Source organism: Vanellus vanellus (genome assembly GCF_965231255.1).
Source record: "Vanellus vanellus genome assembly, chromosome: 19".
In the NCBI taxonomy this organism is placed as follows: domain Eukaryota; kingdom Metazoa; phylum Chordata; class Aves; order Charadriiformes; family Charadriidae; genus Vanellus; species Vanellus vanellus.
The window spans coordinates 2,684,913-2,757,001 of NC_138924.1; positions in this window are offsets into that span (position 1 = coordinate 2,684,913).

Genomic DNA, 72,089 nt, shown 5'->3' on the forward strand with positions numbered 1-72,089 from the left:
CAGTCCCGAGTGCCGGCTGGCCGAGGCATGCCTCCCCTCGCCGACGGAGCGGCGGCGTGCATCCTCTGCATGCACCGCTGGATAAATGGCCAGCATTAGAAATGTTCTGCGAGATGGAAGCCTGTGGCAGTGCTAATGTGCCACCACTAGTGCATCTCGCTGCAGTCGTCACATCAGTCCTGAGGGAAATTACAGCGAGATGATCTACAGCACTAAGGCCTCTTGTTTTAATCCTGGCTCTTTTGCATCCTGCCGGAGAGAAGTACGGTCGCACTAGCAGCTGGGAACGACTGGCCTTTTATCACCCTGTTGCTGTATCATTGCTTATTTCACCGCGCGTTTGCTCCCATCGCGTGCCGACTGTTCATCGCTACGAGAAGGTGCAGGGGAGCTGGACCAGGAGAGAGGAGGGCTGGAGGAGGAGATGATTAACGCTAATGGCCGGGACTGGCGAGAGGAGCCCGATAATGGCTGCTTGTTGCTTTTTTTTTTTTTGCTAGCAGAGCTGAGCAATAGCCATACAAGAAAGGGAAAGGTCAGATACTGAGGGAAATAGAAGATACTTAAAGCTAAATGCCAGAACATCAGTTTAGCGAACTAAGGAAATATTTCCCTCTTTGTGTGCTGTGGGCCTCCAGCACGGCGCGGCAGGGCTGGGAGGTGCCACCGCTGTCCCCGCTCCGCTCCACGGCCACAGAGGCGCTGCTCCCACGGAGAGGGATTTTTCTAAATCTTTCTTCGGCATCAATCAGCAGGAGCACTCAGGCACATTTAAATACGATGGATGTAAGTCATGGATCCCTTGCTTATTGAGACTCGGGGGTGAAAACCCGCCTGTAACGCAACGGTCGCCGTCGCTATATTTAATGCGGCTGGAACCATTTTGGCTGGAGCACTGGGGCCTCCAGAGTTAAAAGCTCAGCTGCAGCTTCCCACCCCGGGCTGTAGGGACTTGTATTCCCAGCGCAGCAGTCACGGGTCAGGCTCTGTAGTATATACATCCCAGGAGGCCGTATGTGCGTAGAGCCTGAGAAATCCTGGACACTGCTTTGAACTTACATTATTAATACCCACCTCAAGGCTTCCTCGAGAAGACGGGCTGAAAAATCACACAGAGGATACTCCACCTTTACGTTTGTGTCAAAACAGGGGTCTTTCACAAATGCCTTTGTTGCCAGGGGTTTGAATTATGTACAGGGAACTTGGCGCTCTGCTGCATCGCAGCAAATAACAGCACATTTCTATGGATTTATTAATCAGTTTCGTATGCATTTATTTTTCTGTAGTGGTTTAAGCAAATAAAATGAAGTAACCAGAGGATTTTTACTGAGTTAATTAAAGAGGAGAGCAGTTCCAGGCAAGCATGACATTAAAGACTTGCCAAATACCTCTTTTCTGAAAATACTACCAGCCACTTTAAAGTCTGCTCCAATTCTCAGGCTCTAACGGAAAGTCCTTTCCAGACAAACTGGTTCAAGTTCCAAAACAAGTTGTCTGTCTGCTAGTTTGGAAAGGGGAACGGGCAGAAGGAAAAGGGTTTTTTTATGGGGAAAATAGGGAAAAGAAAGGATCCGAGATAATAGCTTAAAAGTTCTATGAGTGTCCCCCGCCAAAGCATTTTAACTGTCTTGGTTCTGTCTTAGGCTCCCAGTTCAGGGGCAGTGTGGTGAACGAGAGCATCAGCGACTTCAGAAGTGAGTCTGAATTTGGTCCTAGATGTCCAAAATCCGTTTGATTTAATACTCTCGCAGCCTTTTCCCACGCTTTAAAGCTCTGTCCTGCTGCGCTGGCTTTGACAGGAAGCCCGAAGTAGTCATCAGTTTCTATAATCAAGAAATTTGCCACAAACAACTCTTTATTAAAATCAATGAGAGATCTGACCTGTTAATTTCTGAAGTAGCCTCCTGTATGCAGAGAGGCTCTGCAATATCGTCTGGCTCTCAGATGTGAGAAATGACACTTTGTATTGCTCGTGGGGTGCTAAAAACGTATAGATGTGAAATAGATTGGGAGATCTGCCAATGCAAAGTTAATGGAAGTTCTCATAATTTCCCCAAGTGACACTACTGACCTGGGCTTGAAGTGAAGCCAGGTCTGGTTTCACATCATCTAACATTTCACTAAATGTTAAACGATCGAGATAGAATTTTTATTAGGTATGCCAGTATTTCATAATTTACCACAACCTCTAGATATGTATTTTCCTTTTACAGTCCAGGAGATGTTTATTATGGTCTTTTGAGATGCATTAAAAGGGTGTTAGTACAAATAAAGCTCCCTTCCTTATTCTCCAGGCAAGCTGCAAAAGCGATTTAATATCAGCACGCTGGATACCTGGTGCGCTGCTTTAACACATAAGGATCCAACAAGTACACTCCAAGGCTCTCGAGGGCAGATGTTTGATGACTTCGAGCTGCTGCGGTGGGAGAAGGTAACGCAATGATGCCGAGGGGAGAGAGACCTTCGCAAAGGCAGCCCACCAACAGAGTGTTATTTTTCAAAATGTACCCACTCAACCCAACGGCACCCACCGCAGGGAAACATAAGGTAAATTAGTGACCTTTCAGGCCCAGATGTTAAGAGAGTAGAATAGCTGAGAAATCCAAGGGCTAAGGTCAAGATAAAGAGTGCTGCATAAATGCAACAGCTGTAAGACACTGAAAAGGCATCAGAGACCGCGAGCACCAGGAATATATAAATCACAGGGAGCGATCTGCTGCAGCACGGCGTGCTGGTCTAGACAGCCTCTTTAAACTAGTGCCAACGCTTTCCGAAAGTGCATGGTTAAAATTAGGCTTCCCACGTCCATATTTAGAAATCGAGAGGCACCCAAAGTACCGAGCACCCATCAAAACATATGGGCTCACAAACCCTCTGGAAATCAGGTCACACGTTTGAGGCAGAGATTTTCCGTGCCCCTGAGCTGTGAAGGGTCTTGGGCAGAGAGCACTCCCCCCTCCACCCCCTTCAGATCCAGCCTAAAGAAACATTTAAGAATCAACTTCCAGATTATGAAGAGCTTTGACCTATATAGAAAACCCAGAAGCCTGAGCTGCAGAACTAATGAAATAGGATTTCCAACATTTCTTTTCCACCTGGATTTCCCGATACCTATACGGAGTGACTTATAGCGGGGTCCGTCTCCTTTATACTCCCCTCATTTTCATAAAACTTGCATGACTTTCGTGTCTTCATCATGGGTGGTTAGAGCTAGCCCGTGTTTTCAAACATCTACTTGGTTATTTGGAAGTGTGCTCAAGGATTTGGGGATCCTGTCACTTGTAGTAAATGTTATATAAACCACATAGTGATTCAAACTGAAGGGCTTGGTGTTGTTTATGCGTCTGCAGCTTCTCTAATTTATTACAGGATTTTTACTAAGTAGAAGCCTTTCCGAGGCTGTGCGTATGCTTACGGAGTCTTGTTTGATTCTTGTTCTGTCAGTCTTTTTGGTTTTTAAGCAGTCTCTCAAATTACAGGAAGCTGATTTGTACCAATATATGTACTATATTCTCTAATTTGCTTTACTGAGAAATTTTCATGAAACCTTCTAAAAGCTGAGAGGAAAAAAAGGATAAATCAGCTTTAATTGGTAGCATATGGCCAAGAAAAAAAAAAAAACAAAAAAAAAAAACCCCAAGAAAAACCAGTTAGCCACAACATCAAGATTTGTTTTTTGTGTCTTATGAATGTACTTTGTGAGTTCCCTTGTTTACTAACACACCAGGATCAATTCACAAAGGATGTAACTCTTCATATCAGATAGCACATAAACAAACATTATTCCACTGGATTAAGACACGAGTTTCTGTAAACAACGCTGAGTATTCCCTTTGGCAGATGCAGTTTCTGTGACCCCCGCACCTACCTGTGCTCTCGGCAGGCAGAGGAGGCGTCAGAGGGGTTCAGAGGAGCAGCAGCAACAGCAGCGATTAACTCAGGCACCCGAGAGACTGAGCTTTATAACAGAAGACATCAGGCTCCATGCATAAAGCTGACCAGCAGAAAAAAAAAAAAAATATCCCATGAACCATCGGGTTTCTTCCTCCACCAGATCTGAGTTTAGTCAGATAATTAGAGTTCTCATTTATTTATTGCTCATTAGGGTTTTTTTTAAGGCTCTGATCTTGTAAACACTCATGTGTTTGTGTTTATTGCTATGGTTTCAATTGTTGCACAAAACTGTTGCACAAAGTTCAATTGCTGTGTTTTTCTTTCTTATGGATTTGAGTCCTACCAATATGTCCTATTTAAAATTAAAATTAGGCAGTGATTAACAACTATTTCCCAAATCAAGAGGGAACAAAAAATCCCTATTGAAACAACACAAAGCTCTGTGGCTTCTGACAAATTTGCGTGTTCCCCAGTCCTTGTCCCATTCGGGCTGTACTGGTAGAAAGAGGCAACTCACAAAAATACTCGTTTTCTCAGAAAGGTGTGTTTTTCCATTTAAAATAGCTTCGAGGAAACCACCCTACCAGCAATTTAGAATTGGTTTTCTCGAAGCCTAACAAAACATACTACAGCTCATACATACAAATACAAAGAGACATAAACAAAACACTTATAAAGTCCTTGATTATTAATATGTGTATTTTCTAAACATTACTGGCTTCGAGACACACTTACCTCGAAAACACACAGGAAGGATCTTTACGGCTCTGCCAGGTGCTAAGAGCAGCCGCAGGGCCCTCTGCAGAGATGCTGATGCTCAGCTTTCTCACCCTCGCAGGTGAGGCTTTTGAACCCCGTCCTGCTCACGGGTGACGGGGTGCCCCGGCTCCTCTGGAGAGCCTGGAGCAGAGAAGGAGAACACCAGGAACAGCCCCATTTGAAGAAAAGTTTCCCGGGGGGTTGAGTTGCGTTCTGATTTCTGAGTTACCCAGACAGCTGAACCTCGAGGAGGCGAAGCGTTCTGCTGCCTCAGTCAAGGTCAGTCACTGCCCGAGTGTTTGTCATGATTCTCTCTCCGGCAGCTGTCAGAGTAAAGGGAGGCAGCCGGCCACGGCGATGAGCTAATGAAGCTCATCTGGTACATCAGGTAGAAGAGGTGTAATGCAGAAGACTGCATGGTCCAACCCTGCTATTAACTCATGGGAAAGTTGGCTGTGTCTTCTTTCCTGAAGACAGAGTGGAGGCTTGCAGCATCATTACTGGGAATAAAGATGATAAATGACAGTTGCTTTTCTAACCATGTGCATCTTTTCTCTCCGACGTGACTCAGGTTGCTCCTGAGATCCACTTGGGGCAGCTACCACCCCAGGTTTTTTGTCCTCTCATGCATTTTATCAAGCCGCTAGAAAGCATTTGCTCTCGGATGAGAGCACACGTTTCTTTGCATGCTCAGTGATTTGCAATCCTGCACGTCCCTGACTAAGCTGAGGAGCCCTACAGTGGTGTGAACCCCCTGTCTGGACCGGTTTGAACCCCCCCTGGCTGTACGTCAGGCTGTAGAGCTCTTAACTGTGCATCAGGAATCATGTGGGGGCTCTTTCTCTCCTTTAGGTGAAACCATCGAATAGGAGCGCTCAGCATCTGGTGCTGATTCTGTGCTCCACCCCCAGTTCCCTAATGGCCCATCAGCAAAGTGTGTGGAGGGCAGAGAAACGCGGGGTTTGTTTTCGAACTCAGACCCTGCACCGCCAGCTGATTCCCAGAGGTTCAGCTCGCGTTAAGCCGGGTCCTCAGGAGAGCTCAGCACTCAGCAGTATCCGTGCTGGTGTGAGAGCTGGGTTGTCTGGAGAGCTCAGCGTCGAGGCACTGACCTCCCTGGAAACCACGGGAGTTTCGCCTGGCGCTCGAATCACAGCCAACCTCTTTCTGCCATCTGTCCCTCGGTGTAGGGAAAGGCTGGCCTTATCTCCCCCAATGAAATTCTCAACCCGCTAAACTCAATAAGACTTTTGCCTTTAGCTTTGATCTAATACCAGGACTTCTCCCACTCCGCCTCAATGCCCCACCAGTAAAACTGGGACTGTCATACTTCTCCTTAGGTCACACCTGGTTTCTGAGCTCTCCCAGTGTGTGCAGCAATGGTGTCTGCTCTCAGGTATCCGGGTGCGAAAGGAATGAAAAATGCTTTAAAATGTTTAATGACAAACTTACATCTCTTTTCAAGGCACTCCCCAACCAGCTCATGGGATTCATATGGCAGAATTAATTTGTCTGTAAATTAATCCACGAAAATGCTAGCAACCCTGGGGACTTATTGATACAATATAAAGTTACAGATTACATCTTTGCCAATGTTCTGTAGTATCAGTGCTGTTGTCTATCTTATTTTCTCCCTTATAAGCTCTTCTTGTCGGTCTTTTACGTGGAACTAGCATTTTTGTCCTAATTAGACAATTACACATTATGATGCACAAATTTGTTAACCTATGTTCGCAAATCTTTTAATTATAGCAGTCGTCTTTGATGTGCTGTTATTATTCAGCTATGGCAGTAAACAATTCAACAGCTAACTGGAAGGAACACATTATTTTCTGAGAGACATTGTCATTATTTTTCAAAGTATTTTTTCCCTAGAATACAGACGGAGAATAACCAAAGAAATACACAGAGAGAGTCATTACAGAAACCAAACACCTCGTTCCACCATGGTGATAGTTATTATTGAAAACACAAAGATTTTTTCAACGTAAATAAGTTGGGGACCTTTCCTTCACAATAACAACCCCCAAGCCCTGGAACAGCCGGCGTGACGAGGAAGGCTCGTGTAGAGGCAGCACGAGTGACAGCAACCGGTACTGGATGCGCAGCCCTTCCCTGTGCTTCCAGGTTTCAGTGTCAGCATTGCAGTTATACGGGACACTGCCACACGGCAGAAGTTTTTGCTCATTTTTAAAGGTGGAGGAAAGACTCTACACGCTTAGATCTCTTGGGTAGCCTTAAAGAGAGTGTTTAGCCCTTCTTTTGTACATATTTCTTGCTCAAGCAAAACATATCCAGGTACTGCATTTTTTTTTTCTTTCAATTACCGTCATTGAGCTGCCTTTAACCTTTGTAAGGATTATGTTAATATTGTCAAGCATTTTTTTCCCCCTGGTGCAGGGAGGCACAGCGTCAGGGATCCCTGCTTGGGGTGATCCTTCAGGTGTCCGGCTGAGGTGTTCTTCTCTAAAAGTCCACTCCTTTTGATGATGCTACACATATCCCACCACAGCAACGTTTGTTCGTGGACGTCAGCTTGGAAGTTACCTCCCTTCTGTTTTCAGCGCAAGTGAGCAAGCTCGCGTCTCGCTGAGCATCTCCGCTGCGATGGAAGGAGTGGCGCAGCCTGGGGGAGCCCCGCTTGCACCCATCGCTGTCTACAGGACCTTCCTTTCCATGGATGCTCTGAGCAGCTCTCCTCTGCAAGAAAGGGAGACTGTGCGTCGGCGCCGGTGTTTGCTGTCGCCCTCACAAACCCGCCCGGCACATTTCACTGTGACTCACTGCAGCCGTGAATCAGTGAGTCCTCAGGCGCCCCAGCTCCAGCCTCGGCAGCCGCTCCTCTTCCCTTTCCCTCCCTAGGAAATCATTGCACGATTTGGTTTCTAAGCAAACTAACTAGCTAAAACTACCGAAATGGTGGAGGCTTGTGCGTTAGCACCGAGAGCAGCAGAAAGAAGCCGCAGTCCTGTTACGACTGCGACGTACAGACTGCAAGTAACAGTCTGTCTGTCCCGACAATCAGGTTGTCTGGGTGAATATTTGCCGGATGTGGAGCTCAGATCTAAATTTTTGGATGCTCCACTTTCCCAGGCCTGGGAAAGACTTTCTCCTGACTGTGTGTCCCTCAGAAGAGCAGCAACAGCCACCAGGAGCTCTTCGGAGAGTAGGAAGGGGGAAAGGGGAGGGTACCCGGGCCATCTCTTCTCATACCACAAGTCGTTATTGTTTTCAATAGACTATTTTTGGCCCGAGCAGTTTCCCAACATACAAGCACTCACATACCCTTTCTGCTGGCAGTAGAAAGCAGTAGCTGTTATTGAGAACAAGAGAGTGAATGGCAGAAAATAGCGTTGGGTCTCCGAAGCAGAATCAGCTCCCCCTCCTCATTCCCGGCAAATGTTTTCCTAACCCCTTCTTAAAGAGCTGTAATGATGGAGGTGTTACGCCCTCTCCAGCAATCTCTTCCCCTGCTGAACCCTTCCTGCCCTCGGAGTGCTTTTTCTAATGTGTAATCTGTGTCACCTCTGCGGCAATTTAGGGCCATTATTTGTTGCCCTACCCACTTTCCTGGAAGAGAGGAGCAGAGCAGAGCAGGCAAGATAAGAGTGAGAAGAAGGGAAGATATCCGCTCTGTTTCCTGGGGAGCAAGCCTGTGTCGACCTTTCTGTAGTTTTCAGCTTGTTTCATTTCTCGTACATGTGCTCTGGTTTCCACTCCATAAAACCCAGCGGCAAACGCGCCGTGGTGAGATGATCGGCGAGAAGTTAAAGGGTTCATTTTGTCGCAGTTTTTAAAATGTCAGATTAGGCTGCGTAGTCACATTAGTACCGTTAGCTTTAATATACTCGATGCCTAATCTGCCGGGGCTTCTTTATTGACAGGCTGCATCTCTATTTGAGCTTGAATAAACTTGTGCATAAAACGTTATCAGCAATGACAGCTGAAAAGAGGTCTATTGCTCTTTAAATTTTTGATGGGAGGCAAGCATTCTGTCATTTGTGATAGCATTATATGTAATCCAACATAACAACTTGATAGTCTGATATAACAACATTCCAGCTTCCCCGCTACCATTGTAAAGAGATGCTCCGTACGAGCTGCTACTACCCGCAATAATATCAGCACCGACAGCTGGAAGAAGAGTCGTGCGTCGCTCTTTAAATTCCCAGCAAAACTCCCTCGTTGATTTTTTTTTTTTCTTGGGGGTGGACATCATCTTTGTTTGGCCAAAATTCCTGGGGAAATTGGGCTGGTTTGGGAACTCATTACAGGATGAAGGTGCCTCGTGAGACTTCTTTATTTTTCACAGCCCTGTCAGCAAATCTGGTACGGCGCGATTGTGCTCTGCCCTGAATCACAGGACAGGGGCTCCTCGAAGCCTCTGCTCGCTGCACGGTGCAATATCAGCTCCGTCTTCCAAGTTCCTCCATCGCTGTTGGCTCCCCTGCCAGCCTCTCCGTTCCTGCCAGTCAGGGGTGGAGCGCTGTCACCCAGAGCCTCTATCTTCCTTTCTTTGTTCTCAAAAAAATGGGAGAGAGGGATAATCACACCACCACCAGCAGCTTTTGGTACACTGCCCGAAGCAGAGGGCTCTGCCACCCTGCAGGGACGCCGCGCACCTCTCCGCCAGCGAGTACTGTGTCTCTTCACGCGGGACGCTGCCTGCATTCACATTCATGTGAGCGAAGTGTGCTCTGCTAATACAGCGAGCAAATATTTTGACCGCTACGGGTTTATTAATTGAATGATGACTTTTTAGATCGCAGTATCATCTTAACTGCTTGCAGTCAGGCAATTCAGAAATTAACTCCAAGCCAGTTCTCACAAGAAGATCAATACACAGGATAAAAGATATCCATTGGATTATGAACAGTTCATGTCCTAAAGAAATATCTACTCTGCTTTTTCTTTAAGTGGACTTGATTTTCACCCCTTTATTCCTCGTCCATGCTAGTATAATTGATTTAAGTCAATGAAAATCCAGTGGAGCAATTCAGTTTAATTTAGTTGAGCTGCACCAGCATGAAACTGGTATGGCAGCGAGGAGCAGCGCTGGCTGATACAGCGTCACCAGCTTTGGCAGTAACATCAAGGACCAGTTTATTTTTTCACATACTCCACTGCACACTATAGCAACATCAGTAAGCAACCAAGTGATGCTGAAAGTTACCCAAAGGTATGGTCAAATGAAGGAGCACATTTTAATATGACGCCATATGTTGCTGAACAAGCCGTCAGACAAAACTTACAGGTGGATACCAGGCCCATACATAAATAGCTGAGGTGTTTGTATTTTAAGGCACAGTCTTGTGGAGGAGACTGTACTTCACCTGATTTCTGGCTGACAGAGAGCATCGCCATCACCCCGCCTGACCTTTGCCAGAACAGGAATCCCACAATTTCACATGGTGTGTTTTACCCTACTGTTCTCATTTTTATTCCTGTCTGTACATGTTATAGCATTAATTTCTTTTCTGGTTAAATCTTTCCTTCACTGTAATTGCAAAATACCCTTTTCTTGTCCAGGAGCATTATTACAGAGGTTTACGTGGCACTGCCCACACATATAGAATCATAGAATCATTTAGGTTGGAAAAGATGTTTAAGACGACCAAGTCCAACCGTAAACCTAACACTGCCAGGTCCACCACTAAACCGTGTCTATAAGTGCCACATTGAGAGAAACACCAGATTTGGGCTGACGCTCTGCGGAAAGTGGCGGCAGAGCGAGGGCAGCTGGGCAGGCGTGGGGAGCGCACCCCGCCGGGCAAGAGCGGGCTGCCTTTGCCAAGCAAATTTTATGCAAGAGCACCAGTATCCTCTCCAAAGGCAGGCAAGGACTGGTGGTGTTTGCAGAGGGAGGAATCGGGGCGCTTCTGTACTGTCAGCTACAAGTCCTTCTCCTGACGTCCATAGGGCTGAACTGGCCCAAAGCTGGGGAGAGACCTGGAGTCGGTGTCCCGTCGCCGAACCGCTTGGGCTAAGACCTGCGCAGCCCGTGTGCCAAGACAGAAGGTTAATCGAATTAGACATGGTGTTGAGAAGTTATTCCCTGTACAGCTTCATGAAAAAAGGCCTTAAGGCAACGGGGCAGTGCGTATACGTACAGGACTGGAAACCCATAGGGTGAAGAAATGTTGCAAGAGTGGGTTCTCCCAGACCTCCAGACACTGGTCCTGCTGCCTTTGAAAATCAAATGCGGTTTTACCCTGACCAGTCCTCCAGTGGGAAGTGGTGGGAAGATCAGAGCTTCTTGAATTAACTGGAGATTTTATTATTTAAACAAACAAACAAAAAAAAAAAAAAAAAAGAGTCCAGTTACCGTGCATAAAAAACCGATTTTCATTTCTGTGATGCATTCTTTTCCAGGGCTTCCCGAGGCCATTACTAAGACAGGTAACTGTTAACATCTTTCTACTACTTTAATTCACAGTCTCATGACAAACTTCTTAGGCTTTGACTCTGGGAACACAAGTGCGTGTGATACAAAGTCAATGCATAAGTAAGTGTCAGCAGTTAATAGAGGTAAATTAATGGTTAATCGGACCACACATGTATAATTAGTTCCAGGTTCTAGGTTGAAAGTAATAAAATACTTCTGTTCTAAAAGAAAAATTGCAGTTATTAAAGTAATCCCAACATGTTGTAACCAAACCCCAGGCTTCTCCGCGTCTCTCACAAAGCCAAAGGCCAGAAGCCACGTCCATCCGTGCTGCGCCAGGGACACCGTCAGGCTTCTCGGCCGCAAGGGCAGAGCTCTCTGCTCAACTCAGCCCACCTTCCCACCCATACCCGGGCAAAGCTTTGGGGGTTTGTCCCCTTGAAGCTCTTCTGAAAGGCTGCAATGGTGGAATAAAGGTCTGCTTGGGTGTGTGGTCAGAGGTTGTGTGAGTGTCTCCCTGGATGGGAAGTTTTGGGAAGCTCCAGGTTGGGCAGTGATCTCCTTCCTCTCTGGGTCACTCATCACTTTCCAGTGACGCACTGAGAAATCCCTCCTGTCTTTAGCTCAGCACCGCTCTCCCGGTGGGGCGACTAGTGGGCCGTGCTCGCTGGTGCCCCGTGGCTCCTGTTGGCTCTCAGCAGTATTTCTCCAAGAGCATTTGCCAAACAGGCGTCTGGTATTGAAACTGTTCGGGCTGAGGCTGCAGAAAGTGTCTTTGTGAATCTTTATGAGCTAAATTGCTTCACTGCAGCCCAGCGAGAGCCACTACATTAAAACAATCTCTCTATTTTAAATGTCAAGAACAAGGCCTTTGCTGGAAGATCAATAGAAGCACAGAAGGAGTATTTTCAGTTTTGCATCCTTCATTCATCATTATCTTCATTACTTGCCTTGTTTGTGAGCTTGCCTTGAGCCAAGCAAAAGGGACACCGACTGCCATCCGTCTTGTCTCTCCTCTGAGTTGCAATCCATTTGCTCTTTTTTCCCTCCAGCCTGGGTGGGACGGTGGTGTGAGGAGTGGACGGTTTGTGCCAGGAAGGAGGTCTCCAGGATGGAGCAGTGCTCCGGCTGAGAACGGGAGCGCTGGGCAGGGGTGCCAGCCCAGGCTTGCTGGGGGAAACCCGGTGCGCTAAGGTACTCACTACGAGCAGACTTTTTTTTTTTTTTTTGCCATAATTTGTCATCGCTGTCGCTATTAAAATGTAAAATGGGGAAGCAGAGTGGCGGAAGGAAGTCAGGAGAGCTGGAGACATGCGGCGACTCCAGCCTGGAAGCTCCCTGCCTGCTAATGAGGCATGAAACACCATGCGGTTTTTGTAATGCAGAGCTCACTAATGGATTAAGTTGGACAGCTTGTCTTCCCGCAGAAAATGAAGTGGCAACTGTGAATTAAGGTAGGTGCACGAGTGGGTTTAAAAAAAGGAATCAAACTAGTGTTAGGGGCAAAAAAAATTAGGTTAGGAAAATGTTTAATGGCGTGTAGCCTTACTGGGGCTTCAGAGGCCAGTGCTCTCCTTGTGCCGTCAGAGCAAATCCTCTTATCACTGGCTCCAGTTATGAGGAAACTTCGCTTTACAGACGGGATGGTCCCTGCCTCACCTAACAGCTGCTACTGACCGCCTTTGGGTTTGGTGTGAGCTGAGCAGAAGACACTTATTCATGATGTCACTACCTTTAACAGCGGCTAGGAGATCTGAGAGAGAAGCCAAAGATACGTATTTAACTGTAACAAGCTTTTCATTGTTCTTAAAATGCCTTTTCAATGAGAACTTAACTCAGGAGGTCAAATAAATTGAGTGAATACTGTGATTTCACGTCTCTCAATGTGCGTCAAAGCCGGGCTCCGAGAGGACGGCCATTTCGCGTTGGACGCCTTTGCATTCATGGGCTAATTTGAATGCTGGTGTTTTAGGTCTCATTTATGCCGTATTTTTTCAGTAAACACACATCAACTCTGAGGATCTTAATTAGAGCCTTTGGAAAAACCCAATATGCTATAATTCTTCCACTGAGGTCTATATGGAAAACAAGTAACATATTTCAAACGCAATGGTAACAAACAAACGCGTGTGCGCAGCCCCAGTATACAGACCCGGTATATACACACACGCTTCCCTAATATGCTTGCTTAGACTTTACAATCTGTTTATTAATTCGTGAATAGACTTGATATGCCCTCTGGAAAAAATACTAAAATAATATCTCTCAATTGGCTTCACTGTTAGCATGCCTCTAATTAACTAATGTACACCTCCACTTGCTATTAAACAGTTTCATGATTCTTAACACCAGCGTTGTTAGGTGCCAGCTATAAAAATTTTTAACAGCTCTCCTGTTACCACTTTTCTCCTAAGTACATGAAAGTGGCTTTACATATTTGACCTTTCCCTTCCCTGCTCCCACATTTTTAACCCTTCTTTCCCACTGCAGCAAGGAGCTGCGCACGGACTATCTCGCAGCCGGTGAAGGTGCAATATTCCCACTCCTCGGCACGGGGCTGGTTTCCACCGGCACGGCTCCGAGGCCAGAGTCCTTGCAGGCTTCCCCCAAGACTGCAAGGCACTGTTTGAGGACCAAAGTCCCGATTTTGCAAATAGGGCCCTGACCTACAGCAAAGGCCACGAGAGATGCTATGGCAGCACCTTTCACGGGTCAGCTTGCACGGGGAGGCAGGACCTGTCAGCCCAGCGCTAGAACATCCCCACACCCCTTTAACTCCAAACCCTTCAGACAGTCCACAGCCTAACACCCAGTAATCGGCAGGAAGGCGAGAGCAAATCCATGGGATTATTTTCCTTTTTGAAGGTAAGCAGGATAATGTTCTCCGCTGGAGTTCAGCCAGGAGGCGGACAAATCTGGGGATGAGCCACACCCAGCAATTAAGGAGAGCATCAAGAGTCAGAGGGGCTCAGTCCATAGATCATGAATGCAAAGTGACCTTCCGGCCCAGCGCTGAATTGGTGGCTAAAAAAAAATAAATGGTTCGGAAGGAAAGATGCCACGTCTTGAACAGCTCCTCCTGGACACCAGGCTTGTTGCTGGAGGTCAGTGCCCCAGACAGCACCAAGGTCACAATAGCTTAGTACAGCTGATGGAGCTGGCTGAGGCTACGGGCTGGAGGGGCATGGCTTTGGGCCACAATCATTATGTTTATTTTCCTCTCACAATTCACAGATAATGAAAATTCTGATTTTTACCCATTAGTTGAAGAAAAAAACCCACATCTATGTCCTGTGCAAAGAGAAAGCCCGGGCAGAGAAGCCATTTCTGCTGACACCTCTGATGCCACGTACACACCGAATGCCATTAGCAATTTTGGTCTGGATCATTCATAAAGCGCAGAAGAAACTGAACTCCAAATCCAGCACTCTGCAATCCAAATGAACGGGTTGGAGCAGGGATTGCCCCATGGGGTGTGCCAAACGCCTTGCTTGGCATCCTGCCTGCGGGAGATGCTGAGAGCAGAGCGGCAGCAGCAAGGGGAAGGGGCAGCCTGGTCCCTTCTCATGTACCCTCCAGGCATCAGCCCCCCTCAGCCAGACGCTGCACACCTTCTGCAGCAACTAATGGACCACTGAATGTGTCTTACCTGTCTGGAAAGCCTTTGTAACATCCCCTGGCCGGGAGTGTCGCAGCTTAACAATGCGAGTGTGAAAAAACACCTCCTTCTGTTTTCAGCAGTGACAGTCTGGCAGGAGCTGAAAGCACTTGAAATTAGATCCTCAAAGCTTTTTGCCAGCAAACTAGCATCCGTCTACCCCAAGGAGCAGTCCCTGGCTCTCTGGGCAAAAGATGTGAATGGCTCATGGCAGCTTTGTGCAAAACCAGTCATCCCAGGAGTTATCCAAGCCACACTGCATAATATACATATTGGATCCTCCCTGAGCCCTATGGATTGTCTTTGTGGCCTTAAAACAATTTTTCCTGCATGGTTTTCATTGCCTTAGATAAGGGGGGGTTAGTGTCACAGCCTCTGGCGTGACACTGGATGAATTTGTTGCCTGCTGGCCTTGCGCAGGAGAGCTCAGCGGTGTGGGGAGAGCCTGTCCTGGTTGAGCCCTGTCTGTGCTGCCAACCAGAGCTGCTCCCTGGAGCAAATTATCCTCTGAATCGCACACAGGTTTGTCTCAGCAAAGGAGCTCCTGTCTCCAGAGAGACCCAACGCACGGGCAATAGCACGCAGGGTGCGGATAATAGGGGGACCCACACTGATGAGCAAATGAAGGTGCAAAAATACTCAGCAGCATAGACCTACCCAGACGTGTCCATCATGGTTCCTCAGAGGTCACCAGAACAATGAGGGGCTGTCACACACGCCAGGGACGGCCCTCATAAATAACAGCCGGCTGGGATGGCCGGGAGGTGTGGCTGTTTGTGGGCAATTGCATGTGAAACAGGCAGACAGGTGTCATCAATCCAGCAGAGCCCATGGCCAAATCATGCCGTTCGATAGTTCGAATTCAAAGCACAAGTATCAGCTACAGCCTGGAAGTTAACTCTCGTCCTTAAAAGCCAGTTCCCAACATAAGCTTTGGTTGAAGCAATTGCTGTGTCCCTGCGTTGCTGCTATCCATAGACGAGAAGTGTGCCTAACGGGGGAGAAGGGTAATCTCATTTGATATGAAATTATATTAGTGACAGCTTATTCCTGTGACTGCTCAAAGAGCTGGGCAGGTTGGATGGCGTTTTCATGGTGCTTATTAAGCTAAAAGTAAATAACTGAAGAAGCAGATGTCACTGGGGTATGGGCGGCAGTAAGAGGAGGAGCACGCGGAGCCAAGGGTAGCCGGCACCACCAGCCCGGCACTCCAAGGAAAAAGCCCGAGGAGAGAAAAGGACAACTATCACCCGGAGCAGAGATGAAGAAGAGCACAAAGAGGGGAAAAGGAAGAGTGGGCAACAGCAGCATCTCTTTGGTCGTCCCAGTGTGAAGGAAGAGATCTCGTGTAGGGTCTTTGCTGCCCTCCCGTCCCGCAGCTCGGTCGAGCTCCTCCCGCTGTGGAGCAGAGGGGGGGCTGGCTCCCCGCCGGTGCCCTCTGCCTCCGCTTAACCCCAAGCAAATACCCTGCTTCGAGCGGGGCAGGCACACCGCACAGCTAGTCATTTTTAGTCTGTTGCATTTCTTTACAGAAGACTTTCACCGAATAGATGGCAGCACTGTAGAGTTGAATATGTTCACCTTGACCTTATAAACAGCCCTACAGCAGATCACTGCCAGTTTTCTGAAACGAGAGCTCATTATTTGGTGCTTCATCACGTAGCGCCAGCGCTGACGGCCAGGCAGAAGCAAGATGAGCAGAAAGCACCGGCACCGATGCCTCTGGTCTCACTAAAACTTAATCCCAGGAGCGTCTGCGCACCGGTGAGAGCTGGTGCAGATGCTCACGGGCAGCCAGGCTCCCCTCCACCCCTGCAAGGCTGCCAGCAAGGCTGCTGGGGGGCTGAACCAGATCAGAGAGGATTCCCCTGGTTGCGTTACAGCCGGGGACTAACCGTAAGAAAGATGGTCCCAGTGCAAAGAAGGAAGAACCGCTGCTCTTCGGTCCACGGGCTGACCCTCGCCTTGTCCCTGCTGTCAGCACACAGCACCTACACTGTTATTTAGCAAAACAGATCAATAATTAGCTACTACTGCTTAAAAGCAGTAATAAATTACATTTTTTGTGTTTTATTACTTACAGCTAGTAATATAATAAAATTCAAATAACATAAACTAATGGTGTAAAGGTTTGGGGAGCTGCAATTGCAGAGACAAGAATCCACTTTGCACATTAAGGTACTCCAAGGAGTGGGAAATGACATTTCTTCTTGCTGCAGGGAAGCGGTGAGCAGCCAAATGAAGTGAACCACAGCCAGGCCCGGTGATCCCCAAGAGCAGGAGAAGTCTCTCACCCTCTTTCCCAAACAGCGGTGGCCTTTCTCAGACACCTCTGAATGCTCAATCACATGCGCATGTCAGAAAATGTCTTGTTTTCCTCTGCTCAGAAAGGCAAGATTTGCTTCATCCGCAAGGGAAGTCCCATCTTTTCCTTCCCCCACTGGCTCCATCTCCTCCTGCTCACTTTGGGCTGGTACTGTGGTCAGTTGACCCAGTCTGCAGCCTGATTTATTTTGCTACAACAGCAAAAAAACCCCAAACCAACAGCCCAGCAAATAAAAACTGAGTAGATTTTTTTCGGTTAATGCCCTAAACCGGCGCAGAGAGGACCCAAGGGCCACCGGAGCTGGCGCAGGGGAGCGCCACGGAGCACTCGGCAGGCTGAACCCACACCCCATCTCCTGTTTTCCCCCTCTGTTGAGTGGCGTAGTAGAGGAAAACCCATTTTCCTTTTCTGTTTCCAAGATTAGAGTCTGCTCGAAGGTGCAGCTGTGAGACAGCGGCAGCGCTGCCCACCTGCCTGTGGGGAGGACACCTCGGTGTCCACTGTCGCTTTGTGCCACTGCAACGAAAGCTGCCGAGTCCGGCTCGGCGCCTTCAGCCACTTCCAAAGCTCAGGGAGGCGTTTTTGCCAGCGCACTGCTCTGTGCTCTTTACCTTCATCCACAGCTGTAAAAGTTGTGGATTTGGGTTTTCCTGCATCCCCATCAAGCTCACAAATAAAACACTGCAGTGATTGCTGTCCCTCTCGCCGGGCATGTAGGGGTCAGCTGCAGTCTTTGGTTCCTATTTATAAAGCCCACTGCACATGTGTTGTGGAAGTGATAAGCATCAAAGAAATTATTTTTTTAAATGTTGATTATTGGCATGCAGTTTCAGGACAAAGATTTCTTTTTTCCCCCATGTTATCACAGATATCAGAAGAGGAACAGACCAATTAGGACTATTCCCTTGGCCATTCCCTCAAGGGTTTTGTGCAGGGCAATGTATTACATGAAAGCAGCACTGTTTGTACTCTAAATCATTTATACCTGTGTTGAAATATTACTGAGTTAATTCCCAGTGCTGGGAACAGTCCCCACGTGATCCATCTGGGGTATGAGGGCATGGGGATGGACGGACCTTCAGCATCCAGCTCCTGGTCCTTGCCACGGCCTGATGTTTCTCTCCAGCCATCACGCATCCTCGCTGCGGCAGGGTGGCAAAACGAGTTATTCTGATCACGTTCCTCTATCAGCATCCACTAAATACACCTGGGGGAACTATTCCGTGGTACTTACAGAGGGACACCTCTGTTTTACTGTAAATAAAAGCCAAAATATCTACAGAAAGTGGAATCCATCAAGGGAAAAAAGAGATGGGAGTGCTGAGATAGGTTAACAGGAATGACTGGTTTTGCTTGTCCCTAATAAATAAGCTGCATGTGACATTGTACACAGGCGGCTACGAGGTGCCCTTTGGGCTGCGCCTGGGCGCTGAGGGGTTTCAAACTGAGCGAATGCGCTGGAAGGGGCCCGCCGAGATGTGCTGGGCTATGACCAGGTCTCTGGACTAAGAGGAGGTGATTTCCATGTGCTGGATCCTAAAATGGGGCTTGGTCTGTGCGGGGCTCAGCACCGTGCCGAGCAGGTCCATGCGGGAGCCTCCTCTACTCCACCACCAAAATCACATCAGCTGCACCGTGCGGTGAAACAAGCTGAGCTTATCCTGGGCCAAGCGGAGCAGAAAGGCAGCTTTGACCTGAAGAGCATAAGAATTGCATGAGGAACATATCTGCAGGGCACAGAAGGGCTGGATTAGGGTATTTATGGTTCTCCAAGGCTAATTTCACGAGCAGAGCCAGCCAGCCAGAAAGAGCCTTTAAAGCACCGTGTAACCCCAAAAGGCCCAAAGCAATTAAAAGCCGGATGGAGGGCACACAGTTGGTGTTCGGATGGGAAAAAGAGACCGCCACTTTGAAACGGAGGCGCAGAGCAGCCAAGCCAGGCTGGGGGTGTCCCTCAGCCCTGCTCGGGCCGGAGTTTCAGACCCCGCTGGGTACCTGCAGGGACACGGCGTCGAGCAGGAGACAGCAGTCAGCTTTGTGCCCTGTGAATGCACCTCACCAGCGACAGAAGCAGAGCCCTCACCTCCATCTGCCATGCCACCGCCTCGTCTCTTTTCGCACGTAACTCGCTCCCAATTTGAGCCGGTGCCGTAGATCTCTGCCCCGCTCAGCAGAGACTGCCCCATGCACCACCTCCAACCCCGGCGTCCCCAGCACCGGCCGTGTTTGCCTTCCGCAGGCAGTGGGTGCTTGCTGGGATTTGTGCTGTGTTTTTAATTACAGGCTTTGATATGAAACGCTCCTGCGTATCTACTGGAGCAGCATTTCGCTCCCACCCCCTTCCACCCTTTCTTGCTATCAGAGGCCAAACCACAATGGGGGAAATTTTTTGTTCCGTGTATTTACGGTGCTTCTTCCAGTAGCACATAAAACAAATTAGCCACTTAGGCCATTATTAGGCACTTATGGCCTTTTGATGTTTATGATTTATAACAGCAATTTGCACTTAGGTAGCGCGTTTCGGCTGAGGCTAATACGGCAATGACAGTGCTTTGCATTTCAGTCGCGTCTTCCCTCTGCAGCTCTCGGAGAGCTTCGTTAAGGCCATGTTGGGTCCGGCAGCAAGGAGCTCCTCTGGGCTGCCAGGAGTCGCGTGCCGTTGGGCATCCGTCCACACCCCCGTACCAGCACCCGTGCTCGGGGCCAGCCCGGCCGACCGGGCTCTGTCGCCCCGTGAGAAGAACGCACTGAAGGATGGGCTCTGCTGTCCACAAGAGCAGGTTCAGGGAGCCCGGCTGTCTCGCTGCCTGTTAGACACAGCAGAGTCTGATTGTCCCTCAGCTGCTGTTTTTAAGTGCTCTCCCAATAGGAATAAAGTGTATTTATGAATAACAAGCTTATTTCTTCCTGTGAGCGGGAGCATTGCTCCTGACCCGGGCCGGGCAGGGTGACCGCCGGCCGTGCATCCCTGTGGCCGTGCCGGGCTGTGTGAGCCTGAGCGGAGCCAGCAGGTCAAGGGGGACAGCTCTTCCCCTTCATGTGGCACCTGTGATGTGTCCTTGGGTGTTTGGGTCCCCAGTCCCAGGACAGCTCAACGCACAGGAGCATTGTTGCATCTATGGGCACTGTTGAGCCCACGCTCAAAAGAAATCATGCTCTTCTGGCCTCTCCAGACACAGAAACCCAAAGTCTAGTGAAATACGGCAGGACTTCTTGGCTCTGGACATAGTTTATATCCTAGAGCAAGCTGAGCACTGCAGTGCAGAGAGACCCCAAAACCACCGTCACCTGCAGCATTTCCTCTCCGTGGATTTACAGGTGACTCGGAAAGAGTTATCCACCTGTCTTAGGATCTTATTTTCTGCTTCATTTTTGGCAGCTTGCTACAGCTTGTTTTAGCTCAGAGAGGAGACCCAGGAATGAGTGTCCCCGGCTGGGGCATGGGGAGGTGGATCTCGGCTGTCTGCTCTGGGCTTGGCTGCTTTCCCCGCGGGGGGATGATTTGTGGGGCCTCGGTTCCCCCAGCTGAGAGATGAGTACGTCCTTGCTTTTCTTCACAAGGATGCCCTCACAGGTCTCGCAGCTTCTTTGCGGGGTTTTAAGTACGAGGTTTTATCTGAAGAGCAAAGCCAGCTGGAATTTGCTGCAGAGGCTGAAAGATGGGAGGGCAGATTTGGGACGGAGGGTGCTGGAGCTGGGGCTGTTCCTGCCACTCTCCCCGTGTGAGCTGGGGAGGTGCGAGTTCCTCCACAAGCCGTGGAGAAATGTCTCGATGCTCTCCCTGACTCCCAGCTGCCCCGCTCTTACCCCCTGGTCACCCCCTTGGCTGTCCTCCCTCCTCGCACGGGCATGGGGAGATGCTCAGAGGCAGCGGAAATAAAGATGCTCTCAGCCAGTTTGCCGGGATACAGGTCTGATGAAAACTGCTTATGATGCAAACTCATTATCTGTGAACATGTCCTATTTCTTGGGGATGTTTTAGAAAATTAAACATGCTATCGACTCAAAAGTTTACCTTTATGCAAATCAAAATGTCAACATCTGGCGGGAGGACTCGTGGAGTTTTTTCAGCCTGTCTGTAGCAAGGGGCTGCCTTCTAGATTTTGTTTTTTCCCAGACACTCATCACCATACGCATGCTAAGCACATCCTGAAGTAATTTTCCTAGTAAAGGCAAGTGTAGAAAGCTAAGCGTTAAATGCTCTTTCAAAGCCACCAGGAATATCACTGTTTACTTGTTTTCCGGTCTGTAACAGATGCTGGCATTCAACATTCAGAGTGCCTCCGGAAAAAAGAAAAAAATAAAGATTGCCGTGACAAGGTTAGCAAATGACAATTATTTGTCAGTAAATCTTTTTCTTCCACACCCCCTCCTCCCCCCCCCAGTGAAGCTGCTCTTTATGAATGAGCGACTGCCGCCTCCTCGTGCGCTGAGCCTGATGCCTGCACGCGCGGAGAGGACGCGGTGGCACGGCGTGACGGGCAAGGCTCGTCTAATGCCACGGCGTTAGCAAGCAGCTCCGCAACGTGCGGCGCGGCTGAAATGAACCAGTTTTCACCCAATCCACGCTGACAGCCTTTGATGTGCTTTAAAGTTTAGTTAGGAGAATATTGGTAGTGGTTGATACCGTCTGGGACAAATCCTCTGCTCACTGGCAATATCACTCAAACAATATAGTTCTCACATCAGCATAACTCTGATGAGTTTAAGGGAGATTTAAGAAATATCTAGGAATATGGATATTCACCCAAACACACATTGGAGCATCCAGTGTTAAGCTCTGCCAGGGAGAGGGCCTTTTATCTTTACCAGCACAACTTTCTGGAGGCTGATCCCGAATGGGAGAAACAAAGCTGCCCCGGGACATCCCCAACGTGCCGCACTTGCCCAAGGTGGGCTTTCTCCTTCCCCCTCCAGTCCTGTGCAGTCCCCTCCTCCCGCAGCAGCAGTGCTCTCCAAGGTTTCCCCCTACACCCCATTTGCAGTCTGGAAATTTAAAATGCAAAACTTTGTTGCTGTTCGCTTGCCATAAAGAGAGGCTCGGCCATGGTACGGCTGTTTTCCTATTCCTTATTAATCACCACGCAGCTCTCGCCTCTGGATTTCTTCTTGGGACAGACCTGCTGTTGGCACGCTGAGCTCTCGGTGGCGCTACGAGCAGTGAGCCCTTCCCACACACTGTACTAGAAACGTATTCAAACGGATGGGACACGCGAGAGAAAGCAGCTCTTTTGCCATGCCCGGCAATGTGCGATTAGCTTGAAGCGCCCTGCGTATAAATAAAAAGCAATGGACATGTACATAAACAAAATCTATTGCGTCTTCTGCCTTTCGGAGTCAAGCGCTATGCTGGGAAAACATTGCCTCTTCATCAAGTTTTATCTCTTGCAATCAATTCATTGGGTCAACCGAGAAGCTTTAGAAAAAAGACTCAGATTTTCCCAAGTTTGGCTTTCAGAGCTGGCAACCCCCCCCCATCGCTCTGACGCCGGGTTTCTGAGCGAGCCTGGGAAAATGCAAACTCAGTGGGACCCAGCAGAGCCCGGGTGCTCCCTCCTCCCCCCAGCACATCCCAAGCCTTACCATGGGGTGCCGGGCACACCCCTGCCACCGCTGCCGGGGACAGGAAGATGCCAGCCCCAACGGTGTCCCCATGCTGTGTGTCAGCGGAGGGTTTAGTGCAGAAGCACCAGGCTCCCGCAGAAGTGAAAACAACGCTGCAAAGGCACCGGGTTTATAGGCTGGTGTTTTGGTAGTGGAAAGCGTATTTTTTCCCCTCGTGGCTATAAATCCATAGGTTACATTCTTTTCACTGCCACAAGGAAAATGCTCTTTTATGAAACAGGGGAAGAGTGGAGCGAGTGAGCTGATGAGGGATATTACCCTTAAAGGAGGCTGGGAGACATCGGCGCAGTCAGGCAGCCTTTGGGCTAGCTTCTGAACTGATTTTGCTTTTTTCCAGACGCAAAAAAATGCTCTAAATGCTGGTTGGCTGGCCTTGTTCGCTGGGAACACGCTCATCTCGCGAAGCGAAACGGAGCGGTTGGTTGGGGATCAGAGGGCATTTTGGTGGGCGGCAGCCTTGGCCGCAAGCGCCGTGGTGGGGTTAACCTGGTCTTCTCCAGATGTTGGGTGTCAGCCCCGGGTGTCACAGCTTCGTGGGACTGGCCCGCACAGCCCCCGCGGTGACATGGCGCACTTTGGGATGGTTTAGACAAGAAGAAGGGGGGACCGACCGCACATCACCATCGGCTTTTCCAGCTTTGACTGTTATTATCGATAATGGCTCATCCTTCAGTGGCTCCCAGAAACTCCAAGTAAGAGTTGGTTGTGCCGAGGGCTTCCCAAACGCACAGCCAGAAAAGGGCTGCCTGCATCACGTGGGCTGAAATGGGAATTTATTCCCTAGTTTGGAGGTCACCACGAAATCATTTCCCCAGCACTGGAAAAACACGTCTGAGATCACCTTCCTCATCGCCCCCAACCCTTTTCTTCCCCAGGCACTACGGTTTGGAAGAGATCGGTGAGATTTGGTGCTTATTGTCCAAACCATTAGGGTGCAGTCCAGTGACAGGTTAAAATTTCTCTGCAACTATGAGAGCTGGAAGTTGGCTTTCCTCTACAATAGCTGGTACAGCCAAGGAATAATTTGACTGCAGGCACTGAAGCTGTAAGAAAAAGCATTTGAAGATGTCACAGTGCAAATAAACTGCAAGGGAAGATGAGGCGGGAGCTGCGATAAGCAATATTTGAAGGCATTTTCTTCGCCCAGCAGCGTGCAAGTCCCAGCACTGTGCTTATCCAGATGCTGGCTAATTCCCCCCGATGGATGATTTATGTCGTGGTCAAAAGGCAAGCTCCAGACTAACCCACTGAACTTGCAGGCGGGTTTCAAGCTATCTACCATAACGGCTTTGGCAGTGAAAGCTGACCCAGGGGGCCGCAGAAGAAGCCAAAAAACGATGATACCCATTGCCAAAGAAATACATCACAGCGCACAAAGCCTCGCTGCCAGATGCACCTTGGGCTGGCCACAGCCAGGAGCGGGAGAGCTGGCCCCCGTCGCCACAGAGCTGCTGAAAATATTACAAATCCAAATAGATGAGGAGGAGGATCAGCAGCCCGAGCCACAAGAGAGGGCATTGTGGAGCTGGCAGGGAGCGCGGCCGCGCGTGCCAGGCTCCTTTGTCACTCCGCTGCCGTTCAGGGGAGGGAGAGAAGTCGACAAAGGCTCATCGAGGAAAGAATAATCTCTCTGTGCGCGAAACGAAGTTTGCAGTTGCGCAGGGCTAAGGGGATTCAAATGTAACTTGTTGTACCAGCACTCAAAATAGAAAGCCTTGCAGGGAGGGATTCTTAAGATACTTCATTGGAGAGATCGTGGCTGTCTCGCCGGGAGGGGAGGTGGAAGGAACGGGCGGCTCAGGGAGAGGCGCAGGAAGGACAGAGAAGAAGGAAGCACAAAGGAGTTTTCTCATGCAGAATTTATATCCCAGAATAAAGTCTCTTGCAAAAGACAGGCAGTTACCCTGTGAAACCCATCGTTCTGCATTGTGTCAGGGTTAAAATTGGAATCTTAAAAGTTTACCTGTCTTTTAGGAATCAGATTGGGACACAGCTGAGAACACCTTATGCTCAGACTTGCTCTCTTTATGGCTCACGTCTCCAAATCACTCAAAGTACTTTTCCATCCATATATGATAATGCTTTTAAACACAACCATAAACGTGCAAATCTTGGGACTGCCTTGATCTCAAAAGGATTGTGATTCGTTTGCTATTTAGTTTCAAGCAAGGAAACTTGTTTAGTTCAGAAAATTTAGTTTCAAGCAAGGAAACCGTGCCATGGAGCTTAGTACAGTTGGGTTCCCTCCGAGATTTATAATCCTTACTTCCCTTTACGCGCGGGATAAACGTGATACTATTTACAGCCTCGTAGCAGCCCTAGTGTTCCAGGCTTCCAATTCAGCAAAGCACTTAAGCATATGCTTAGCATCAGGACTACCACATCAAGCACACGCTTATGTTCCCTTGACTTAGCGGAGATTAGCACGTGCGCTGATAACTGGAAAGATTCGAAAGAGATTTATGCAGTTGCCTGATTGTGAGCTTATGTCAAGAGGCTCTGCAGAGCAGGAAACGGAACTGACCACGTGCTTCAAATTAAGCATGTGCTCAAGTTACTTGCTGAAACCAAGGTCTCATTTTGTTGTTACGGGGCAGCAAGGGAGACCATATCTTCAGACAGGATCCTCGAATAGCAGGAAACCAGCACCAAGCCCAGCAGGAGGCTCAGGGGGAGCGGCTCAGGGTACCGGCTCCAGCCAGAGGATGCTGTATGCAAAAGCTCTGCAGGAAGCTCTCATTTCATCCCTCTTGGAAAAACCTCTTCTCTCTACAGCTATGCTAAAACCCGATTCAGACCACCTTCTCCCCTTCCCAAAGCTCCAGCCTGGTTTACTTTGCAGTTTCCTGTCTATAAGCTCTCTAACGTCTTAGGTAATTAATACATGATAACTTCTAATAGGCTCATCTTGTAATAACTTTTACCACAGACATAAAATTCACATTTAAACATATTTAGACAGTGCCATAAAGACATCAGCCTTCCTTGCCCGTGGTTGCCAAGTGGGAGAGGTAGCTGCAGGCGCCAGCTTCCTTGGTCTACCTCTCTGAGCTATTTTTTTTTTTTTTTTTTGGTGTTGTATTTTTGTGCTTATGGATGGCTTCAAGTAGAGACATCAAATACCAGCGTACCACTCTTCTAGCATTCTGCACCATTTGATTTAGAAATAAGCTGTTACATGAGCCATAAACCGCACGAAGCCTGGTGACCCCTCACCTTCTCCTGTGGGGACTCTTGGAACTTGAATAAAAGTGGAAGTTGGCAGCCTTTCCCTTGCTGAGCACGTTAATGCCACCTCACTTCTCTGCCTGTCTACTTATTTTCATGATGTAAGAAACTCAGATGTGTGAGCGTCCCCATCTCTTTGTCAAATCCAGTTGAAATTGGCCAACGGTTCTTGAGGCAGATAGACCCAGCGTGTGGTATCCCAAGGCTCTTTTTCTCAAGGAATTGGGCTAACAGACAGGCAGAAGACGTCGCTGGTTGGGAATTAGGCTGGTAGACGGGCAGAAGGCAGCCCCGGTTGGAGGAGCGGGGGCGGTTTGTCTTGCTGGAGCAGCAGCAGTGTAAGCTGGTTGGTGCCGGTGGGAGGGAGCAGGGTCCTTGGAGCACATGCAGGGCTATCCCTTGGGCATGATGGAAAACCACTGGGGAAGCTTAAAGCCCTAAGCTCATCTGGGCAATAGATGATGAAGAGACAGGAAAAGCAAGGGGAACCTGCTAACTGAGAGGCTCCTTTCTTTTGAGTTTGAAGCCTCCACTAGATGCCTAGGGAGGAGCTTGGGGCCCAGGAAGCAGTGGTGGGATCCTGGAGGGGATCCCCCGTTCCAGCCACACCACGACCATCTGTGTGTGCATTGCTGCATCCTCCGTGCAGCAGTGGTGTGAAAATCCAATGGTATTGACTGGAGCGAAGCAGGAAATACAGCGTCTCAGGCCACCAGAGACCGAATCAATGGGCTAATTACTTCATATGAGTTTTACAGGAGGCAGCCTGATGGTCACTGACGTTACCCTTTCAGCAGCCCGTCTGCTTCCAGGATGATAATTTCACGTTTTCATGCAAAACCTTTGGTGCAGACATGGAGAGGATCTGGAGGCCTGGGACATTCGTTCTCTCACGTCACGGCCTGCGTAAATGTGCTGGTGGCCTCTCTCTGTCTGCCTCAGTGGGCGCCAGCAATCTCACTGAATCTGTTCTTATTGATTTAGAAAAAGGCTTTGATTCTGCAAACCGCAAGCTCTTACTCATGAAACTATGACAACTTGGTATTAGCTGCAAATCAATGCACTTTTTAAATGCAGTCTAAGCAACAAAACTCACTCACTGCTAAACCCTGATAAGCCCGGTGCTGGGACAAGTCAAACCTTTATCTTAACTGCCATGTGATCTTTTCCAGTTTGATAGTTCCATTTACTGTATTGATAAGGATTATAACCTGTCTGCAGTGAGATTTTTACTCTCCCTGGAAGCACTTGTACAGCAGATGATATTGAAAAGGAAATATTTTTTTTTGTAAACTTTCTCTCCATACCAAGTATTCCCACATACATTATTCTTATTCGCCGTTTCCTTTCGTGCCCTGCTCTGTCTGCCTTCCTAATCTGTGCTGCTCTCAGGGACCAAACGGAAACGGTGAGCACACTAGAGGAGATTTATACAAGATGACAGAGCTGTGGCTGGGTTGGGACTCACGCTGGCAGCTGCCAAACGAGTGGGGACCACGGGCTGTAGTTGCCTACCTGCAAACCCAGACCCGGGACACGCGTGCCCTCTTTCCTCCCGGGATTCAGCCTTGAGCTTCCTTATCCGCCCTCCCCGTCGGCGGGTGGGAATAATCCATCAGGACCAGCATTGCTGAGTGTGGATGCTGACAGGGAGATACGCATCGTCAGGCTAAAAATCAGAAAGTCTTTTGCCGGAGTCATCCGTGTCATAAACCCTCTGCTGGGAATTTTGTTTTTCACCCACCTGCGGGTGCTGGGTCCCTCCTCCAACAAAAGCCCCATGGGGCTCCTTCTGCCTCGGCACCTTTTGGGTGGCATCTAGCCCCCAACTCCCTGTGAAGGAGATAGGAATTAGATACCTAAATACCTTCCCAGTGTGGCAGCTTCAGCTCAGGGGCTGAGGAATTTGGGAGGCTGCTCCCAAATTAGAGGCTGGTGCCCTCAGACGCCACCTCAGGCCAGCAGAGTGTCACCGGGGAGCACGGAGGCTTGGAGCAAAGCCTGGAGACGGGAGGCACCCGAGCATCCCCACGCAGGCTCTGCAGACGCCAGGGAAGCTGATAGAATAATGGGCCCATTTATTCCCCCAGGGGGAAAATGTCAGAAAACACTGAAATGAGAAAAAAATTGCCTCTTTGTTCTGCAAATGGTCATCATTGTGAGAAAGTTTATACACCCTCTGGGAATTCATTTAGCATCATCAAAAAGAGGCTTTACAAAAGTGAATTCTTATTTACCCACAGTAATTTTACCAAAATAATTTCTTTACTGGAAGAAAGGTGAAGTGGGGTTACCCACACTGACAGATGCTCTGTCGCTGCTGCTCTGGAGCGGTATAAAGATACCTCTTAGCAGAAACCTGTTCCTATTCAGAAGGGACTCAAACCCCTGTGAAACACTGCAGGAGCTCCCTTAGCCATGGGAATATACTCAACAAAGGTAAAGTTGTTCAACAGAGTGTTGCCACAGATTTTTTTCACCCTTCCCATGAAACAGTGGTTAATGTTATGTTTGTGTATACTGGAGTTAACAAATTTAAAATATACTGGCCAGCCATGACCAGTCTGTGGGCAGGCCTCAGGGACAGCCACGTGTTTTTAGAAGCATGTATTATTTATGGTCTGCATTGTTGTTGCCATTACACACCCTGCAGAGATCAGACCTTGCTGTGAACATACATTCACTGAAGAAATAGGTCCGGCCTCAAAAGCCTTACACTGAGCATCTCAGACACATTCTAATAGAAAGCATTGTCCTACTCCTGCGAAGTGCAGGCTACTGGTTTATGTAAAAAAAAAAAAAAAGTCCTTGCTCCTCTTTTTTTTTCTTGTCAGATTCATACCTTCAGTCTTACAAAAATTATTACATTGACACTAAGCGAGAAAATAGACGTTATTTCAGCCTTCTTGCAGATTTTAATTTTTTTAAGCTTTGAGGTTACATTATAGCCGAGAATTGTAGAGTCAAACCAAATCCCAGTTTCTTACAAAAGAGCTTTTGGGACAACCAAAGTCTGTAAAGTCGGCTTTCCTTAGGAATAACCCCACCTTGACAAGTCCTCCCACACTTCTCCGAGACACGTTTCAGACGCCTACCTGCTCCCCCAAGAAAGATACCATGAATTATCACCCCGCTGCATGTCGGGCGCCATGGCGAAGGCTGCCCGAAGGCTGTGCTGGACCAGATGGGAGCGGGGCTCCCCCCTGCACAAAGCCAAGTTCACAACCGGGCCTTAGACATTAACAAAAAGTGACTTATTTTCCACGCTGAAATCAAATGCAAAGGAAAAAAAAAACCAAACCAACCCAGTCCTGAGTGATTTTGCAGCTTAGGAATATTTCACATACTTCTTTCACCATAATGTGAAGGCCAGATATAACTTTCTGATTAATGGGGGCCACAGAGTGCAATAAATGCAGCTTTAAAGGAAATTCATTTCACAGCAAATACAATCGGTCTTTCAAAACTCCACCCCCTGTATACACTGGATATTTTTTTGCCTGCAAATTTAAGAAAGCCTAAGAGAATTAGGTACCCGGCTCCCATTCAGAGGCAGTGGGGTTCGGAAGTTTGGTTCCTAGAAATGCCTCGATAAACCTCGGCCGTCGGATGTTGGCAGCAGCTCTGCGAGCCGCCCTCTCGGGGCGGTCAGCCTGGGCTCCCGCAGAGCTGGCCTCCCAGGCTGCACGCAAACATCGCCGCTCCTGTTTGTTGGCCTTTTTTACTATGTTTTCCTACCAAAAATAAACCCCAAGGGGTGAGCTGGGGTCCCAGGAAGCACCGTGTGAATGCTGCAGCTGGCCAAAACTCCCCGGGGCACCTTCGCTGCCGTGGCCAAAGGAAAGCAAGATTGGGGAGGGAAGCACCCCTGCTGAGAAGTGAGAGTGCCACTCATGTCAACGGAAGACATTTTACTATCTGGGGATGCAGCGGAGGAGAGACGTCTGGCTGTGCGTGAGAGGAAGAAGAGTCTGATAGTAGATGGGATAAGAAACGTCAAAAGAGCCGGAGAAATCGTGCACAGAAAATATTTGCTGAGAGTCACATGCTCGAAATTGGGCAGCCAAGCTGCTTGGGTGAAGTAATCGACCCCCCCAAATTTCCTAAGGTCCCGTGAGTTTTTCAGGGGAGCCTTGCACGCAGGTGGCGAACCAACCCGTAGCCCTGGCCACCAAATACTGCGTGCCCACAGCAGGGCCTGCGGCGGGGGGTAGCCGAGCCCCTCACGTATTTGTGCACATTAGTGCATTCAGTTGATCTTACTCCTTGGCACACCGGAAGGGGTTTACAGAAGGACGAGGGAGATTAAAGAAGTCACGACATCTGGCTTTAAACGCTGCGACAGGAGCTGCCGGCCGCCGCGAGTGCCGGGTCCCTGCCTGCCTCGGGGGAGGCAGCTTGCGCGAAACTCCCGCCTTCGAAACCCCAGCTGCTCTTTTGACCGCTAACCCTCTCCTTTCCGCAGCAGCGGTGTCACTAGGCACGCATGAAGCGAGGAAAGCAGAGCGCTCGTTTTGCATTTAGGGCCTCCTCACAGACGGGCCGTTCCTGCTCAGGCACCGGGGCCCCGACTCGCCGTACAAACCCCTCAAACCTGTGCTCCGACTGACAGTCTGGAGCCTTTGAGCCATTGACGTGTTGGAGAGGCGGCTGCTCTGAAGTGAGATTAATTCGCTCCCCGCTTCCTCCTGCCAAACACGAGCGCTTGAGTAATGCTTAAAAGCGGTGGTGTACGCAGGAGGTGCCGTGCAGCATCCTGGTAGCGCGTCAGCCGGTGCGGCTCTGTCTGCCTTTGGGCTGGCGATCGGCGATCCCAGTTCGGTGTTTCTATAGTGAACTGGCACTTACTAAAACATGGTTCCACGCTGCATAACTTCTATGGCTTTTATTAATGCAGACAGTATAAGCTCCATAAAGAAGAAAAATTACCGGTGGAAGATAAAACTAAAATACTAGTTGCATTACAATCACATTCTAGTGCTGCAATAAATTGCACGAAGCCAATAAAGCAAAACTAACTGAAGATATTTGACACAAACCAAAAATGAAATGAGAGTCATTATGCAGTCTGCTACAGGGACCTGCCTTGATGTAGTTAAAGCAATAAACTACCTGGGAGTAATCTTTACTTATTTTAAATTGCATATTCCAATTGCAAAGCTGTTTCTGGCATTTCTGCCACACTTACTTTACTCCGCTCAGAAAAAGAATTACATGTCTGGATAAGTCATGTCCTATTAAATGTGCATCATATCTGCAGCACTCATAAGTCACTTGAGTCGTAATATTGTTTATTCTAACATTAGTCACTATTTTCTGTCATAAATTAGCTATTCTCCAGAAGAGTGGGAACGAGATTGAGCCAAGGTTGCAATTATTTCGCACATCCATGGTGGCACACGGAATAGATTAAGTGGCTATCTCTACAGAGGAATTATCATCATCGGGCCACGGGTCAATTATAACAAATGTATTCATGCCGTTAGCCCCCAGGTATCTTCAATAATAGGAGTTTGCATTCCTTTCCCTCCCTAATTATTCTCCTCCATGGTCTGGCTGACCCACACATGTGTCAAAATAAGCAGAAGCGATGCCTTTTGCAAGATTCAAGGTTAAACCCTCCCAGCCATCATCTCCTGCCAGCCCCCTCGAATCCTCCCTACCCACGGGATATTTGCATGCAAATCAACGGTGGCACGGTGCGCCTTTTCCATGCAACCAGTCCTGCTGCTAATTAATTGTCTGTTATTCTGCCTTTTTGTGCAGAGGCAGCAGCCCTCGCCCCCCTGCCGGCAGAGAGGGAGGGGATTCAACCCTGCCGCCTTTCCGTCACCCCAGTTTTAATTTGGCTGCGTGTGCTGGTGTTGGTATTTCCCTGCCTTTGTGTGCCTTGGAGCACGCCCAGGCTTGGCCCCGCCATCGTCCCCGCGTCCTGGTTTGGAACCTGCCAGGGGACCCGCTGTTATTCCCCGCCGGGCTGCGGGTCGGGGCCCTGGGAACATCCCCGCTGGTGTGGCAGGGGGAAGGGGCGATTTTGGTTGGGATGCATTAAGTCTTGTTTGTATACAAACCCCTTTTAGTTAAAACGCCGTGTTTTGCTCCAAAGGGAGCTGGCCATTATAGCAGTGAATGGTGCTTTATAAGACAGCTTATTCCCTTAGGGAAGAGGCAATCAGTTGCCCCAGCTGAAGGCACATTCATACTTGAATTAAAAACCTTCAATAGAGATTTCTTTTTCTTTTTTTTTTTTTTTTTAAATTGCCTCTCACACAGAGCTAGATGCATTGCTTAAAAAAAAAAAAAAAAGAAAAACAAAAAAGAAAAACAGCCGACTTGCACATCAGTTTGTTCCCTTAATAAAGCACATATCCCCCACGGAATTGGTGCTCAGGGGAGAGCACAGCACTGCTGCACGGAGGTTTCGGGCGCACCTCACCCTCGTGGGACCAGCAGTGCAGAGCGAAAGGCTGGGCTGCCCCTAACCCTAACCTGTGCCGGGCTCGGGTAGGAATGCTCATCTTCACTAGTCACACGATGGAAATTCCCTACTTGCAGTGTTGTCTTTGCCTTTTCCTCTTCTGTAGGAGCAGGATGAGCTCGGGAATGCCACAAGGATGGAGTTGTCCTCATCCCTGCCCCGGTGGGGCACTGCCACTCGCTGTCCTCCCCGGAGAGTAAACGACTGTGTCGCACATTGCAACCGGCCGAGCCACAACGTGGGTGTAACCAGCGCCAGGAGAGGCAAAGCTGAGAAATCAAAATACTTTGACAGGAGCTGCCTCTGCCCCTGTGCTGCCACGGTGGCTCTGCAAGATGAGAACTGGCCCACTCTTGGGTTAAGCACCTTTTTCGGAGGGCAGAGAGAGGGCTCAGCCACTTTTGTCATTAAAACTTCCCCTGCACTTGGCCCTGGGGCTGCCCACCTCTGCCTTAGCTCCTGGCCACGCACCAGCCAGCGGCAGATATTCTGCTTTCCTAAGCTCCCGCTCTTGCCTTCAAGGGCTGGACAATTTACCTTCTACTTGCTCTGTTCTGGGCTATTCTTTGCCCCATCCTCACCCAGGCTGTCCTGCCAAGGGGGGATGAGGAGGTGGCCATTGCACGCGCCGTTCCCTCCTGCCTTCAGCACAATAGGGAGGACCAAAATTCCATATAATACCCAGTTTTGGACAGTGACTGAGAGCAAGCATCTGTAAATCCAGGGCAAGCCCATATGGACGATTCCCTGCATAGTCTCTCCGCATCTGGTGATCCACAGCTTCACACCTCCAGAGACACAGATAATGCCATCACATTTAACAGCCGTCGACAGATTTTTGTCCCACAGCTTCAAAATGTAATTGGATAAAGTTGTGTCAATATTTTGTACCCAAGGTGTTGTGTGACATCCGCTTCACCTTAGCAATGCGCGAGGAGAAGCAGTCTCTCCTTCGGCGCGGCTTCGGTTGGAGACTCCGTACCCATGCCTCGGAAAAGATGGCTGAGTGGAGGGACTGTCCCCTGTGCAACTTGTTAAAAAAGTTTTTTTTTTTTTTAGACTTTTAAAAATAAAACAGCTCTCAGGCACCAAAGTAACACGCTGAACCCGTGTCCCAGGTCATCACCTTGTACCTTGTCCCCTTTTCCATGTAGTTCCTACTGCCCGCCCTCGCCAGACTCCAGCTCGGTGCTCGCTGCCCACTCTCCCTTACCCTGTTATAACTAAAATAAAAATTTCAAAAAGTCTTCTACACCTAGTAAATACATTCACTAGTGCCTTACAGAAAGGAATTTTATGTCCTTTCTGTGCTGTTTCGTTGGGCTCAAAGGGAATTCGGAGCCACCCTTGCTTCCACCGAAGCGAACAGCAACACGGGCGCCCGCTTCCCCAGCTCCCTGCAAAGCCCCTGCGCAGAGCCGGGTAAGGCACCTCACGCGTTGATGGGGACCAAAACAAGAAAGAGCGAGGAAAACTAAGCAAATTTACTAGGAGAAAAAAACACCACTTTTCACAACCGCTGTAGCTGCTTCTCATTGGTTTTGCTGATTTACGTGTAATTTCCGTATAAACACGGGTATACGCACACGTTGCAGGGGGGAGGTGGGGTGCTCGGGATGGAAGGTGCCACATTTGCTGTATTTACACAATAGTTCCAAACTTCCTGAACACAGGATCCCCGTTTAAAGACGGGGGTTTGTTTCGCCTGGCCAGCCCCAGCCCGCGCCGTGCCAGGCTACACAGCTTCGGCCGCACTTGGAGTTGTTGGAGGCTAAAACCATCTCAGCTCCTGGTAAATCAGTGACTGCTTATTCTATGGAAACATTCGCAAATTCGCGGCTGTTCACCCCACCTGAAGCTGTCTTGTAAAGGTGGGTAAGAGCAGCGTGTGCGCTGGACAGGACACCCAAAGGCCCTCTCTTTGCAGGAGGGCATCGGGGCAAGAGCAGCCGCTCTCCCTGGAAGCGAGCGGGGCTGGATTTCTTACTTTCTGTTTGCAGAGTAAATAAGAGCCAGAAATGTGCAATTCCACTTCAGCGTGGAATCAAGAGGTCTCATCTTGCGACCGAAGCGTTCATAGTGCTGAGCACGGATGCCCTCCTATTCACCTTTAAAGTCTGCATCCTTTCTGTGCTTCCCACGCGTCCTTTGCCTTCACCTCCAGGATGTCTGTCTTGCCTTTGAAATATCACTGCTCTCCTACTGTTAAAGTATGTGGAAGGATGAATCTTTTATCTCCCTTTTCTATTAGGGAGGTTGATTCTGGGTTCATTGGTTAGGTTTAAGATGTTACAAAAGCATCTGCCTGGTGGGATTTAAAGATGACAACCCTCCGGTGTTATTTCAATGCAGGTAATGGCAAGTCGATCCCCCTGCTTTCCTTACACCCTGTTAGGGGGAAAAGCCTGTCTGGAATAAGGATGTAGAGATAAGAGGAGATTAGAGATTCAAGCTGAAGGCGGCTTGCTCACATGGAGAGCATGGGGAGCAGCACAGCTGAGCCCAGCTCTGCTCCCCGCGGGCCGCCCTTCTGCCAGTGATGCCCCAGACCGGCTGCAGATGCAGCTCCTGGCTTTTGGGCACGTTCCCCTCTAAGGAAGGATCCGTGCAGCCCCCCCAGACTGAGCCCTACCTGCAAATCCTGGCCTGAGCTCCATAATGACATGAGATGAGCTTTTTCTGCTCCTTGCGGAGACAGGTCCAGCAGAGCCCGGCATGGTTGGGACTGCAGGCTGCTGTCGGGGGAAGCTGCTTTAAACCATCGCATAGTCCTTTTTGAAATGGTTCCCACTAGAAAAGCACGGGTTTGGATTAAACTGAAATTACTCAAAGAAAATTGGAGAGGTTTCAACGGCGTTCCACATATTTAAAAAAGGACTTATGACATAATCAATTATTTTTGAAGAATGTTGATGTTATTTCCAATGCACGCTATTGTTTTACAATTTACTTGGTTGTAAATTTTCCACTTTGGCCATATCGCTCGGCATGACCTGAGACCTTCGCTCACGGTCTGAAGCACCACGCTGGCTAACACTGCACCGCTCACTCCTGAACGCCGGCCCACACCTAATAGCTGAGAGCATCTCCCGCTTTATTTTCCTATGCTTTGTTTCTCAAATAATAAGGAGGGCTCCAACTTCATACAAAGTTGAAGTCATCTAATTTTCTGGATCAAAGTGTCTCCTGGTTTTGTTGTAATGAAGCAATTTGACACTTTCCGTAATACAAACATTCCCAACTGTAATTAGAAGGGCAGCTGTTTTCAATATCTCCAGAAAGCTTTTCCAGACTATCACAAGAATATGGCCAAAAAGTACAGGACACCAGAGGGTGGGAATATTCCCTCCCAGCAAGGCTCTTCTATCTGCTCCGATTCCCCATCCCCCTGCTCCGTACTGACAGAGGAACTACAAAAAGCCCTTTTATTTGTGGTTGCCACAGCCAGCAGCGAGGTGCTGGGGGAGCATTGGTGGATGCTGATTACTAATATTTAACCGGTGTGTCCCTTCAGCCTCTGCAGAAGATGTGTGGGGACCCGGTGCCAGTCTGGGTCCGCACTGCTGCTCCGACCCCGCAGCCGCCCGCCTGGGATGCAGGAGGAAAAGAAGCAAATCCAGCAACGGGAAGGTGAAATTTGCTGCCTTTGTGCTGTGAAGCGCTGGAGCCGCTCAGGACGTGCTCAAGAGCTCATCCTCAGCTGTGTCCCCGCTGGGTCGGGGCTACATGCCGGGATGGGGTTTTGGCTGTGGGACGGTGCTTTTGTCACCATCACACAGCGGGGATGGGAGGAGCAGAGCCTGAGCTCAGCCTCGGGGCAGGATGGAGCAAGGGAGCACAAAGTCATGGAGCCATGAACCCACAACTTGAGATATGGGTGTCGATGCCATTTTTCCATGAGATGGTCAGGAACCAGGGAGCAAGGCACAATCCTGTCCTGTGCCTCAGTTTCCTCGTGGAAATTGGGGTGACAACAGTTTTGGGAAGCCCTGTGGGAGCTGCTGTTGCGAGGAGCTCGGTGGGTGTGTATTTGGGTTGTGTCCATCTTTAAGAGATTGGGGAGATGAGCAACGCTCCAGCCTGACCCTGCAGTACCGTCGCGGATGCTGTACCCGACGACCAGCCAGAAAAGGGCTGGATCGGTGCCGCAGGCGTCGGGGAGCTCTCGCTCACGCCTGCCTCTGGCTGAGGCTGCAGCACCAAAAAGCGATTTATTCATTTTGTCTCCTGAACAAGTATTAAGATGAATATCAAAACATAATTGTCTCAACAATCTTTAGGCTTTTACTTATCAGGCGATGATAAGGCTATATAGCGATATGTTCATTTGTCTGCAGATCTCTGTAATCCTATTAAGTATAGAGTGATAACTATTAAACTGTATATATACACCCCCATGCACACATTTGTTGAGGAAAGTATTTAACACACACTCGCTCTCAATAAAATTTACTGCTGCACAGAGAGGGTAAGTGCCTCTGTATGGACAACTGAAACATAACCTGCCTCGATAAGCACCAGGTCACGCAGGGTCAAAGACCCCTCCTGGCACAACACCAAGAAGGTTGCTGGAGCTAAAGCAGGCAAAAAATAAAATTGCCCCTTTATTTTATTCTGAATTTCCTTCAGAGCAGAGGGATTTTCCCTGCCTCTGTGTTTCACGCCTGGAAGCCGCGGGACCAGGCTGGGGCAGAGCCTACTTCACCCGATGCTTAAACCCACCGCTGGTGCCTGCGGCAGCGCTGCCCGTGGGCTTCACCTGTCTGCCGCAGCCCCGGACAAACGCACGGCGAGGTTCCTCCCCTCCTCCAGGTCATATCTAGATGAGGAAAGCCCATTTGTGAAGGAACCACAGAAATTTTCACCCACCAAAAGAAAATATCCTGGGCTTCAATGGCAAAGGAAGAGAAAACCTTGTGCTTCAAACCCAGCATTTGCTCAGTTTGGCTTTGGCTTTTGCTCCGAAATCTGAACTTTTGTCGTTAGTGCCCAGGTACAGAAATCTCACGCAGAACAGCCCGACACTGCTGCGGCGCAGCGCGTGGCCCGGCGGCGCGAGCCGCTGCCCGTGGGGACAGGGACACGGCCCCTCTCTAATTCAATCTTCACGCTGGCTCGCTCCGGGGTCTCTGGGCAATGACCGTGGCGGTGCCGCCGCTGCGGGGCTTTCTGACGTGTCCGGGAGCTGACACACCACCCACCGCCTTGCCTTTCGCTTCTGACCTCGCCGTATACTGGAAACAAGCCCCAGCCCAAGGAGCCGTTTCCACACGGCGCAGCTCTGTCCTGTGGATTTATGTGGCACCGACCCATTGCTCACCAACGTGTGGGCTTCTCACCACCTCCTGGGAAGGTGCAGCCAGAGCAATATTCCTATTTACAGCCTGTTCTCCAACACCCCCCTCTCCCCCCGCCCCTTCTCTGTGTTTATTCTGGAGTACTTTTGCACTGTGCAGATGTACAACGCTCCTGTGATACCTACCGCAGCCCTTTTTCTGTACATTATCTCCCTAAATTACTGGGAAAATACTAGGAAGTGTCTGGAACTTTCACACTAGTTCCAGACACTTCCTAGTTTTAAATACGCCATTTTCAAACCGAATCAATCATGGCCCACAAGCCAGGAGTAAGGACTCGCATCCTTCATTTCTCCCTCCAAAGCCTTGGCTGTTGCGTGCCAAAGGAGCTGGAGAAGCCTCGCAAGACCACCAAGCCAGCACATGTCCTGCTCACATAGCATCTCCCTCAATTTCCAGATTTGAATCTTGACTTCAGCTGGGCACTTTTGTCCATGCTTTTCCATTTTTAACTCTCCTCTGCCCCACGTGTGTATAAATACCCGCTAAATCGTGGCCCGAGGGCAGCTGCAGCTTGGCCAGTGCCTCCGGGCCAGGACCGTCGGTAGCAGACGTGGTGCACGCTGGGTTTTGGACACCAGTATGCTCAGAGCAGCTCGTGGGTTTCTTTAGCGCTCAGCATCACTGGTAAACCCGGTTGCTGCAGTGCTTTTACTGCCTGCCATAAAAAAGCCTTCTCTGTGCCGTAGCATGGAGAGGAGGTGCCTGGGCCATATTTCCTTCTTAATTGCAGGCTGAGAAGTACGGAGATACACTGAATGGAAACATAACACGCTGAGATTGGAGTGAATTAGGCTGTCAGGAGGCAGTGGGGAGAGTGTTTGTTTGCTGTTAGGGTGGCAGGCAGAGGAGCAAAAGCTTCTCCCAGACTCCTGTTAAATGCAGAACAGCAATGCCAAGAAGTGATAGAGACATATAAAGAAAATAACCCGGAAAGTAGCATCAGAAATATTGATAACTCAGGCAAATCACTCCTATGGACCTCCTTTGATTACATTATCTGTTCATTCTTCCTTACAAAGCGCTGCTATCACACAAGCATAATAAAACAAGAATATATAAATGGAAGGAATTAAGAGTCATCCTATTGGGACCAATTTAATCTTTGCTTCATTTAAAAGGAGAACATGGCTCCCTTATCTAATGTACATAAAAAGGCTCTTTATTTCCCAGGTTTATACATAGATGACAGATCTATATAAATATGGATCTTCTCCTTTTCCCTGTTCTGTTGTGAGAAGAGCCACCTTCCACCACATCTATTCTCTGCTCTGGATGCTTGAAGGAGGGTCTCCCTCCTGCCCTATGTTCTTACTGCGAATGGAGAGGACGGGGATATGGCAGAGCCCTTTGGAGGCAAAGAGCTTTGGCAGCTGACGTTTGAAGCAAGAAAGCAGTGAGAGCAGTCACAGATAGCTCTCGCTCAGAGGTATGTGGTGTTGAAGGGAACAGGTTAGCTAGTCTGCAGCCTGGGACTGAAACTCAGCCAAAACATGCCCTCCCAAGAGCTCTCCACTCCCATCCATCTTTGCTAGTTTTCCTTTTAGGGAGCTTCAAGAGCCAGCCCGTGGAGGTTTCCATGCAGTACACGACAGGCAGGAAACCACAAAGTCTCCTGTGAACCGTCATGTTCGGGCCACTCAGAGTGAAGTGGAAACGCAGAGTTTTACTGTGAAGTTACCAAAAGCAAAGGCTGGCTCGTGCCGGAATGGGGGTCCTGCTGAGCTGCCATGTAGGCGAGAGCAGCCCTGGACCTCTCCCCCGGGAAAGGGTGAACCATGATCCCAAGAGCACCGGGAGAAGGTTTACAGCAACCACCAAAAGCCATTTCAGTCTGTAAAGGTTCAGGTTTTTAGGTTAAAACTCAAAGTTATCCCGAGAAAGCAGACTTTCCCACACCCAAATATATAATCTGAAGTTGAAATGTGGATCTCAGTCAAGCGCAGTGTCCCTGCCAAACTTTTCACTGGTCCCATTACGGCTACTGAATAGCACCCCGAGTCACTGCGAGTTCACATCCTTGCCCGTGTGAAATCATGTCCTTTTCCATAGGACACGTTCAGAAACGCGCACATATTTCCTCTTTTCCTCACCTCTGAGCTGGGAAAAAAAGCTGTACTTGTGAATCAGCCATTGCTTTCTAATATGCTGAAAGCATCAGAGGACTCCCTGCTCTTTCAAACCTACTATCATAAGTGCAATTTCAAAGTGTTTCTCTCTCCTAATATCCAGTGGCTTTTTAAAAAGCAACTAACAGCAGTGCTGGAATGGCTAATGCCTAATTAGCTAATGGGTAATGATGCTCCTGTGAATGAGGCTGACATTTCACTCTATAATTATCATCTAGCCTGATACCACGTCCTGCAGCGGGCAGTTGTAGGTGCCTTGGGACAAGGCCGAGGCCCACAGCGGTGCTCCCTCGCTGCCCTCCGAGCCACCAACACGAGCCGGGTGCGCTGGCAAAGCCGCGGCTGCCGCTGCCATACCTGACCGGAGCAGCAGGGAAAGCCGATCACGGCTTCTGCGTGTCTGGCTTTCCCCAGTCATATCCTCATTTTCCGCTCCCGAATTTATACGTCTGAGCTGCAAAAGGGAAGTTCAGTCATTTTGCTGGGGCTTCCAGCTGCCCGGCAGCCTGCGAGCAGCCTTTGCACTGGCCTACAGGTCCCTGTCTCCATCCAGAAGGCAGCGCAGGAGCTGAAGAAGCCACCGTCTGCCTTGTTTGGACTCATCGCGAAGCCTCGAGGAGCAATCACTTGGTGTAATCCCCTGAGGCTGAGGGCTCATGTGCTGCATTAGCCCTAAAAAAAGCAAGCTCATCTCTCTGAGAAGACTTGTGGTCCAGCGAACTGTTCGGACATATCTGCTCGTAACACGTCTTAGTCCGCAGACCACTGTGTCTTCTTTTTTCTTTTACTCTGGTAATTAGCAGGAACAACTCAATTTTGTTCCTCAGGCCATCGAAGAGTGAACAGCAATCCATAGGCTTCCGGGGAGGGGGGGGGCTAATTCTGGTGTGCATAGGGGTAAAATCACTCTGGAGTCACTGCTTTGCCTTTCCGCAGCCATTGCCCTACTCACCACGCCAGGACAGCCCCTCCAAAGATGAGCCTTCAGCCTTAAGATCCACTTCAGAATCTCCAACTCTTAGAAACAAAATAGTCACTAGAGGCCCTGCAAGAAAAAAAACCTCACCACTGGAAACTTTCACCTAGTTTTCTGGAGTTTTAGGGGTGCCACCAGCCTTGTGCTTCCCCAGCACGGGGCAGCTTTCGGGGAGCTGCCCCGCGGCGCTGAGCCTGCACTGGGGCTCTCTCGCATCACTGGAGGATGCCTGGGCACTCCGGTAGGTTTTTCTCCTTTGAATCTCCAAATCTGTAGTTTCACGCACTGCAGGTTTGATTTTTTCAGCCACGCCAAGTGCTCCCAGCTAAAGAAACTTGCTGGAGCTGAGCATTTCCAAGGGCAGAAAACCGACACTTAACAAGCCGTGACACTGCAACGGGGATGCTCGTGCGCTGGGACAACCTGCGCCAGCCCTGCCTTCGTCACATCCTGGACAACGGGACAAGACACACACCCTGCACGCATTTGCTTTTCCTCTTTCATGTTTCTGCAGGTGGGGAGATGTGCGAGCGCTGGCGAAGGCTGGCTCGCCTCGGAGGCCAGCGGGTAGGCGTGAAAACAGGAGTTCGCGCAATACAGCACTTGATCGGCGGATTAAAATAATAATAGTAATAAAAAAATCGCCCTATTAATAAGCAGAAGGAGCCCACGGAGCCCTGGGAGACACATTAGCTGTTTGAACAGGCAGATATTCCTGTCCCTCCCTCCCCGTGTAATCAACATGCATTTATTTCTTTATTTAGCTCAACACTCGCCCTTTCAGGAGAAGATGAAAGTGTCAAGATGACCCTCTTCTTATCGCGCCCCGCACAAGGGAAAGCTTTGAAGATATAATATGCAGAAACACCGGGCTCTCTGGTGACTTCTCCAGATTTAATTAGCCCGACCTTCTGCGCGGCTCCTGCCTCCCCCTCCAGACAGCCCTTCTCCCCCGCTCCCTAGCCGCAGACAAGCTTCTGGACTCATCGGCAAAATAGCAGCTGCTCAAGCCCTCCGTTTCATTCGGAGCTTGGCTTTCCGAGATGAGCTAAAAAAAAAAAAAAAAAAAAAAAATGCCACCCCAAAGATGGAGCTGCTTTTAGCATTATACACGAGCTGCAACTGCCAAGGAAAGTTTATCTTGGAGCCAATGTGAGCTCTGTTGCTCCAAGTTAAATATTTCCATTTAAAAAGTAGAATGAACTATACTGTGGGACTTCCAATTGCTTCCTGAAATATTAAGAAGGAATATCTTTAAACATTAATATTTTGTTATAGTGCCGAAGTCTTTCTAAGGGAGCGTTATTTTTTAGAGCTGTGTATTTTTCTCTGCATAATTGGAGCCTCTGATGTGTGCCTATACCCTCCCTTTCCAAAAGTCACTACAAAACGGTAGCCCTCCTTCCAAAGTAATCAATAAAAATCCTTCATTTTTGTCTTCACTGTTATTCTTGCCGGTAGGAGGCACATGCGAAGGACACCCGCATTTAACCCCTTGTTGTAAGTGCACCATCATGTGCCTCATCCTCAATGACCCCAAAAGCTGAGGGCTGCCGAAAGCCAGAGCCACATCCCGCTGCTCAATTTGATGCATCCGCACCCACCGACACATCCGTTGTGCCGGGATGGGCATGAACGTGCTCCCACTGCCCGTCCCAGACAGACGTCCCAACCAGCCAGGCCCACCGTGTGCCCCAGCACGGGCTGGCAGAGCGGGGCTGTACTGGATGGGGCACCAGTCTTCCTGGGCACCACGTCCCCATCCCAGCAGCGTGAGTGCCTTAGGATGGGGGTAGGGTGACTCCCAAACGCCTTTCTCAAGCTTTGCTCCACCTCTGGCCCATCCATCCTCCCTGATGCCAGGGGAGCAGCAACCGAAACGGCAGCTCAGGAGAGCAGATTTAACGTTGCTTTCGTAGTAGGGAAGAGGAGAAAAAAAAAAAAAAAAAGAAAAAGAAAAAGAGAGAGAAAAACGATGTTGCTTCCAGGCCATTTACATGTTCATTTCTCAAGAGAATGTGACACTTTATCCTTTTTCTCAAATTAACTTTTGTGTCACATGCGGAAAAAAAAGAGACGATAGACGGGAACTGAAACATAGTGAAATAAAAGACTGCGAGCCTGCATGCACGGAGCATATGTTTGTGATCTATAGGAGCCGGGGGAGGGACGGGGAGTGGAGCCCTGCTATGTCAACCATTGTTCAGCAGCTTGGTATGTTGGCTTAATCTTACAAGGTCTCCCAGAGGTCCTTTTTTCCAGATTTTTTTCTCACCCCACTTCAGGGCAAACAAAGTGCTTTCCTGAGCAGGCAGCGTGAGCCACTTAACCATTTGCATGCTAGTCGGGAGAGCCCCCGAGGACGAAGGGCAGGTCCTCGGCTGGGACGGTCAGCTGAGGGATGTGAAAGCCAGGGGCAGCCCCAGCGCACATGGCTGGAGGTACGAGCTGGGACTCGCCCGTGGGGTCAACACGGGTTTGCACCAGAGACGCTATGCAAAATGTAACAGACAGAAACTGAAAAAGGATTGCGGAAAAAGGGGGGGGGGCTTACGATGCACGCTGACATTGTGTGACACTCGTCCAACATCATGGCTGAGCTTAAGCTCCAACTTTGCACCGCCGCCATCCATGATGCCCTGGAAGCCCTAGGACCCATCGGTTTTGCTTTCCTTGGCTGACTACATGCACTCACAGAATCACAGATTGGTGGGGGTTGGAAGGGACCTTTGGAGACCATCCAGTCCACCCCCCCTGCCAGAGCAGGGTCACCCAGAGAAGGTTGGACAGGAACGCATCCAGACGGGTTTGGAATCTCTCCAGAGAAGCCTCTCTGGGCAGCCTGTGCCAGTGCTCTGCCACCCTCAAAGGAAGTAAGTTTTTTCTCATGTTGAGATGGAGTTTCCTGTGTTCCAGTTTGTGCCCGTTGCCCCTTGTCCTGTCGTCGGGCACCACTGGAAAGAGTCTGGCCCCATCCTCTTGCCACCCGCCCTTTAGATATTGATCAGCATTGCTGAGATCCCCTCCCAGCCTGCTCTTCTCCAGGCTGAACAGCCCCAGGGCCCTCAGCCTTTCCTCAGCAGAGAGATGCTCCAGTCCCCTGAGCATCTTCATAGCCTCCACTGGACCCTCTCCAGTAGTCCCTTACCATACCTTTTGGAAGCACCCAATGGCCGTTACCCTTTATCTGGAGGGACATCCTGGTCTCAAATCTGCTTTCTAAAGTGCAACTGTAAAATGAACCAAATCCTGCACAACTGACCTGCAGTTCCAGTACCACTGCAGTGGGCAGCCAAACCCCAGCCCGGCCGGTGGAGGCACAGGCTGGAGCACATGATGGTCAGTGAGCAAGTCCTTAATCCAGAGAGTCCCTGGCATAACATAGATATATTTGATGGTAATTAGTTGCATGAGTTTTGCCTTCCTGACTTTTGTCTCTTTGCTTTGTTTTACAGTTGTAAGTGGTTTAAAGCTGGTTTTGCTGTCACCAGTGTCCCTGTAATTCTTAGGCGTGTGGTGAAGCAGAGGCACCTGCGTCCCCGAAGGAGAGGTGGCACGTGGAGGCGATGCTCCCTGGCATGCTGCTCTTCAAGGCTGTTTGTACAAGCATTTTTAGATTTCCCTTTCTCCCACACGTATTAACCTCGCTGGTGTATTAAAGACTTAGTTACAAGCTTCATCTGAGCCGGCACTGAAGAGCTGAATGCTCTTTTCTGACTGGTTGCAGCGAGTTTCACCCAGAGGTTTTCCTTTAGGGAACAGCCAAAGACAAAAATCCCAACATGAAAGACTGTACAAGTTGGCATTAACTATTGCTCCTGCAAAAAGGTCTCCCCTTTCAAATCCTTTCAGATGCTGAAGAAGGTGACTGGATTTTCTTCAGACTGCACCAAAATTTGTCCAAGTGTCCCAAGCGGGCTCCTGGGAGGCTTCCCAACAGAGAGGAGCTGTCAGCTTCTCACTGGCCTCTTAACCAGTCATTGGACACCATTTACAAGGCCACATTCCCCCTGTGGAGAGGGCTGGAGAGGCTCCAGGCGTGGGAGCACAGCACAGCCATCTCTGATCGCTCAGCCATCCTGCTCCGGCTCCACTGCCCTGGGGACCTCCATCCCGGGAGGAAGGCTCAAGCCAGCTTTTACAGCCCGCTTTGCTGCTGCGTGCCCAGGGACCTCTCACAGCGCTGCTGTCCCCACCACCGCCTCGCTTGCTTTGCTGGCTCTCCCCTGTGCCTCTCGGGACCTGGTCCGCCAAAGCAGCAATGCAACCGTTGCCTGCATTTTTGCTGGGTGGGCCACCACCCCCTCCCTGGGATGGTGTTTGAGCTGAGCTGTGAGCACCAGGAATAGGGCTGGGGACAGTGGGACCCCCAGGCAGGTGGACAAAGTCAGGGTTAGCATGGCATCATGCCCTAGCCAGGAAACAGGAGACACATAATATGGGTAAAACTGACTTCATTCCGATTCAGAGTAAACAACCAATGATGTTATATAAACTTTCTCTTAAGGACTAGAGTCCCAGACATTTTGGGTGCCTCCTTTTCTTCCCTCACGCCACCTCTCCCCAAGGATTTTGTTTGGATAAAGGGTTAAATCCTCATTTCCAATAGACACTTTCACATCTGGGGTTTGGGAAGTCCTCAGGTGACTCCAGCCCCACAAACCGGTAGTGAACGGCTCCTCATGCTGCCCCAGTGGGGTCAGTGGGAGCCTTTTCATCATCTCCCACAGCCTTGGGCCATCACGAGCAGTTTCTCTGCTAAAGGCAACAGAAGTCAAAAATCACTAAACTTTGGGTGTGGGTGAGAAGGAGGATCAGAAATTTGCCTCTTAATTGCAATTACCTGCAGCTTAAAAATCCAAAAGGGATTTGTTGGGGGCTGAAGGGGGATGAGGAGGAGAGAGCGCAGAACGAGAGATCATTTCCCTGTGAGATTTGGCTCCCAGCTCGCTTACGCTCTGAGCTCCACAGCTGCGCTATGGGAAAGCGCAGCTGGCTTCCCTGGGTCACAGATGGTTTGGGTTTGGGGTTTTTTTGGAGTTGTGGGTTTTTTTTTTTTTTTTATTACCTCACATGCTCATGCCCTCAGAAACCAAAATTCACCATCCTGCTTTCACATTTCCCTTCTGCAGCGGCAGACGAAGGCTGTTACAGTTCACGCCTCTAGCTTCACTTAAAGCTTCATAAACTATAATACCCACTTCAACTACACCATTATTCTCATTTCTGCTCAAGACGGCTCTGAAAAAGCATAAGGTCTGAGACAGCAGAAGTCTGTCTGTCTCTCAGGCATCCCCTTTCCTTGCTGAATTCAATACCCTGGCTGCCTTTAGGATACCGTGTCTATATGTTTTCACAGAATCACAGAATCACAGAATTATCAGAGTTGGAAGGGACCTCAAGAGATCATCTAGTCCAACTCTCCTGCTAAAGCAGGATTGCCTAGAGCACATTACTCAGGACTGCATCCAGGCGGGTCTTGAAAATCTCCAGGGAAGGGGACTCCACAACCTCCCTGGGCAGCCTGTTCCAGTGCTCTGTCACCCGAACCGTAAAGAACTGTTTCCGTGTATTTGAACGGAACTTCCTGTGTTCTAACTTGTGCCCATTGCCCCTCGTCCTGTCACTTGGAACCAATGAAAAGAGCCTGGCTCCATCCTTCTTCAACCCACCCTTTAGATACTTGTACGCCATAATAAGGTCTCCCCTCAGCCTTCTCTTCTCCAGGCTAAAGAGTCCCAGCTCTCTCAGCCTTTCCTCATAAGGCAGATGCTCCAAGCCCTTAATCATCTTAGTTGCCCTTCGCTGGACTCGCTCCAGCAGTTCCCTGTCCCTCTTGAACTGGGGAGCCCAAAACTGGACACAGTATTCCAGTTGTGGCCTCACCAGTGCCGAGTAGAGGGGGAGAATGACCTCCCTCGACCTACTGGCCACACTCTTCCCTATGCAGCCCAGGATTCCATTGGCCTTTTTGGCGACAAGGGCACATTGCTGGGCCATGGATAATTTACTGTCTACCACAACCCCCAGATCCTTCTCCTCCAAGCTATCTCCCAGCAGGTAAGCCCCTAACCTGTACTGGTGCCTAGCATTCTTCCTCCCCAGGTGCAGGACCTTGCACTTGGTTTTGTTGAACCTCATTAGGTTCTTCTCTGCCCAGCTCTCCAGCCTGTCCAGGTCACGCTGGATGGCAGCACAGCCCTCTGGGGTGTCAGCCACCCCACCCAGTTTGGTATCATCAGCAAACTTGCTGAGGATACACTCTGTCCCCTCATCCAGGTCATTAATGAATATATTAAACAAAATAGGACCGAGTATTGACCCCTGGGACGTTTTAGGGACGTTCTGCACATCCAGCCCCAAACGACGTGGGCTGGACACGGGTCACTGTAGCCTGGTGCTGAGCAACCCCAGTGCAGGAAACCTGTGCTGGAGGTGACAAACCTCAAGCTGCTGTTGGTTGACACTCGGGGCAGGACACCCTCAGGCACTACGGGCAGCTGGGAATAATTTTGGCTATCTAGAATTGCAATTAAACCTCACGGGCCAGAAGTATTTAAGTACTTTGGTTCAGAGCTTTGTGGTTTCTGGGTGTGCAGCTGAAGGGACCTGAAGGGTGTTGATGTTTCAGTGGTGTACCCAAGGAGGCAAAGGGATGTCTGAACTCCTTCTGAGAGATCCGAAGCACCCACAACATCACTCCGGCAGTGGGATTTATTTCACTTTGAGTATCCATAGCATATTTAGCTATATCGGAGTTCACCACTGATCACCTCAAAGTGCCTGGGGGAGAGTGGGTATTCCCAGAACATGGTCCCCCTCACCTAACATGGGCATGTCGTATCGGACAGGAGGACTCACATCCCACATTGCCCGTTCCGCCCCAGCACTACAGAGGCCGCAGGACAGCCCTGGCAGAGTATTGCACTCCACAGTCTCTTTGCCAACCTCAGCCTCAGCCTTTGGTCCACCAGCAAAAAATAAAAGAGAAATATGTTTACCTGCACTTTCAAGCTGAAGTAGTTAGGGGAGAATTTCCATTTTTGAGGAAGAAAATATACCTGCCACATCAATAGCCTTTTCTGGTTTCAACTCTTTTTTACAAAAGCTTGAAAGAAAGGAGGTCAGATAAAAAGAAAAGCTCTCCTTCCCAGCTTCCAGCAAAATTCAAATGGATGAACCTTGCCTTTCCCACCAGCTGCGGTAAACGGGTCAAGTCACGGACATCCTCTCTGGGACAGGGCTTACGGTGGGGAATATTGGATAGGGACAACAAGCAAATCCCTCAATGCCACTGCTCGGGCCATCCACCCATTTAGGAGAGGACAAGAGGACAGGCTGTGTCCTGACACTGATGAGCTGCCCGTGCTCGGGACCTGCACTGCCTCAATCACACTGGCCTGGAAAACAGCCCAAATCCTACCCCGAGGAAATCACAGCTCTTCTGGTGAAAAGCAGCCATGAAATATTTTCTCCAGATCAAGTTCAGCTCCTAATCAAAGACAGCTACAAAGGTAAACTCTGAGTTTAAACCAGACCTTAAATCCACAAAACACTTTTCAGCTGGACGGCGTCATAAGAGTGGAAAGTGTTAGAGGAGCTGGGGAACAGACGGCGCGCTGGCTGTGGTTTGCGTCTGCCCCATGCCGACATATTCCCACCCCACCAATGTGGGGCAGAGGGCTTTTTGCATCTTCACCTGCGAAAAATATCCAAGGCTAGAAGTTATAAGAAATTAAATATTTAGCAGTTGCATAAAGGCACCTTGGGATGAAAGTGTTATGGATACAAAGCTGTCACCCATCCCTTCATCATCATATTTTTTATGTAGCAGACGTGTCTTGTTGGCAAGGCAACTTCTCCGTTTTAAACCAGCCTCATAAATCTCATTAGGATGCCTTTTTTAAAGCCATCAATGCAAAAAAACAGGAACACGTACCCACTTGACACCACACCAGGTCCCTCAGGACTTCTCACACCACAGCTCTCAACAGGAGCTTGTTGGACACTTCCCATTGAGGCATTTCGCGATGCCTCCCAAGATACCTACAGCAGGACCAGCACGCACACCTCGCTTCACTAGGGGGGCTCCTGCTGGTTTTAAACATGTGTCGGGTCGTATCCAGAGTTCCCTTCCCCACTACGAACACAACAGAACAAACCCATTTGCCAGCTTGTGGCCAGCGAGAGCTCTACACCGGCAAACTCATCTGGGCTTAACTCCAGTTTGCTGGGTGGATGAACGGGAGACGTGTTTTGCAAAACCACTGAAGTTTAGGTCCGCTCTTACACCTGCGATGGCAATGGCAGCTTTCCTGGATGTGCCACCACCAGTCACTCCCTCACTGGGAAAGGGGGATGAGCTCGCCCCTGGACAAGGGGGATGAGCTCGCCCCTGGACATCGTGGGGTCAGGTTTTTAACTGAGATGCTTTGGTTACCTCTAGGCAGAATTAAATCAAAACCAACTGGTTTTCTTGAAGGAGAGCAGAGCTGTGGAAAACACACTTACAGTTAGGATTATTTTTTTTTAAACACGTAATGTTGTATTTCTGGGGAATCTTTAATTCAAACTGATTAAATAATGATCCCCTGTAGCGATCTACCCTTTCAAATAACCACTCAAGGAGTAATTCAGCATGCTGGCAGCACAACAGGCTTGCTGCACATCTCACATGAGCTTGCAGGACTCTGACATACTCTCACAGTGGCGATGCCTCCCTCTCCAATAACACAACCAATTTAATTTAGTGGTAGCTTTGCTTTCCCGTATACACTTTCCTTTTTCAAGCACGCCGCCTCCATGACTTTCGGTGGCATCTGACCCACAGCTGCTTCTCAGAGGGTCCCATCAGCCTCTGAGGAGCAGAGATATACGTCATTTTCCTGGCAGCAGAGTCCACGGGAGCCACTCTCAGCCTTGTCCGAGTGTCAGAAGGGAGGGATGGAGTGGGGAAGGATGAAGGAGGAGGCCACGCTGCATCCCGCGGGCAGCCCGTCGCCGTTCTGCCCACCCGCTGTTTTACAGACGGCTGCCTCCCAAAACAGCACAACCTGCTGAGCCTCTTCAGAGCTAAGAATGCCATCCTCACGCCAGGCGCGGGTTTGCTGGAGATCCGATTTTTAAAGGGAGCCCAGGTCCCTCTCCCTGGAGCTTGCAGGTCACACTGATGAAAATGGTCCCGAAATAAGGATTTTGGGGACGAGGAAGGGGAACATTTATCTGAATCAAAACACTCTCTCCGCCCCCGAGCCAGTGTTGGGAGAGGACATTTCCATCGGTGAGAGAGGTGGCGTTTCGCAGAGGCAGCTCCACAGGGACCCCATGCACTGGGTTGGCTCTGCAGGGCGGCTCTGCCGGCACGCTGCCTCCTTCCTCCCCACTTGCTACACACCAGCCTCCGAGGCAAAAGGAGGGCAGATTGGGCATTAAAGGGAGGAAAAAAACCTGCCATACTTTGGTCCCTGGTCTACATCCTCCCCAAAGCCCCGGGGAGGCAGAGGGCAGGGATGCGCTCGGAGGCGCGCTCAGCTTTCCCGTGCCCGTCACAAGCGCTCCCGCAGGGCTGTCAGCGGGGCTGGAAGGATCGTGATTTCTCTAACTGGGGAAAGCAGTTTTCCAAGACTTTGACTGATAATGATGCCAGGTTTGATTTTTAAGGTGCATTCACCACGGGGCTTGGGGCACGCACTGCCCCGTCCCTCGCTTGCAGCACACAGCAGGCACACGCGTGTGTCTGATGCCAGCGGGTTTAGGAGGCATGTGCAAAGCCTGGCAGTAGAGCTCCCGAAAGGAAGTTTGTTTGGAGTCTATTTCTCTGGTTAAATTGAGTCTATCTCCCCCCCACCCCAGCAAAGGGCTTTTTGGAATTTGCCCCCCTCCAGGTCTCCAGCGCTGCAGGACTTAGCAGGTCCTGGGAGGCTATGGTCACTTTTGGGGACACCCTCTGGGAGACATCAGTGGTTTCGCTGTCTTTTTTTTTTTTTTTTCCACCAATTTCACATGTTTGGGAGTGAGGTCAGTTATTTTCTCCTGCTGGCACAGGCGGGATGTGGCTCTCGGGAGCAGCGCAGCCCGTTCACTCCCCAAGCTCCTGCCATGTCCCGCAGTAGCGGTGCCCCGGGGAGCCTCGCACAGTGGTACAAAAACGCTCGATCTGAGATATTTCTGCACAGGCAGCTCCCAGGATTTGGGCAGGCGTCCTGCCGAAAACCCTTTGCATGCCAAATCTCCAACTCCCTCTCTCCCAGTTTTCCCCTGCTTCAGCCTGAGAGCATCCCCGGCTGTATTTTTATGCACAGCATAAATAAAGCCTGGCAGCGCTCGTCAGCGGATATCCACGTTTCCGTCAATAACTGTGTACCTCTGCCCAATTAGTGCCACACTGCCGGTGCGTAGAGAGGAGATGGCTCCCACACGCCGGCCCCAACGGCCGCGAAAGGCGGTTCAGCATGGCCCGTGGCTACATAATGCATCACACCTTGCCTGCTTCTTACTGTCTCAGGTTAGCTGAACCCCATGAATATTTCAATAGCCTCTGCCTGCCCAGGATACTATTAATTTTGGAGTCCCTATAATCCAATTCCTTTTCCTCCAAGTGGGTGGTGATTATTAATTTCACAAGCTATGCTTCCATCAGCTCCTTCCTAGTCCCTTGTGGCTAAGGAATATTAATCCACATTCATACTGTCATTCAGCTGCCCAGGAGACTCTGGTGTGAATAGTATTATTATTAATACCACTGCTTCACACGTGGTTAAAGCAACTTAAAGGCGCACAGGCGGGTCGCAAAGGTCATTTGCAGAATAGCACCTCAATGCTTATGCTCAGAGCAAAGAATGGGGCCCAGGCAATGCTAATGCCCTGCTTTTTGGGGAGGTTTCTCCGGGTCCTGGACCTGCTGATGCTAGTCCTGCCTTGTCAGGGCACAGGGGACAGACAGTCCCCTGAGAAGGTCTGCAAAGAGGACATCAGCCGCAGCCTTGTTCCCAGCCATCCCTGGCAGCCAGCAAGGGGCAAATGCTTTCCTCTTTCTTTTGTGGAAATTGGGGAAAAAAAATAAATAAAATCCAAACGTGATCTCTCTACTTAAATAAACGAAACGCCATGATGCTCTGGAATGTAATCACTTTTGACACCTCAACCTTATTATCAAATTTGCTTGAAATTAAGCAATTCATTTGAGTTCTGCTGGAAAGGCGGAGGGTGGAAGGCAGCAGCTGTTGCGTTTCTTTGCAGAGCAAGAAAGCCTTTCCCTGGCAGCCAGGCTGACGCAGGCAGGCGATACACACTTCACTCAAATATCTCACGGAGGGATTTGACAACACATCAAGGACTTCTTCAATGTGGGGCACTAAATGTCAGAAAGATAAATAGAAAAAAAAAAAAAAAAAAAAGAGAGCCAAGAAATGCAGCATTAAATAATAAATAGCCCTAGAGGGCTCCTGTTCGCTAACAAGGGTCACGGCATCCACCGGCTGACAAAGAAAAGGAGGGGCAGGGGGTGAGGCGGCGCAAAGGGAACCTCAATGGATCACAGGCTAAATATGCGGAATATCCACATCGCTGCTGGAAACCGGAGCTCAGACACCCCCGACTGCTGGGCACTGGCAGGGCTGCCCTAGAGCGCAGCATCTCGGCATCCCCAAGGGCTCCCTAATCCCCCGGTTCCTCTCCCTCAAGCCAACACCTTACGTGGTCTTTCACCTCAAAATAAACACAAGTTAAAGTGAAAGCCTGCCTCGCACCCTAGCTTTACTCATTTGCACAGAGGTCGTCGCACAACCCACGCTGGGATGAGGCCCCTTTTCAAGACAGCGCAGTCCACGGCATCTGAAACCAGAGCGCGTTTCGGTTTTGTTACTTAGCACTTTTGGCAGCCGAATAGGCTGGAGACTTCACAGATGTAACTACTTTCCCATTTTTTTCCTCCTAGAAGAATGTAGCGTTCCCAAATTGTCAGCACTTCAGCCGGCACAGCCCCAGCAAACGCACCGACGCAATTACAAAAGCAGAGGAGGGAAAGATTGGTCCCTCCCAGACCTTGCCCTGAAAGGTCGCAGACAGGGAGTCAAATCCCAGACCTGCTGAGTCCCACTTTGGGTGGCAAACTCTTGGTTTTCCAGATGTCGCACAGCCTGGGCTGCCAGATGTCCCAAAATCCCAGCCCCACAGCCCCCGCGCACACAGAGCGACTCGGCGCGGCGCAGGGACCCAGCTGGGACGCATCAGCCTCGCGGCGCAGACGCAGGCAGCCCCCGGAGCTGGCAGCCCCCCGTTGCTTTTTGCACGGCAAGTTGTGGAAGCCGAGAGATGAAATCTCTGCCCGCGCCGGGGCAGCTCGCTGAATTTGAGCACATTGGAGGGGTTTGGCACAACTTGGAGACCATGAGCGGCATGGTATGAACAGCAGGTGCTGACGTGCAGAGATTTCATCGAAAGGAGGGAGAGAGAGATTTCAGCCCCTTATTTACCCACACAAAGAACAAACGAATAACTCAAGGTACTCACTGTTGTAAGTAGTCTCCTGGTAGACATTCACTGGAAACCATCCCCTCTCTCACTTTTCCTACCAACACGATGAACTCAGAGCTTCTGGTCTGGTTTTTCCTCCATCTCTGCCTGCAGAGCCCAGGCAATCAACAACTAATTAGCCCCACCTGATCTGAAGCCTTGCCTTGATTTCTGTTAAAGGCCCCATCACCCAAACACGGGAGGTTTTACCGTGAGCCGGTGTAGCTGACCCAATGGAGCTGGAGTCAAACAGTTCTCTCTCCAGCGGAAAAGCTCTGCAAGATGGTTTAACAGGGCACAAAGGTTTCACACCCTCTTTCTGTTGGTGTTACCTGCCCTCCAAGCAGGACAAGTTTTGGCTCTGTGTCCCCAGGTCCTAGCCCTCGGATAACCTGGACCCTGCTCGCACCCCTAAGCATTTCCAGAGCATCCTAACCCAATGCTAATTCTATGCCAGGCAATGGTCTCATTAACCTCATTAACCTAAGTGAGATTTTTGTAGGGGCTCCCAGGAAGATAGGCTTCATTGAAACCATTACAAGGTTTCCAGACCTTCTCCAGATGTCTGGAGAAGTGTTATGTACTGGCCTTCCACCTCGAAGGAACGCCTGAACTCTGCAGTGCTCATTCACACTTTGAGCTATGCAAGACACGCTTTTCCCCTATACCATTATTTTGACAAATGGAGCTAATCCAGATGACTATACCGCTGATATTAATGTTTTGCATACAAAGCCCTGCTCTAAATGAGCTTAATTACAATTCATACACGTTGCAGATTAATGGGAGGTAGAAAAAGGAAAACTATTAATTTTTGTATCTGTGCTGCCGCACAGGAATGGGCACACTCTTCCACCGCAGCCCTACCAGCGCGACATCCTCCCCTGCATCTGCTGCTGCAAACACTGGCACGTGGCAGGGCACCGCGAGATGGGCTGCTGTGTCTCTCCACGACTACTCTAACCAATTACACGTCTGTAAGTACATTGCAAATTCTTTACAGCTCCAGTAAATCAATTTTTCATACAGCAGGAGGAAGAAGTCAATGCACTGACAATAATGCCTCAAACGTTTCAGCGCTTCTCAGCGCTGTTCCAGCACGAGCTCGATGCAGGACTTGGTCTGGGGTTTCCTACAGCAGATCTTGCCTCCTTCTCCAGGCACTGGGATGGAGCCATGAGCTGAAGGTCACCTCAGGGCAGCAGGTTCAGCATGTCCACACACCCTGTACGTGGCATGTATTTTATAAAAATAGTTGGGTAAAATGAGGGGGTAAATCTCCTCTCTCCTCTTAAACCAGAATTTTGCTGGTGAGTTCTGTGGAACTGCAACTGGGCACCAGGAACTCCTTCCTTCGACACACAAGCAATACTTGAGAGGGAGAGATGGTTTTCAGAAATGATTTAGAGTCTAAAACTCTTTTTTTTTTAAGCTATACAGGCATTTAGGAATTAAAATCACATTGAGCCTTATTTGTATTTAGGCTCTTGTATGTCTAAGTAACATCTCAATAACATCCGAAGCTGATTCTGATACGATGGGATGGAGTGGGCAAATGGACAACCCACGGTGTCTCGAAATCCTTCTGGGGAACAAGGGGAAACAAAGCCTTCGGTCCAAAATCTGGTGACTTCTCTCGGAAGATTATCCAAGATTATCCAAGGAATCTCTTAAGCTGTACCTGGAGCTTTGTGAAAGTCCAATTTTAACACAGGCTGCATAGACAGGCACGGAGACATTTGCCTTTTTCTTCAAACCTGCACGTGGTATCTGACCTGAGCCTGCACTGAGCACTCAGCCGCAGGACTGGTGCATCTCACTGGTTTTATGGGACCTGACCTGTTTCAGGAGTCTTGAAGGATGGGAGACAACAATGGACCCAGTCCTACATAGAATCTCTCTTTTTGGTCCCAGAATGTGCTAAAACTCCCTCTGAAATGACACTGCCATTCATTAGAGAGCGAGAGGTTTGAACATGTCCTTAAGTGTTGGCTTTAGAGATATTTAAGCAGCTGATCATTACTTGTACATGTAAAAGGCAATAAAAAGGAAAAATTAAGCCAAGAGTGATGATCTCACTCACTTATATTAAGGGAGCCATTAATTCTGGCGTGACGTGGGTTGATAAGGGCCTGCTCTCGCACGAGCGCTGCTATTGTCTGAAGGAAATGCTGGTTTGGCTCGAGCCTGCAGGACGTGGGGTGCGGGGGGACATCGGGGCTGTGCTGCGCTTGGTGCAGTGCGTAAGACCCAGACCCTTTCTCTGATGGGGTCTGCACCCTGAAGAGAGGAGGGGAGCAAAGCTTGGAGAAATAAACTGGGTTTTTTTCCAACCTGTTTTGCAAGTGGGGAAGGGGTCTCAGGGTTATAAAGGATGTCTGGGTAAAGCCTGAATCCATAGTCCTCTTTCCCCACAAAGTGGCAAAGAGTTTCTTTGCAAGCCTAAGCGAATTCAGTTTTACTACTGACTCGTCATGTGGTCGTAGCCCAGTTCCTTAAGACCAGGCTCAGTTTCCCTATTAGAAAACACATATGATGGTCCTAGCCCATCTCACAGCATTAATCCATGATGGACTGCAAAATGCCTTTGTGTTTGCTCTCTGTAACTAGCAACAACAAAACACCCAGATACTATCACAGCAGAAACAGCGTATAGAGAGCAAAATGAAAGAAACAACCCCAATTGCAAGAGCAGACCCTTTTCTCCTCAAGTGCACCCTGGTTTTGGCATCAGAAACACCACTTCCATGGACTTACAGGTGTTAAGAGGCCGAGTAAACACTGATTTCCTCTGGGCTGCCTCCCGGTTGCTCTGCGTGGAGATGCCCTGGCGTACGCAGCCTGTCCGACCCGACGGACTAAGGGGTACAGAGCCCCGCGCCTCCTGCTCTCCTTGCCCGCCGAGCCGAATGAGATGTAGAAACAGTTGGATGATGTCTCCGTGCCTTCCCGGGGCCTACGGTGCCAGAGGAAACCAGAATGTTTTATTAAGCGTATTACAGCAATAACGCTGTCTTGTCGGGATATTTCCTGGCAGTTAACATCTTGCTGGATCGAATACCTTTGGCTTTGCCTGGGGCCCTCAGATCCTCCAGCCATTTAGCTGCCAGGAAAAATACCCTCTCTGTTGGCGACTACAATTTAATTACTGAAGCTTTTCTAAGGCATAGGATCAGGAGACTTTCATTTTAAGAAACACCTTTCCCCCTGCCAAGTCATCCCCGAGTGCTTTGCAAAGCACCGAAGGACGCGAAGAGCAGCGCGACGTCTGCCTAAGCCAGCCCAGCAAGCACCGCGTCTCGCTCTCGCTCACCCAGCAGGAGATGACGAGATTCCTGAGGAGGAGGCATGTTGGCCTAAAAATTAATGTTTTGCTCTCTAAAAATGTACCTTTGGTGCAGCAGTCTCCTCCCAGGCAGGTTTTGCTCTCTCAATCTTGGACTAAGCCGAAAGGATGCCCGCCTGAGCGTAGCTGTGAAGCCAGCTCAGCCTCAGGCACCGAGGGCAGTTGGGTACCCAAATTTCCATCGGTCTGTGCCCTCGGGGTCCTTTCACAGTAGAAGGTGAGTGGGGATGGGAGTGTCCCTGAGCACTTGGACACCTTTAGCTGTGACGGCGGTTGAGCTGCTCCAGCGGTGCCTGGTCAGCCGTACCGCCCGATGTGCTCCCAGCGCCGCGGCACACCCTGGAGCCGGCACTTGTAGGGCTCTTTCCCACCAGTCACACTGCACCCACTGCCCCATTTCACACACTCGGGCCCTTGCGCGTCACCTCTCGTGCCCCGGAGCAGCCCCGGACACACATTTAATTTGTTAGCCTTGGTGCAACGTACCTCCCTCCAGGTAGAACCCTATGAGAGCATCTTGGAAACACTGATTTCTCCTTATAACCCTTCTGTGAAGTCCTGCTCGCCCTGCTTCACCCCAAAGGGCAGCGAGGCAAGGAAAGGCCAAGCGTCTCGTAAGACACTGACAAGAAATCCCCACCTTGTGCTAGTCTCCCAAAACCTCGTTGCATTTAGTGGCAACAAAGGAAGAAGTATGGTTCTCCGGCGTGCTTATTCTGCTGTTAGGATTTAAGTTCCTATAGGGGAAAAAGGCATCCAAAGAGTTGCTGGGGGCAAAACTCTTATTAAAACAGAGTCTGAAGAGTGGGGCTGCAGCTCTGCGTGCTGCCCAGGCGGCGGGGAGCTCGCCGCACAGAAAGGCCAAGCCCCTGCTCTGCCCCGCAGCCCACGCCAGCTCTGCCCAGCACCTCACCCAGCTCCGATGCCTGTGAAGAGAGGAGCCCGCGCAGCCCCGGCACACGCGGCAGGAATTACAGAATGTATGGGACTGAAGAGTATCATTTAATAGAGCTGAGCCGATCCATTCATTATTTAACGATTTAATTGATAACCGCAGCAGAAAGCTGATGAAAGCACAGCCCTGGCCTATAAACCACCTTTTGCTCTATTTCTTAAGTGCAGTGGCACAACATATTGAACTGAATATATTTGAATGTAAATAGGGCATTCTTTAGGATACAGGTAATTATTGCATTTAATAACTATTGCTGCTATAGGTATCAGATTAATTTAGCACCACTCGCATGAAGGGAGGAAAGCAGGGTATAAACACACACAGGTGTGAGCAGCTGCTCCTACTGATGCACATGAATCCCTTTACCCCAGCAGAGGGGAAGGGAACGCAGCAGCTACTTCGTGCTTTCCCATCGTTGCATCAATCTTTGCCCAGTGCCTCTTCCCAGCACCAGTCACTGTTGTCACTAAGCCACCCCAGGGTCACAACTCAGCCTTTGTGGTCACCCAGTCACAGGGCTGTCCCACCGCAGCAGCTTTGCAGGTTGAGCTGCAAAAGCGATCAGTCAAGTTAGAAGGAGGTGGAAACCATAAAACACTTTGCTGATGGCAAATATGTTTTGCATTTGTTTAGGGAAAGTAACGGGGGATGAGCTGTTGCTATTTACCTTTGTCCTTTGAGAAAACTCTTGTTCTGAGTGTTTTCCCATGCATTGGTTTTGGTGGTAGAGGCGCCCAACGCTGTCAGCTCAGCCAAGGGCTTCCAGCTCCGACCTCTCGGTGAGCGAGGAGAGCTGGCACAGGGCAGGGGAGCTGCCTTCAACCACCTTGCTGAAGCCCCCTCCGGCGAAATACGCTGCTGCGCTGACTCCAGGCAGCCGCCTCCATTCATCACTCCTCTCTATATCCCAGTGTGAGTGATTCCTACTTTCCTACAGCCCAGGCAAACAGCCGCTATTTATCTTTGTAATAGCCTGATGGTGCTGCAGAGCAGGATGTCACCCAATGGAGCGAAGACAACCAGAGGCACCGAGAGCCCACGCGAGCTTGGGTGTAACGCAGGAGGACCATAGCAAAGCAACAGCTGAAGCTTGCTAGTACCCCACTTGGCCTTCCGAAAAGAAGGTGTTAAGCCACAGGGAAGTTTAAAGGCTTGTAAAACATCCTGTTGTTAAACAGGTGATGCTGCACCAGCAAAATATTTTGAGAGCATTGATGCTGCTCACAGCTGTGCCCAGAAGAGGGTTATTCTGCTCAGGTTATACCTTTAATGTCTCTTGTAATCAGATTTGATGTTGTGCTGACACAGGTGCTGACAATGTCCCTTCCCTCTTCCTTCCCCACCACCGATCCTCCTGCCCTTCGAAAGGCACACAGGCACCCGCCGCCCTACTGCTGAACAATTCGCGAGGCCAGGGCTCTCGTCCTGCAGAAATCGGTAGGGAAATGTATTCATTAGGAAACACGGAGACTGCGTTAGACATACAGATTATGGGTACAATGTGAATGGCAATACGTTTTGGCAAGATGCTATTATGTATTTATTTGCACGTGGTATAATAAAGATGACAACACATGATGTCAGAAGCGGAGACGTTCAGAAAGTATTTCAATTTAGCAGAAGAGCCAACACCTTGTTAACTTCTGACATCTGAAAATAGCTCCCAGATGCTTGCAAGCCTCCTTGACTACCCTGACACACCATCTTCATTTCTGTCATCTTAGTACGAAGGTCGGAAAGAATTACTAACTGCTTAACGCTTCCGAGGAGAGAGGTGTAAAGGTTCCTTTGTATTTCACAGAGTACAAAGTAACAGTATTTCAGTTTTCCTCCGTTTCTCCATGCCTTTAGAGGTCTGGGTCTCCAAAGCAGAGGTGACCCTGGGACAATAGTACAGCTGGATGAAACCACATGTCCTGCAAGTAGATAGTCCCACCAGAGTTTCAAGAATACTAGGAAAGTCCTCTTGAGTTTGTGTGAATGGGTGAGAATGGCTTCTCACAGATTCTCATCAGCCCAAGGTGACAATGCCCGTGGCACCTTCATGACCATTTTCACAAGAAATTCTCTGGCAAACGCACTCTTAGAGACGAAGGCTACTGCCATCCCACAAGTGTGCTGCACACCCCACCACGGGTACGCTCCCTCTGTCCGGTGATGTTCTTATCACCGTGGCACAAAGCGGGCACTTTTATCCATCCTGTGTCCAGCTGACATCAGTTTCTAGAGAGCAGTTCATGATGAGATACTGTAGGTCAACATCCACGTGCAAAACCCTCAAGCGTCTGCATGTCATTACTCACTCCACAGTTTCCACTGGGGAAACCGAGGCATGAAACAGTTTGGCTGTCGTTTTTTAAATTACACCAATATGAACTTTTGGGCTTTAGTAACACCCAAAGCTAAGTGGATGGAAATCGCAGGAGTCTGTCTCCTGTCCCCATGTCCCCGTCTCCAGCCGAGCTGGTGGTGGCGGCTCGCGGGCCAGCCAGCCCACCCTCCTCACACCCGCTCCCATCAGCGGCACCGCTGCAGGAGCGCCCTGCTAAAGCTCGCTGCCAGACCCGGTGTTGCACCACCTTCTTGTGTCTGCACGATTTTCCAGCCTTTGGGCTTGCCTTGCACAGGTGCAAGTCCTTGCTGTTGTTCAAGGGAGGTGAAGGGAGCGTGTGATCCTCAGTCAGGCTCGTTTCCTATATCTGCACATGGGTACACCTTAAATGAGAGAAGATGATACACCAACCTGCTTTACATTTCACTTTTCACCCTCCTAATGAATGAAGGCTAATTATGAATTTCTAATTTCCACTGTTTATACAAAGCACTTTTGCTTTATTTCCTTTTGACTTTCTGTCTTCAGAAGCCAGAGGAGTTCACATAGCCTCCGGTGCCTTTATGCAGCAGGAAACACAATCAAATAAGGAAATTTATGTAAACCCTGGTTTTGCAAGAGGAAGATGTGCTACTGCGTGCGAGTTGGCAATGAGCAGCCTCTCATAATGTATTCCTCATTGCTTTCCTCTTCCTTTGCAGACAGTCAATACCCTCGAGAGAAGTTAATTAGATCTGCTTCACTCTGTTTGGTCCTACCACTCTGAGTGCTGAATACAGGGGAGAGGGAAATCCCAGCAAAGCAAATTGACTCCATTAGAGTAAGAGACCACTGAACAATCGTGTGCATTGTCCGTGATCACAGATGATGATCTACTTTAAAAGCAAGCACGAAAATGTTAGAACAATTATTTTAAAATATTTGTGCAAAATCCCAGTTCGGTAGCAGGGTGCAAGTGGAAACTTAAAAGGAGCCTTTTTCAAAGGCCTCGGTGTATGTGATATGTTCATAGAGCTATACGCCTGCTTGTGTAGTCATCTGAAACCACTCACCGCAGATATTAGTATTTCTGAGTAACCATTTGCGCATCAAACTAATGAAGGTGATCGTACGTACAAAGCAGGCACCCAACGCCTGTGTACTTCTGGCTGTGTCGCTGTAGAATTGGCTGAATGGATTGGAAATGTACAATACAAATCACACTTCACATAGGTTGTTTTTTTTTTTTTTTTAAAGACTGCTTAGAAAGCTGACAACTCAGGAATACCCACCTCTGGTTTAGCTTCCCTTCCAACAGGCCATGATTTTGTCAGTCCACGATTACAGTATACAGCAACTGTATTTTAATCAGTCGTCCTGTAGATCCGGACTGGCCAGCTATGAGGACAGTGATAAGGACCTACAGAACAGCTGTGCCTATCAAACTCCCAGTTACTTTTTTTTTTTAAAACCAGCAAATCCCTTATGAAGTCTCAAATCAGGACTCCACGGGACCTGCGCAAACATGAGTGACCTTATCAAATCCCAGCTGGCTGTTGTTGGCTTGGTTACAGTTAAGGCAAGCGAACATCAAAATGAAGGAAACTTGTCTCAAATCATCCAGGAAATCAGGGAAAATAACTCGGCTCCCGAGTCCCACCAGCCCTGCTTGGCTGCCTTTACTTCCTGAGATACGCTGTTATGCGGTGCAAGTCCCAAATACGCTTTATAGGGCGGAAAAAGTCTTTCTCTATAGGGTCAGATAAAAGCAAGCTTCTTCAAGGGATTCAGTGTGGTCAGAATTAAGACCATTTTTGTCTTTGTTTTCTCAGGTAAAAAGGCAAATCCATCTGGGTGTGCCTAAGGAAACAGCTCGTAGGTACCAGCGCTCATTAGGAGAGATGACCCATGGGCAATTTTAATCAGATTTGACAGAGGGCCGGAGGTCTCAGAGGCACTAAACTCCTACCAGTGGTGTAACTCAGGGCATGAGTTGTTGAGAAGTGTCAGCTAAAGCCCAGGAACCGTGTAACTGTCATGGGCAAGCTTGCTGGGGACAGCCATGGGACAAATTCAGCCTCTGGGAGTACAGTCCCATTAGGGACAATGAAATGGAACATCGTCTGTGAGGTACAAAGTGCTCACTGGTGTTAGGAGTAAGCCACCTCATATGAGATACTCGGAGTATTTTACCAAAGCTCAACGCTGGGAAGCTTTGCTATTTCTCATCAACCCAGCCAAGGGGTAATAGAAATGGCCTTTGGGATGAATGGGAAAGGATGGATATTTGCCTGTTATAAAACACCTGGTGCGGACACAGAGCAAGAAGAATTGTGTGTCCACCAGGGAGACCTTTTACCAGGAAACTACACCCCATCTCCTGCCCCGGACCGTTCACTTCAGGGAAACACCATAAATTAAGTCTTCAGTGGAGATGAGTCGGATGGCTCAAGAGAAAACAAATCACCTGAAAATACAATTTCATATATGCACAATATACATTTTATGGTCTCCCTTAATGTCACTGTTAATCCATCACATTGGCCTACATCTGCTGCCTCGGGGTCAGCAATGCCGCACTGCAGCAGGAGGCAGTACCGGCACGCTTCACGCGCCGGCTGCAGTCATGGTTGCGCTCCCGCAGTCCGCGCGTTTAAGCGGGACTAAGCTGGGATGGTGCATTCTTCAGGCATGTGTACCAACTTTGCCTCTGGTTTTGGAAAAAAAAGTCACGCTTCTGTGATTCACGACTGGCGCAGCAGAAGTGCCCAAGGCAGGTACCAGATATTAATAGCGCTAGGAGCCGTACAAACCCAAGGAGCTGGGTCCAGTGGCGTTGCGTTTCCAACCTATTCCGCTTGCAGTACCTGCAGCGGCCCCTTTGCCTCATTTTCTAGGGCAAGAAATTCTCAGCACCTGCTTTGCCTCTCTTATTCTGTACTTGTTTCCCCATCAAAGCTTCATAACAGCAACCTTTACCCCTCTGGGTAATATTTCCATATTTGTCTGAGCCCTTATGAGCAAAAGTTTCAAAATGCCTCCTGGAGGGCTCAAGTCCCAGCCTGACTCTGCGTGCTTTCCACTCCTTGAGAGCAAAGACTGAAGATGCTGCTCCCAGAGAGGCACCATGGCCATCAGAAGAGCTGACTGCTTGCTTCTGCTGTTCTGTTCCAGAGCTGGGCACAGGTACTTATTTCAAAAGGATTGCCGAAGGGCAGTCCTTAAAAAAAAAAAAACCAAAAACCAAACAAACAAAACCACAAACCAAAACAAACCCCCCAAAACAACACTCCAAACCAGAAAGGAAAGGCTGAGTCCTCTGGAACAAACTTGATACAGAAGAACAGGGTGAAGAAGCAGCATCGCTCTCAGCCTCGGCTTTGCTTTTATCAAAGCTTTTTGTTGGAGGGGATGATTTTAGCGTTTCTGGGTTCTCTTTCTTTCCTCCCTTTTGTTTTTTTAATAGTAAGCTCTCACTTTCTCATTGTATGCCTGCAAATCCTACCTTAGAGAAGTAGTGCTTCTGAGCAGAGGGCAATAAAAAGAAACAATTAGGATTATATTTTCACTTTCCATGGTGGCCTTTTCAAGTTCTGCTCCCTTGTCAGGGCAGACTCCAATTCCCAAAGCTGATCTCCTCTAAAACCAGACCCATCCGATCTCAAGGACATTTCACTGTGCCGGAACCACAAATACCAGCTTCAAACTGTGACGGCAACCTCCACACGGGCTGGCGCCACGCAGGCACAACAAACCCTTCCAGAGCCCCGCTTCGCATGTGGAGGTTCACGGACACGGCTTCAGCCATTCCCGAAGATGCCCTTTCATCACTAAGGCTGACAACATGTCAGCTCTCTTCTTGGCATGTGGTTTGTCACAAACATCACCTTTAAATTTCCATGCGTTCCCCGGCCCCTGAATTAGCAGGATGCTCCTGAGTTTTGCCCTTTTCAGCACTGCGTGCTTCGATAGGCTCGCTCGCCTCCTCCGCTCCCCCCCAAAGTCCCGCTAACCTCTGGGGAAACGGACGAAACATCCAGCCAATAAAAATAGGAAATACTGAAAAGGTCAAATCACACTATTACAATAAATTACCATAATTCAGAGTGTAAATCGTGCATTAAAATGATGATATGTTGCAAGACAGAGACTGGCATTAGACCTAAAAATGGCACAACATTAATGCAGTCCGAGGTCAAAGATGCAACTGGGAAATGGTAAACATTTTAAAACTAGACCCTTATCGCTATAATCTTGTGATCTTCTGAGACTGTCACGTCAGGCATTACTGAATGATGGAACGGCACATTGAGCTATGATTTATTTTCCATACTAAAGACTTCAAAGCCAACAAGTGGGGGTAATTGAACATAGAGATACAAGCAGCACTGGATAACCTTTAAACGGTTACCCCAAGCCATCGACAGCTTGCTGATTTGAGAGGGTGACATTTATTCTGCGCACTGTGGCAGCATCTTTTTAAACACCTCTCTGCCACGGCTGGGGCAGCGGATATTTAATGCAATAATAATGGCATTCACGGCAACATTAGCGGGGGTGGCAGGGACGGTCCTACTATGGAGGGGGCTGGGGCTCACACCATGCTTCTGCCTCAAGCCCCTTGGGTGACTTTGGGCAGGTCCATACCTCAGCAATTGGAGATAAGGATCCTGCCCTTTGTTTTAGGTATTTAGATAAGGTGTGGTGGTCCTACACCACCTGGAGTTTCAAATACAGTAAACAATAGTTAAGCAGTGTTGGCAAAACAAAAACAAAAACAAAAGTGTGCCAAGAACAAAGGAGAAAGGAAAGTTGCTGCCTCCTGGCACTGGGAGAGATGTCTCACCTGACCCAATTGGCTCATCACCACGTTACAGTCTTCTGGTCTCCCCCAAGCATCTCTTGACTGTTTTTACACAGTGAAATACAGACAAGAGCAAAACAGGGTTGAGCTCTGAGGGACCCTCTGTCTCCACAGGCAAGAGCATTTGGCACAGAACACCACAAAGCCTAACCAAAACATCAGGTTACATCTGCAGGTCCAACCTTCTCCAGCCATTCATTTTTTCCACAGCTTCCCAAAGCCCCAGCTAGTCCTTAACCTGTCCACAAATGCTGAACAAGTTTCCCCCAGGGCTCAGCAGCGAAAATTTTCTCTCATTCAGGGTGGTCTTGACTTGTCCTGGTCTCCAAACCTCACTTCCAACCCAGCACATCCCCCATAGCCCCTCCATCAGGGTGTGCTGTGGCCAGGGACGTGTTCATCCCTTCGCATTCTTGATATCATCTTGGATGAACCATCTGCTCGTCCTGTGCTCTGGCACAGTCCTCTGAGACATGAGAGGACATCTGATTGACCTTGTCCTTTATCAAATCTCATGGAGCAACTTTGAGCCTGAAGGTTTAGGGTTTTTTTTTCCCCAAACTGTATGAGCCCCCCTGTCCCAGGGGAACAGGTTCCTCGGTCTCCCTATCACAAAAATACAGGGGAGGGACATCTCCTGGCTTTTGAGCAGGGAGCATCCACTGCAGTCCCTCTGTATTTACCTAATGCTCACGTCTGCAGCCCTTGCTAAGGCAAGTGCTGCTGAGAAGCCAACTCTTACCTGGAGACTGTGCAATCTGGGGACACCCAAGGGGAACATCTGCTCCAAAATGATCTTTCTCCCTTGTGCCATCCTTCAGATTTCTTTGATAAACCCAAGATATCAGCAGGAAAGAGCAGGGACAACTGTTCTGCACTGCTTCTACACCACTTACCGAGTGACAGCAACTGCTGGTGGCAAAAAAATCTTTTGCCCCTCTCCCATATTTTCTGGTTAGTAACAGGGGAGAGGGAATAGAAAAAATGAAACAGCCAGTTTTCCACAGCAGCAGCCAACAAGTATTTTAATCCACAAGTCACCCAGCTGCAGAAACCTCCGGTGCTGGAAGGATTTTCCATCTTTTAAAATTTTCTGTATCCCAGTAAAGCTTTTTCATTTCACACAGATTAAGAGTTAATTCAGGTCAAATAAGGATTAATTAGTCTGTGTAAACCAGCCCCAGACACTGATGCGCTGGAGATCTTTTTTAAATTAGTTGCTGTTACTGTAAGTCTGTATCTTCTGATGGCAAGACCTCTGGTGTATTATAAATTTGCAATCAGGTACCCCACGGGATGTGAGATGAGGGAAAATGTCAGTCTTAACAGTGTTTAAATCCCTCCTGCCGCTGAACTGCAGCCTCTTTCAAATTAGGTCCTGTTGGCAAAATCAGATAAAGAGATGGAAATAAATGATGTGAACAAAGGGCATCAAAGAGTATCATTTAAATTGTTATTGACTGTGGGCACAAAAAAAAAAAAAAGCACAGCATGAAAACATACTTAATAAGAGGAGATAATAGGACCATAGAGACAGGTTTTTTGATTTGGAGGAAAAACATCAAATAGTTTGTGTATGCTTTTTCACCTAGTTTACAGGTAAGGGGGACATTAATGCAGAATGTATTTCACGGACCAGGCCAAATCGCTTTGATATACATATGCACTAACATCAGAGATTATTTACACTTTATCGCAGGAGAGGGGACCAAACCTGTTGCTGTTGGAGAAACTTCCAGGATCTCTCATGATAATCTAAAAACATTTAACAGTTGCCCAAAAATCTGAGTGAATGTTTTGTTGTTGGTTGGTTGGTTTTTTGAGAGGTAAAGTGGGGGAAAACCTTTCAAACAAAGGCTCATCCAAGATCTCCAAGTAGCCATCTCCAAGGCATGGAGGGGTAAGGGATAAGTAAGGAAACATATATGGCCCATTCACGGCTCTAAAAGATTTGCCTTGCAGATTTAGGGAGTGAAGAATATGCTCGGCCACACCTCTGTGTGAGCTGGCTTCACTTGTGGATTGAATTTAGACACTCCAAACCTGAGCATCTTGAGCTAAAGGATAGCTGTTTGGACATTATTTCTTTTTTTTTTTTAATCTCCTAAGTGATTTAGGACTCTAAATTCCGGCGTTGGGGACAACTTCTGTGCACACCCCCATAGCAGATTTACGCCCACAACAACTGCACAATACGTGGTGGATAGAGAGCTTAATGCGTGGAGCCAGACGGGTCAGGTATGCTAATTTTCATCTCAGCCAACGCAGTGGAGACAGGATGGCCCAAGGTTTCCCACAAGCCATTGTTCACTTGGTAAGAGATCACCAAAAGTGGAAAGGCAGCAATTCAAAGAAAAGATCCTTCAGAAGAAAGTCCTGCTGGGAAGAATAGCTGACATACTAATTTCACTGCTAATGCACCACCAAAATCGCTCAATGCTGTCCTGGTGGGGTTACAGCCCCTAGAAAAGACCAGAATAGTCATTCAAGCCAGGAATTTCTAATAATATTTCTCCAGACCTCTCTCCTCTTCCCCAGAGTGGGTAAGGCATTCGTTTCCACAGCTTGTCCGCAAATACTTGCATTTACCTTGGAAATGGGCCCAACCAAGAAGAAAGACCAAGAGACTTCCCTGCTTTGGAGATCTGCTAATCTGGGCGCGACGGGTCTCCAGATGCAAATGCCTTTGTAAGGTGGATGCACATCCAGCCCTGGATGGGACCAAAGGAGCTGGGGCCCATTTCTCCTGCTACGAGAAGACTGTGGAAGAAACAGGATTTGAATAGCGTATTTTTAAGTGACACATAAAATGCAAAGAGACCACCATGAGACAGGCACACTCGTCTCCTGAATTGGACTCAGCTTGATCCAGCTCACCCCTATTGACTCACTGATATTTTTCCTCCCTTCATTATGTTTGACAGTGTTAATCTGATGCCGCAGAGAGCTTGATCAGATGCACGGCTCCCAAACCGCTGGGGAGCCAGGCTTGCAGGAAAGCTCTCATCTGAGATGCCACTCGAGCAGCAACTCATGGAGGTTTTTCTTCCAGAGGTTGTGGAAAGACGCCACTTTTTTTGTTTTACCTACAAAGACAATAGGCAAAGCGTTTGGCTTCTCAAAGGCTGACTTGGATGATGACAAGAGTTTGTGACTCTTATTCAGAAAGACCGCATAAAAGCCTTTCATCTTGAAAATTAACGAAGCCAGAGCCTTGCTGCTCTGTAGCAGGATGAGACCCACCTGCCAGGCAGAAGCTGGCGGTGCCTCTCCCTGAACAGATTGCAGCAGAGATGGATGCACTGGATCAGAAAAAAAGCGGTTTCCTGAGATTTTTGTGGCAAAACACCAGATTTTGCTTCAGGAGAGGCAGGCTCGCATTCTGATAGCTCGGGCAAGCCTGGGATCCCTTTCTGCCCTGGGATGCTACTCCAGAAACACAGGTGGGTTAAGTCAGGCATTTTATAGCCAGGTATGATGAACTAACTGAGCGCTGGCAGGGAGGTAGATGCATGCATTGGACATACGTTCCTACGTGGTTTGGGGGCCACTTCTCACGCACAGAGTCCTACCACCAAGCAGAGCTCTCAACAGAGAACAGAACTGGGGACCACAGCCACATCCTGTCTGAATTTAACCCCCCGCAACCCCGAGCCAACCCCTCGCTTTGCAAAATGAAGAAATGCTTCTTTTTCCTGTTGCGTCTACATAGACCTCAAACTCTTCCCTGTGGGTCTGCCTCCCCGAACACGCACACAGCTCGTGGCACAGCAGTCTGCCACGCGAGCGAGGACCTCCAGGCAACACCGTAACATAAACAGCAGTACAGACACACTGCACCTGAAGTCTGGAAAAAAGGATGACTTGAAAAAGAGAGAGAGGTTAAAAGGGAGATGTGAAGTTGTTTTCTTACCCTTCAGGGCCATGTCTACATGAGCCAATTTAATACCTATTACTACAAGTATTAGCGCAGACAAGGCTTAGGTATCTCCATGGAGCCAAATTACATCCCTGAGTTGGCGTTTCTTTTTCCATCCTCTAAGTCTAACGGCTGAATCATGCGCTCATCGAGGGGGCTACATCTTTCACGATAGCCCCAGTCTCCTGGAGGTTTTAAAGCCCAAATTCCTGCCAAAATAAACTGTCTGCGGCTCACCATATAGCAAAGTGACTTACCCCTTGCATCAGGGCCATGCAGATAATGCTGTGGATGGCAGGGCTGGGGAGCAGACAGAGGCTTCCAGGAGTGGGTCTGAGCACCGCAAGGGGGAGATGGGGGAGCCGGCAGCTGAGCCGCTGATGGGTGTCCAGCTCCCAGGCGTCACAGCACCCACACTAAAGGGCAGAGGAGTTTTTAAAGCTGGTCTGGTAGCTGCGATCCCAGCAGTAGCTATAGGTAAAGGGACTGAGTCACCTCCAGAGCAGCTCTGCCGGGGACTCTTGGATGTGCCTTGGTCACACCAATGCAAGGAGCACTCACACGGCCATCTGCACCGGAAAATCAGGTCTGTGACCTACCTGGGGTGAGGGAGGCCAGGCCACGGGTCTCCAGTCTTTCCCCAGCTACCCTGTCTACAGACTGCGGGTCCGGCTGTAGGCAGCTCAGATACTTTCTGTGCTCAGAGGGCCACCACAGAGTAGAGAGTTTAACACTTCCGAAACATGGGGCAAAGAGCTTAAAGTACTGACCGGGGGCTGTTTACGAGCACTCAGCAGGAAGCATTTGGCTCAGGGTCTGGGTGGAATTCAGGCTGTCTGAACCAGGACTGCCCCCATAGCTCACTTCCCAGCAACTCCCCTGGGAGCTCACCGAAACGGCTCAGGATTAGCCAAAGCCCTCTCCACAGAGGGCAGAACTGCTGTTTCAAGAGGCTTGTCAGCTCAGAGGTGCTGGGTACAAACCAGCTTGCTGCTACATGGGAATCAGTCTCCTGGAGCCCCGTAGGTCACCTCCAGACTTCTTAAAAATGTTTTTAATGACTCATATCATGTCCTTCAGATGAGGCGTTAAACCAGGCTTCCTGGAGGGTATCGAAGTGGAATTTTAAGGCTGCACAGCACTTTTTCAAAAGCAAAAAGGATGCAGCAGCGCTGGAGCAGAGTCAGAGGCACCATCTCACTCTCTCCATCAAGCGAGCTAAACCAGCAACCTCTGTGCGTGAACTGCTGCTGAACACCTTGGGAGGCACCACTCCCCGCTTGGTCCCCGAGCACAGACAGCTAATGCAAAGGTAAAGCATGTCATATTCATGAGACACTTGCTCAGAAGACACAGTCCTCATCTTCCTCATAGGTTTTTTTATCTTCTCTAGCATCGTGCGGGCCCAGGGACATTTGAGAAACACAACAAGTCTCCCTTAGCTGGACGCCGCTGTGTTTGGATAAAGACTATCTGAATAAACCGGAAATTTCCACCACAGGAGACGTGATTTCATTTCTGAGGAGATATACCCAGTGTTTACAGATCCAGCATTATTCAAGCACGTAAAATAGACACACACACCCACCCCCCAAAGCCAAGGGAAGACTGTGGGTGCCATTCATTCAGCAGGCAGCATGAGTACTTACCCCTCCTCCACTCCCTGGCAGCGTGGAGCCAGAGCAAATAACAGCAATAATACAATGCCGTAAACCCTGGAAGAAAGCAGACATCTGTTGCCCATCAGATATTACACCTTGGTGACCATGCAGCTCAGTAAGTATGAAAGTGATTACTTATACTTTGACAGCACGGCCGCAGCACATAAATGGGAAGCTTTGTACAGCGGACTTGCAAGGAAGACCTATGAACAGCAGGACAAGTCACCATTTCAGCTGTGAGAATGTGCCCACGTTGCTCCTCTTGTTGCTGCAAGACATTCCTTGCAAAACAGCTGCAGGTTGATGAAGAGCATATGGACCATCTCAGGTAGCCTTGATTTCACCTGGGTGCCATTAATCAGCAAGCAGCTGCTGCAGTGCTGGGGGCATCCCAACCTCCCACCCCTGGCAGGAGTTGCGCACAAAGTCATTGGAGATGGTTTTAGCTTCAGCACCAACTCCCTACCACCAAGACAAACATTATGTTGACCTGCTCAACCACCTACTAGTTTTCCCCATGTTCAACAGCAGAGATGATCCTTTCTTTCCTCTTGTTCACCTCATTTGCAGTCTTTGGGCACTACAGGTACTTTCGGAACACAGCTAGGTAGACTGAAATACTTTCCCTTGAAGTAGTAGGCACAAGCCCCCAGTTCATTTTCTGCGGTGGCAGCAGAAGGGGCTCACAGAAAAGTGGGCAAAACCAAGCACGGAGAAAGCCCAAAAGATGGGGAAGGTTTTAGGACTGACAGTTCACAGAGATGAAGCATCTGAGGCAATGAAAACTGTAGGAGCCAGAATTTGTTCTCATTTTTGATACAAAAGCAATAACATTTTCACTGGAGCTGGGGTGAGAGATATAAAACCCAATAATTCACAGAATCAGATTATTCCATTTTTGTGTCTTTTTCAGAAGTAACTTGACATTGCAAGTCTTCAAGGAAAAAACTGGACTAGAAACCCGATCCAGCAACATCCACGTTCTTACACAAAAAACCTGGTCTAGTTTAAATAGAGGCCCCAAGGCTGAAAGTCTCATCCCACTTTCCAAAACCCTCTGAGATCAGTCCTGAATGATGCACGAATAAGACAAATTTCACATCTCATTTTTCTCCCCAGTCTCTTCTCAGGAGCAGACAGATTTAAAACAACCCCTGTAATTCCAGCCAAGCCTCTGCTCTTTTGCAGGCACAGCAAGAGGGATTTAAACTCCTCTCTGTCCTCCAGAATGGAGACATTTGAACAGCACCTTCTGGCAAGTGGCATCACCCTCATGAGCAATCCTGCCCTTGCTGAGGCTGGAGCACAAAGGCAGGGCTTGGAGGAAAGTCTCAGGTCCCTTTTCTCAGTATCATCTCTGTTAGATCCGGCAGATGAAATGCAGAGGAGATAAGGAGATGTGCGCTACAGAGATACGCATGTGGAAATCTGGCTTCTGGTCCAACCAAGTCTGAATTATGGGTTGCTGACATGACCCCTGGATCAAGCAACATTGATGCTAAAGCATATTTAAAGAAATGAGAGAACGGAGGCTTTTCTCCCCTCTGCCTTATAGCAAAGTTTCTCAGTCTTTAGGTTTTATCTTCCCCAGGTCATCCTACCCCAAGTTCTGCAAATCTATACCTGCATTTCTCCAGGTCCTTCTCCAGCTAATTGACTATAAAGATTCAAATCATGAACTGCAATTCAAAGCTTTTCACAGGCA